Source organism: Camellia sinensis, chromosome 3 (genome assembly GCF_055761805.1).
Source record: "Camellia sinensis isolate YWXY chromosome 3, ASM5576180v1, whole genome shotgun sequence".
Classification (NCBI taxonomy): domain Eukaryota; kingdom Viridiplantae; phylum Streptophyta; class Magnoliopsida; order Ericales; family Theaceae; genus Camellia; species Camellia sinensis.
The window spans coordinates 50,810,514-50,882,602 of NC_138963.1; positions in this window are offsets into that span (position 1 = coordinate 50,810,514).

A 72,089-nucleotide genomic window follows, 5' to 3' on the forward strand; every position below is an offset into this window, starting at 1 on the left:
AGGCAAGATAACAAAGATATGCGCCCGCAGGCAGGGGTAAAATGCAAAAGACATGCACGAAGCCGAACATAACTTATGATCATGCAAAGAAAGCTGTAATGAAGCAAATATACACAATAAATGCAACAGTTTAAGCAAGCGAATACAAATCAAACTACATTATATGCAGAAAGGATGTAAAAGAATTATACAATTCTCGTTACGTCTCATGCAGAGTACATACAATACTGTTTGGTGCGTCTAGTCGCGCTAGCTTCAAATGAACCGTACATACAATATCGTCTGGTCGCACCAGCCTCAAATGAACTGTACATACAATATCGTGCCTGCAAAAGAAAGAAACTTAACAGGTACAATATAGTTAGCAACACATGTTCAACACTATATCAAACGCGGACACATACGATGACGATGGAAAAGTGCATAGCAATGCAAGTGAAACGTGCGTGATGACGCAAGCAAAGTGTGAGGGTATGACAATGCTAGTGAAACGTGCATAACAATGCAAGTAGTGTGCATAACAATGCAGGCGAGACGTGCGTGACAACGCACGTGAAGAGTGCATGACAATGTAACCTAAGTATGACGCATAACAGTGTGAAAAGGGGTGCATGACAATGCAACCTAAGTGTGACATATAACAATGTGGTAGGGGTGCATGACAATGCAACCTAAGTGTGACGCATAACAATGCCGATGCACCCTAAGTGTGACGCATAACAATGTGGTAAAGGGCGCATGACAATGCAACCTAAGTGTGACGCATAACAATGTAGTAAAGGGGTGCATGACAATGCAACCTAAGTGTGACACATAACAATGCGGTGAAGTACGCATAACAATGTAAGCAAAACGAGCGTGTTAACACAAGTAGTGAGTGCATAACAAAGCAACAAGTGGTGTGCATAACAAATGCACGAGAGGAAAGTGTGCATAACAATGCGAGAGTGATATAACTTTAATAGCATGCTTTGAGACAAAATGCTGGTTAAAGAAACATAAGCCTTAACGAGAACCGGAACCTCCAATTTACCTCTCGGAGGGGTCACAACATACTTAAAATGGATACACCTCACTCTTTGATAAGTGACAATGAGCCATGCATCGAAGACTTGAATTGAAGTTCCCGCGGGGACAATTTCACGCCAAAAAGTGTACTTTTTTTGCACTTTCTCGAGAGACAAGAGCTCCAATCATCACCAAAACACACAGGGAAAACAATGGAGCTCTAAAGATCACCCAGGAGGGTGGCTGACCAGTTATATCAGTGGTCGACTAGTTGTTGCCTACCAAAGTGGTTGGCCGACCAGAAAAATTGGTTGGCCGACCAGTTTACAAAATCCGGGGTATTTTGTCTTTTCAAGGCCGGATCATTAAATGGATAGCTCCAAATCACTTTTGCTCACACCTTCAAGGCCGAAATACATTTCTCCCCATCCCTAGACCCTTTTCCCTCTTAGATCTGCACTTTATACGCAATTTCCAACGCCCCACGCGAAGTTATTTCGCGAAAACTTTCGATTCTCTTCGTTTTGAACCGATTAGAATTTGTTTTCGGAGCTTCTTTCTCCATTTTCACCACTTGAGGTAAGTTTCTCTCGAACTTTGGCACCTTTTCTCGGGCGTTGACTTTTGTTGACTTTTTCTTTGTCTGAGAGTTGACTTTTGTTGACTTTTTGCGATTTTGACTTATTTCGCTCAATTTTGCTCATTTTTGCATCTTTCTTCAGATGGTCGACAATATTCCATATGGTGAAGGCTCCTCGAGAGTAGAGGATGAGCCGGACGTTATGCCACTGCCTCCGAGGATTTGGCCGTTCGACCTAGAGAGGTACCACCCGCGAGAGCACATCTTACCTCCTAGCACCTTCCATCATTTTACCGACTTCGCGCGACGGGCGCCCGCAGACTTACTGCTACGGGAGCCGAAGTGTCATCTATTACATCTTGCGCGTGAGGTACGCACTTCACTTTTGCATTTCCATGTTTTCGCTATGTATCATGTTTGCTCGTTCTGAACACATTCACATAAGCAATTCTTCTGCATGTTCTGAACATAACTTGCATACAGCATCCGGTTCATTCGGGCACATTGCTCTCAACATAACACTTTGTTCATCTAGCACACAACTCATGACATAGTATTCCGTTCATTCGGCGCATAGCTCACAGCAGAACACTTTGTTCACCTGGCACACAACTCACGACATAGTATTTCGTTCCTTTGGCACACAGCTTGCTTTGGGCACGCAGCTCATTTTGGGCACGCACACGCAATTTATAACACAGTATTCTACTCAATCTGAACACGCAGTCCACAACACAGTATTTTGCTCAATCTGAACACACAACCCATAACGCAGTTTTTGCTCAATCTGAACACAGTTCATAGCGCAGTTTTTGGCTCAATCTGAACACACAGTTCATAACGCAGTTTTTGCTCAATCTAAACGCGCAGTTCATAACGCAGTTTTTGCTCAATCTAAACACATAGTTCATAACGCAATTTTTGCTCAATCTGAATACGCAGTTCATAATGTAGTTTTGCTCAATCTGAACACGCAGTTCATAACGCAGTTTTTGCTCAATCTGAACACACAGTTCATAACACAGTTTTGCTCAATCTAAACATGCAGTTCATAACGCAGTTTTTGCTCAATCTGAACATGCAGTTCATAACGCCGCATTCCTTTAATTTGCACACGGCTTATAACATTGTTCAATCTGAACACGCAGTTCATAACATAACATTCTTTTAATTTGCACACGGCTCATAACACTGTTTAATCTGAACACGTAGTTCATAACACAGCATTCTTTTAATTTGCACACGGCTCATAACACTGTTTAATCTGAACACGCAGTTCATAACACAACATTCTTTTAATTTGCACACGGCTCATAACACTGTTCAATCTGAACACACAGTTCATAACACAATATTCTTTTAATTTGCACACGGCTCATAACACTTTTCAATCTGAACACGCAGTCCATAACACAACATTCCTTTTAATTTGTACATGGCCCATAACACTGTTCAATCTGAACATGTAGTCCATAACACAACATTCCTTTAATTTGCACACGGCTTACAACACTGTTCAATCTGAACACGCAGTTCATAACACAACATTCTTTTAATTTGCACACGGCTCATAACACTGTTCAATCTGAACACGCAGTTCATAACACAACATTCCTTTAATTTGCACACGGCTCATAACACTACTCAATCTAAACACACAGTTCATAACACATCATTCTTTTAATTTAGAAACTGAATACATATGTTCTTTCTATATGCAGGTATCCTGTCGTTTCACACGGGGTTATGGATCAATCATTGCTAGGGAGTGGTACATGGAGCTCCTAGATGTTCTCTGACATATTGTGGATGAGGCAGGGTTTGGCCCATTTTGTGCGGGATTGTCGCGTCATCTGGCGAGCAAGACCATTCTAGGTGCACTTGTATAGAGATGGTGGGACATCACTAACTCCTTTCATTTTTCTGCCACTGGGGACATGCCGATGACCCCGTATGACTTCTCCATATTGACGGGCCTCGATGTGGCAGGCCGGCCGGTCCTATACGATGCGGACATGGGTGAGTGTGAGGCAGCTTGGATTTACTTGCTTGGAGCTCATCCGCCGCCCTGCAGATCAGCGGGCATGGTTAGGTACACTTGGTTTGCGGAGCAGTACAGATGGACTACGCCCGAGACTATTGAGGCCGTACAACAGTATGCCCGAGGATTTTTGATGTTCCTGCTCGGGACCACTCTGTTCTCCGACAGGGGGAACACAGTTGGGCTTTATCTGCTCAGTGCTCTGGTAGACCTATCACAGGTCAGTCAGTATGATTGGTGTGGCAGTGGCCTCGCTACCCTTTACTGCTACATGAGCGCGACCTCCCGAGAACGGGGGACCATAGTAGGTGGCTACTGGCGAGCCTGGGAGGTACATTCTGCCCTCTTGATTTACATTTCTACTTTTCATTATCTGTACACTACACACGGCACACATTACATTCTGTACTCTACATTTTGCACTCAACATTCTGTATCTTCTGTATATTCTGTATTCGCATCCTGTACTCAGCATTCTGCATTTTCCATACATTCTATATTCTGACAGCCACTGTCTTGCCTTTCACAGCTGTGGGTTTATGCCTACTTCCCGACATTCGTCCCTGAGCTCGAGGTCGAGGCACCTCTCAAGATCCCTTATTCACGCAAATTTGATGGTCGGTGCCGGTCTAGGCCCCGGGAGACTCTGCCATATCTGAGGCAGTACTTCGACACCGTGCGGGCGATCGAGGTATGCCAGAACTCTCAGTTTTTCAGGCTTTTAGCTTTGATTTATCTTGCATATTTATGACATCTAATCAGTTTATGCACTTGCTACCCGCAGATCACTTGGCAGCCTTGGTTGGAGATCCCCAGATATGCTCGGTTCCTGTTTGTTGGGGCATGGGGCGCTTCCCGATATAGGGTTTTGTTCAAAGGACCAGTCGACAGGGCCTAGTTTCTCGGGGATCGTTTCATACGCCAGACGATGGGCAATGCCACTCAGGATATCCCCTCAACACCTACACTGGACATGCGGTCCACAGAGAGTCTCACTTCCCGAGAGGGGGAGTACACGGCATACCACCATACATACTTGATGCCTCCACTGACAGGCATCCGTACTCCTATGAGGAGGGCTGCTGATGTGCCATCATCGAATCGCGCTTGAGCTGCAGACGCCCCTTCCACTAGCAGGGTCGGTACATCGAGGAGTGGGGCTAGAGGGATTCCCCCGACTTGTCATTATGCTGGGTGGCCAGATCTTCCAATTGAGCTGACGGGCTGGCAGTATGGGACTTCTTACCCAATTCCACTGGAGCCTCTGATGCCCGACCATCGATACGTCAGTGACCCTGACTCACCATCGGTATGTTTTACAGTTTTCATTTATCACTCAGATATTTAGACATTCATTCATTCACTAATGACTTGAACTTGCATCTGCAGCCTCCCAGAGACTATATTGAGGGGTTGCTCGGAGTGGTGGCCTCACTTGAGAGCATGGTCCTGCGGAGGGAGACGCTACTATATGTCTCCAGCGTTCGGGTACTTTTCAATTCCCTTGCATTTATCTTACTTTTGATGACATATGGAAACTAAACATTTCACTGATTGATTCATTGCATGTGTAGAGCACATCTGACACATCATATTCACATACTATATTTGCATGCACCCACTCTATTCTTGCATCTGCATCTGATATACATACTGGCTGATGCATTCAAACTGTCCTTTTTAGGTCCCACCTCTACAGACTAGGCCATCCAGGCCTTCTCGAGCGGCTAGGAGAGGAGTCTCAGCACGCGCCAGGGGGGACGCAGAGCACCTGTTAGACAGGATGACGAGTCTAGCGAGGAGGAGGAGTCAGGACATCCACAGTCAGAGACATCTGCAGGCAGGGATGACGACTCTGGTTTCAGTTTTGAGGGCAGAGGTGACGCCGAGGAGGATTCCGAGGACGGTGACTCCGATTCAGATGGCGGTGCCGATGACGGTGGTGCAGAGGCTGCTCAGCCAAAGAGGGCGAAGAAGGCCTCTCGATCTTGAGCTTGATAGCACTGATGTAGATGTTCCTGTTTTATTTTTCTTTTTACATGTAGTTGTAGCACATTGTACAGCTTACGTAGTTTTATTTTCTTCAAAACTTGTACTCTTTTGTAAAATGTTGTAAAAAGAAGCTATGATAGAATGAAAACATCTTTTGTTCAAAAAGTGTTGCATTTGTATTCTTAGCATCGCATCGCACCATTTTGCACAAAAATGAGATTGAATGGAAATTGAACATTCCTGTATTGCCAAGTCAGGTAGTGAGCCAACAAAACCAACTGAACAACTTAACTTACTAAGAAACAACAAAACCTTAGCAAGTTTACAGCTCGATAAGCAAAGAGCAACAACTAGATAAACAAATCGCAACAACTCGATAATCAAAGAGTAACAACTCTATAAGCAAAACTTAATAACTCGAAAAGCGAATGCGTTTTAAGACAAACAAAGCGACAAAATGCATCCGAAATAGAGGTAAACTCGGACTTTGAACAATCTCACCACACGGGAAAGCTAGAGACTCCCTTCTGGAGACAAGAAACAGCTGGAGACCACATTTTTGCACATGGCCGACCACCATAGGAGCCTGCTGACTAGTTTTTTGGTTTGTAAACCAAAAAGGGTAGCTGGCCAACCAGTTAAACTAGCTGGCCGACCAGAAAAAGTGGTCGGTCGACCAATTTGCCTGGGGGACCTCCAGTTTTGTGACACTTGTCCTCCAAATGCCTTATCCTTCATAAAGGTTCCAGCTTCGTGGTTCCCTCATTCCAATTCAGTTTTGCACCAAAATGGAGGCAATTCTTGTCCAAAATCTCACAAATTGGATCACCAACTTGATGGCTCGGAAAAGCTGAACTTCCAGGGCTTCGGCATAAATGCATTATTCATGTTGAGTCGCACCCCGCTGCGTTTTCCGTTCCTTCATGTCGCGACAAGATGTTGGAATCCGATATCTCACGTCTTTAGCTTTGGCGGACAAGAGATGTGCCCCACTTTCGAAGACTTCCAAGTTTTGATGGAATCCAAATGCAACGAAGAAATCGTGCCCCAGTTCCATTTCGGCCATGTTCAAGCCTTAGGACGGATGTGTGGGCTTACTTTGCATGACGCTTGGTCATTGATTTGTGACGGGGTGCTGGACATTCCAAGTTTGATTCGTCAGTTTTCTGATGCCGGCAACCGTGGCGATCATGACTGGCAGGGTTTTCGGCGACTTGCGCTTTGCTTGTGCATGTTGTCCCATTTCTAACTTGCCCCAGGCTTTGAAGGGTTTAGCGCTCATCTGATTGAGGTTGAGGAGGGCTTGAAAGAGGGCAACAGTTGCATCGCCATGACACTAGCTGAGACATTGATGGGTTTGGATGCTTTCCACTGTCAAAAGACGACTAGATTCGCCGGAAGTCCACTACTGCTACAGGTAATGTTTCCCACCCTATCTCACATATATTTCTCACATCACTCAGCCCTCAGGCTCGATTTTTCTCTCAAAACTCTTTTCTCACTTTTCTCTCCACATACACCTCTCTATTCTTTAATCTCTCATTTTTTATCACTCTCCAAATATGGTTGATGGACAAATTAAGGGTTGTTGACTCATGCCTAACATATTCAGCTCGCAACTATTTCTTCCGGCAACGTTTAGTCGATGCCCCTGATGAGGGATGGTGGTACGAATGGATGCGCAATTTGACTGCTCTTGACATTGCTTGGCGCTGCCCCTGGCTTAATCTACCGGCGATGAGCTACAGCATGACTCGCTAATCTGTGATTCAGTTGATTAGTCTGATGCACTGTGTCCTTTACTTCCCATTTCGAATCCGGCGTCAGTTTGTTCATGATCAGACTTGCCCGGAAAAGGGGATAGAGTACCCTGCTGCATTTTCGGTCCGAGGCGCATAGCTAGCTCGGTATGCCACAGCATGGAGGACGAGAGAGCCCCTGGCCCCCGCTCTCACTTTTAGTTGCATCCTCTCTGATGAGTGCATAGCTTGGCTTGATGATGAGGCTCAGATCGAGCCTACTTTGGCATCAGAGGCTTCGACCAGCTCTGGGAGGGGACGTAGGAACACCTGACTATGCCCCCCAATTTATTTGCTTTAATCAGTACTTTCAAGTTTTCTTTATGAATGCAATAAAAAGCAACTTCGATTTGTATTCAAGAGTAGGAGAACTCTATATTGAAATCAATGCAATTGAAGGTTGTGGGTACTGAAAATTTTTCGTTTGGTCCAAAAATGGTCTAAGTCGTAAAAAGATTAATTTGAGCAAAATCAACTTTTATTAAAACTTTTCAAAATCATTTTCGATATGGATCAAAACTGGACATGTCCGAGATCTATCACTGAGATGTACAACCCCGGATCCTCAGCAACTGGAAAGTTGCCCCTAGTCTGAATAACACTGCATTGGAGATCACAAACCGAGCTCTTGAATGCAGAATAGACAAAGATGACAACAAGATCACACGGAGAAAGTTGATTGGGGAAGTGTTTATGGCTGGACTTCAGAATGAAGTTGCCTACATATCCCAAAGATGGCAATCAAGCCTTACGTAGTTCGGCTCGGGTTCACTCGTGTATTAACTCTCTCATTTTGCACTCTAACTTTTTCCAAGGCCGCCCTTTCTGGGTTTTCAACCTTGCGAGCTCAGTTTTTATTATTTCAAATTTTATGTGCTCTAACTTTTGCCTAGGTCGCCCTTTCGGGTTTTCAGCCTAGCGAGCCACTCAAGGAAAGTATTTCTTCAACTTGTTCATGTTGATCGGTTGGGAGAACTCTAGGCCATCTAGGTCCACAGAACTACAGCTCCACTCGGCCAGATAGACTTGATGATGTAAGGACCAGTCCAATTGGGTTTAAACTTGCCCCTAGGGTCGTGGATGGGAGCTCAGTTGTCTTTGAGCACCAAATCTCCTTCTTTCAAATTCCTAGATTTAACCTTCTTATTGAAAGCCCTGGCAATTCGTCATTGATAACCCTGAACATGATATAGTGCTTTCAGCCTCCTCTCATCAAAAAAACATAAGTTCTTTGAACCTGCTTTGCTGCCAATTTGCCTTAGCTATCTGACACTCAGCCAATACCCACAATGACGGAACCTCAACTTTGATTGGCAGAATAACCTCCATCCCATAAACCAAAGAATACGGAGTTGCCCCAGTAGAAGTTCGAATTAAAGTCCGGTAGCCCCACAAAGCAAATGGCAGCTTATCTGGCCAGTCCTGGTAAGTTTCCACCATCTTCTGCAGAATGTGCTTGAAGTTCTTGTTGGTGGCCTCAACTGCTCCGTTGGTCTGCGGTCGATATGTGGATAACTTATGAAAAGCCACATTATACTTCTCCAACAAATCGATCACCTCCTTCTTGAAGTGGGAACCATTATCTGAAATGATCTCATTCGGAACCCCGTAGCGACAGATGATGTTGTTCTTGATGAACTTGGTGACATGTGAAGCCTCCAACACCGCATAAGATTGGTCTCAACCCACTTTATGAAGTAGTCTATCGCTACCAGAATGTACTCATGCCCATTGGACCCCTTCGGAGTGACAGCCCCGATTATATCAATCCCCAGACTGAAAACGGCCATGGCGAAGTCATGTTGTATAGCTTTGACAGCGGAATGTTCATGCGGTTTGCATGGATCTGACATTTGTGGCATCGCCGGACAAAGCTAATACAATCCTTCTCCATGGTGGACCAATAATAACCCCGTCTAAGGATTTTTCGAGCTAGCATCACCCCATTCATGTGCGCTCCGCACTCTCCTCCATGGATGGCCACCATTAGGCGCTTGGATTCTTCAGCATCAACACACAGTTTGTGCATCCCGAGACGACCTCTCTTGTACAGTTTACCCCCGCAGACGATGAACTGAGCAGCCATTATTCGATTGCCCTCTTATCTTTGGCATTTGCCCCTGGTGGATACGTCTCTTTTTCTAAGAAGTTTCAAACATCGTAATACCAGGGATTCTCATCTTGTAGCTCATCTATGGCAGCAATCAGCTCGTAGGTCGGCACAAATTTCTATTCGATGATGATCGAACGCATCCGGACTCCAAAAGGGATGTCTATCATGAAAGATAGAGTTGTAATGAATATGCGAACCTGTTGTTCTCTCTTAACAGATGGGTGAAATTCAGCTTCTCAAACCGAGGAATTAACACGTCCAAGGTCTGGTGGTAAATTCTCATATTTTCTTCTTTAACTTTCCAATCTTCTTTAGCTTGAGATATAATAAGGTTCGAGTCCCAGATGACATCCAATCGTTTTGCCCGTAGTTTTAGGGCGGCTTCGAAACCGACAATACATGCTTCATACTCTGCCTCATTGTTTGATACTCTGAATCGGAGTTTGAATGCTAGAGATATACGGGAATTGTCGGGCGCTATCAGCAACACCCCTATTCCATACCCGTATTGGTTTGATGCTCCATCAAAGTACATCGTCCAAGTTTCTTTTTCGACGTGCAGAATGGCCTCGTCTGGGAATAAGTACTCAACTTTTTCATCCCCTTCAACTGGGTGATCGGCTAGGAACTCTGCTATCGCTCTCCTTTTTACTAACTTGCGTGTCACGTACTTCAGATTGAATTCAGAAAGCAGAAGCAACCAAGGGGCTAGCCTACCCGTAAGTGTCAGTTTCTCGAAAAGATATTTGATGGGATCTAATCTTGAAATCAATATTACGGAGTGAGCTAATAGGTAATGCCGCAACTTCCTGGTAGCCCATACCAAGGCCAAACAAGCCTTCTCTAATAGAGTGTAGCGGGTCTCGTAATCCAGCATTTTCTTATTCAGATAGAAGATAGCCTTCTCCACTTTGTCCTCGGACTCTTGTGCAAGCATGCAGCCCATTGTAGTTTCAGTCACTGAAAGATACAGAATCAACGGTTTCCCCGGCTCAGGTGGTGACAACACAGGTGGGTTCTGTAGATATTGTTTGATCTGTTCAAAAGCAGCTTGGCATCGGCCGTCCCATTGGAACTTCTTTCCTTTCTTCAGGAGACTATAGAGTGGTTCACAAGTCAAGGTTAATTTTGCAATAAACCGTCTTATGAATTACACTTTACCCAGAAAGCCTCGTACCTCTTTTTCAGTCCTTGGTGGTGCCATTTCTAAGATGGCCTTGATTTCGGAAGGGTCAACCTCGATGCCCCTCTGTGTGATCAAGAACCCCAGCATTTTCCCTACTGTAACACCAAACGTACATTTTTGAGGATTCAGCCGCAACCGATACTCTCTGATTCGTTGGAAGAATTTCTGCAAGGCGGTTTAGTGGCCCTCTCTTTCCTTGAACTTGACAATCATGTCGTCTACGTACACCTCAACCTCTTTATGGATCATGTCGTGTAATATTGTGGTCGCAGCCCGTTGATATGTAGCCCCAGCGTTCTTTAGCCCAAACGACATCACCCTATAACAATAAGTTCCCCACGGGGTGGTGAAAGCGGTCTTCTCCCGGTCTTCGGGTGCCATCAATAGCTGATTGTAGTCAGAAAAGCCATCCATGAATGAGAGCAGCGCATGCCCTGCAGTGAAGTCCACTAACTCATCGATATGCGGCAGAGGAAAGTCGTCCTTCAGACTGGCTTTGTTCAAATCCTTGAAGTCCACACATACCCGAATTCTGCCATCCTTCTTCGGCATTGGAACTATATTGGCCAATCAAGTTGGGTATTCGGATACCAGCAGGAACCCTGCGTCAATTTGCTTGGTGACCTCTTCTTTGATCTTGAGAGCCCAGTTTGGACGGATCCTTCTGAGCTTCTGCTTTACAGGTCAGGCCTCTGGGTCAAGAGGGATTCGGTGCTGTACAATCTCAGGATCGATTCTAGGCATGTCTTCGTAGGACCACGCAAAAACATCTTTGAAATCTTTTAACAAAGCGACTAAGCGCTCGCGCTCCTTCGAAGACAACGTGGACCCAATCTGGACCAGCCGCGGGTCCTTCTCAGTACCAACGTTAATTGTGGTGAATTCATCAACCAAGGTTTTACAAACCTCTCCTGCTCTTGATCAAGCAAAAATTTCAAAACCGGAGGGATTTCTTCCTCGTCGTTTTCATCGAAATTTTGAAAGGCTTGATTAATGCAATAAATTAAGGGCACAGAAAAGTACTCAAAGGCCACAGCTGCACCATTCTCATTAATCACTTCCAAGTCACCTGATTCCTCTGTTACAATAGACTCAAAGGAAAAAGAAAAAGACGACCTAGACAGGATTGTGGCATCTGGGTTGTCACCCCCAAGAATACCAGACTCAGACTCAGATGAGCTGGAACCTGATTTTGACTCTACGAACTCAATGGAATCAGATTCTGGCTTACTACCTGACCCGATGTTGCTCGATAAGAAGCCCTCCTCGTATTGCCAGACGAAAGAGGGTGCGATGAATGTTTCCAGAATGTTTGAAGATGGGCTCGCAGCCATTTCATTTCTGATCATGGACACCGAGAAGTTATCCCCCCAAGCACTCATGTACGATCGGAGGATCTGAAAGTAGACAAGCTAATGCTACCCTCATTTCAATCTCTGCGCTCTCGGAATCCTCCTCGCTGCACTACTCAACCTCAGTTGATGGGTCTGCCTGCTCCTCGGCAACATCATCCCCAGATAATTGCAAATCCAAGAATATCTCAAACCCCGACAACTGCCACCTTTCTACGTTTAGCCATGGCTCTGGGAAGCTGCAGAATGGAAAGTCTTCTCCCTCCCGGACAAAGCGTCCGTTCAGGGTGCCCTGAATGGGCCGATGCACCAACTCATAAGGTTTCTCGATTTGCTTGGCCCTGGCCCTTTCGGTCATCTCTTTTCCTTTCCTCACCCAGTCCTCCATGGTAGGCAGATAACCTAAACCAAAGGCATGTGGGCTATGCGGCACTTCGGCCGATGCTATAACGCCTTTCCAGCCACTTTTCCCTAATCCCATCCCGGGGATGTGCTGGAGCTTGTTCATGAGGTACACAGATTGTGCACTGACATATAACCCCTCGTCAATAGCTAATATGTTCTGTACAACCCGAGCCTCAACTAGGGTGAACCCCGACAAAAACACATCGTCCGTGCCATGTTCGATCTCCAGAACCGGTGTAGACACCTCTGGCAGCGGATGGATTGAAGAATTTCCAAAAACTATAGCCACCCCCTTTCCGTAGGGGTACTTCAGCATCTGATGCAGGGTGGAAGAGACTATGTTCACCTGGTGTAGCCACGGCCGCCCTAAGAGTAAGTTGAAGGTTGCGGGAACATCCAAGACATGAAAGTCGATATTCTGTTGTCCTGGACCAACTTGAGTCTGAATCTGTACAGTCCCCATCACTTCTCTGCTGGTATTGTCATATGCCTGTATCACCTGGGCAGTAGGCACAAAGTCCGCGGGCTTCAACCCGATTGCATATGCCGTCCTCGATGGACACACGTTGATAACAGATCCTGTGTCAACAAGAACTACTAGTATCCATTTATCTTTACATTCCACAGAGATGTAGAGAGTTTTGTTATGGTTTGCGCCCTCAGGCGGCAGCTCCTTGTCAGTAAAGGTCAATGTCGGGGAAGCTCCCCCTGGAAAAACCAATCCTACCAGCTGCTCAGGCGTGGTGTCAATTGAAAGTTTGGTTCTATCCATCACAGAAAGGACAACATGTCTATGAACTCTTGAAGCCATAAGCAGTTCCCAGATGGAGATGTCTGCTTGTATCTTTTTGAGCTATTTCAGCACAGCCTCCTCCTCGAGTAACTTTTCTTTCTACTTCTCTGCCTCCTTGTCCTTTCCGGACGCCTCTGGTTGATCCAGGTGTGGGGGCTTGAAATACCGCCCATTCTTGGTCATGTGGTCCACTTCGCCCACATACCAGGTATCATCCAGCTGGTTATTTCCCCAGTCTTCGTCGGTGTGGCAAGACATAGGTCATCATCTTCCCACCATATACTGTCGGCCATCGCAGACAGCTATTCGGTTCTGTTGCATCTATTCCTGTATGCACAGCACATTCCGTTCTCGTGCTTACAGCATATTTCGTCCCCACAGGGGCTTTGGCCTCCCTGGCCCTCTCCAGATCTTCGATCTTTTCCTATTCAAACTGTTTCAGTGCAGCCTGCTGCTCAGTATCCTCTGTACTCAAAGTGCTTTGATCCCGAGCAAAATTCTTAACACCGGTGCTCTCCGGCGGTTCTCTCTATTCCTCGGCCACTGCTAATGTCCCCGTTTCTGACGGACCTTGTTCTGGCTGAGACTGCTCAACAACATCCAGCTTGTCGCTGAGCCACCCAGAAGCTTCTACTGACCCTTCCGAATCAAACCAGTTGACAGTCACGTCCCCTGAATCCTGTTCTTCAAAGAATTGCAGATTCGCGATATCCTCGTCCAATTTCGCTAGGTCATCTAGCCCTTGATTAGGTCCATCCTCTCGAACTACACAGATCTTTTCCCTAACCGGGAGCTCTACTCTTGGTCTAGACTGATCTGTTGAAGTAATACAACCGCTCAGGTTGTACTCAAAACTCGCAGATCCCTCAGGCTTTGAATCCTCATTCTTCTCTACTCCAAAAGTGATCCCTGCTCTATCTTCGGTAGTCACCACCACCGAATCTGGTTGGGTTTGGGAGATGTCCAACATGTACAAGTCAGTGATATTAGGAATGAACACCTCCGGCTTGGGTAGGTGAGAAGGGATGATATATATGCTAGGGTCGTATGACACAACCCCAATTTGGATTAGGTTGATGCGTTTGGGAGGTGGAGCTTGGTTATGTGCTGGGAGAGGGTTGGTTGTAACATTCGGTTTCCCTGGAGGCATAATCACCTTGTTGTCAATGAGATCTTGAATCTCATGACGCAATTGAAAGCACTGGTCGGTTTTGTGGCCATGCTGTTGGTGATAGGCGCAATACTTCGCCGGGTTATGGGAAGGAGGAAGTTTTTCTGGTAAGGGCCGCGACTCTTGGGGCTTCAAGTGCCCTTTTTTGATCAAAACCCCCAAAGCCTTGGACAAAGGCATGTATAGTGGGGTGAAGGTTCTTTGGCCTCGGGGAGCATATCTGGCTGTTTACGAGCTACTTCCGGATATACCGGTAAAGGGTGTAGCTGCAAGGGCTTTTGGAGTGGTGGTGGTGACCATTCCTACATCTGAAGATCTAGTCACTGCAGCATTGCTTGTGCCTGCATTCGTACTGTGGTTGAATGCCCTCCTGGGCTGCTCTCTTTCAGGGTCAATCTGACCTTGTTTCATTGCGCCCTCGATTTGCACCCCAATCTCATGTAAATCTACAAAGGTGGGTAGGGGGAGGACGATCATCTTTTGCATGAGCTTGGGTTGGAGGTTGCGCACAGCCATCCGTATCTGATCTTTATCAACGGGCCTGATGGTCATCATCGAGGCTTTAGCCCTCCAGCGGGTCACAAAATCGGAGAAGCTCTCCTTCGGTTCTTGCCTGGTTGTCTCGAGATCACGAGTTGTGACCCTGATTTGTGTATTGTAGGAGTATTGAGCTATAAAGGCCTCAGCCATCTCCTCCCAGTTCCTTTTAACAGAGTCTTCCAGTTTTGCATACCAAATAGCCACCAAACCCGACAGGGTCCGGCCAAACAGAGAAAGCTTCTGTAATCTGGAAAGGCCCATCGGCCTTAGGATATCCGAAAACAACCGTAGGTGCACCATAGGGTCCCCAGACCCATCAAAGCGGTCGATGTGCGGCATCTTAAACCGGTTTGGTAGAGTCACGGCCGAGTCGCTATACCCATCCTCTATATCCGGAATGGATTTCACACCTAGAGCCTTCTTAAAAATCTTTTCTAGCTTGTTCACTTTTAGCACCGTTGGATCCACCTCGAACTCAAAGGGTGAATCCACTAGGTCAGTGGGCGTTTTGGATAGCTAGGGTAGGATTGGGGGCGGAGATAGCCCCATTGGAATGGCTGTATTTTCCTGGACATTTGGCGTCTCCCCGAGTATTGGAACTCTCGGTGGGGAAGGGGGTGTGTGCGAAGCAGATGCCCCGGTTTGCTGCTGTAGTCTGGCAATTAACTCTGCCTGTTGGGTCACTACCTCGGCTTGATGTGCAGACACTTCTGCCTGACGGGCAGCATCCTGTTGCATGGCTTGCATACTTTCCTGGAGCTGACGCATCATCTCTTCCATGCCTGCCATACTATACTGATCTATCTGAATAACTGGTATATGTTCCCTTTCTGTGGGAGAAACAGAACTCTGATCCCTACTGTACTAAGGTGGGGTAGACAAAGCCCTCTGAACTGACTGCTGAACTGATATCCTCTACCTAACTACCCTCCATCTAGTAACCGGGGGTAATGAGTGGTACAATGGTTGTTCGTCTATCAGATCATTGGATCGATGAAGCCTGCGACCTCTAACCCAGAGCGCTTGGGGAATATCTTCTTGGTTGGATGCAATTGTGCTAAACTACCTTGCAAAAAGATAAATAAAGGATAATAAGGAAACATACAACTAGCAAAACGGACAGCATAACGGCTTAAATAAAGACAACACACAGTTGACACGACAACACTTAGTTGGCATTTGTAAGCTGAGTACACTGTTCTCAAACACTATTTACTGTGCCCAAATGGTTGCCCCAAATCTGATATCCTCGGATAAAACTGATTCTCCAAACACTGATGCCCTCAGGCCTAATACTCATACTTGCAAACTGATACATGCATTCCCTGTAGAGACACATTCTAAAAGCACATAGCAAGCACATGAGAGCCAAAACACCCCTATGTTGGGGTAGGGTTTCCCTGTCCTATTTTGTCAGGAGCTAGGATTTCACTACGCACACAGCAGTTTTAACACAACCTACAATCGGGTAAGCAACCTGTCCTAGCTTGGAATGGTCACTACGAATTCCGAATATGCACTAGGTCGAATGGTCAAAAGGGTGCCTCGGTGAAAACTGAGGTTTCTATTCCCGTCGTGGCAGAGCTTGCAACCGGTCAGCCTTATGGCATGCTTTTCCAAGCGAGCCTCCGACAAACCATTTAGGAATAGCATATGGTGAACATGGTGTTCTAGGCGCACCAATGCAAATGCAATGCAAAGAGACACATAAGTGTACACAAAACAAGATATCATGAGTTCGAGTCAAGTTCTCTAATTTCCTAGCGGAGTCGCTAGAAATTGTAGACGCGCCCTGGGAACTCCCCGATATCCGTGCCTGCGAGAGGGCGCGAATCTCGCTTTGTTCTGAGCTACTACAGTTCGGACTCAATGTCACGGTTCTGAATCTAAATCTCACAAAGCGCAGTGTGAGACCGATAAATCACCAAAGACTCCAAATCTGGCAAATCATTTTGGAAAATTGATTTTTATAAAGAAGTGCCAAACATGGACTGCTTTGCCAGATATAGAGTCGCCACCTAAATATTTTATTTTGGGAGAAATTTAGGAAACCCTTACTCGCGCCTAAGGCCATGTATCCGTCATCACCAAAGTTGCCTCGGCTCGGGAACTTGGGTACGAGAGGGGAATGTCATGCAATGAGCAGCCCCGTTCGCCCGATCAAAGATCGGCCTGTACTAAGCATGATATTTTGTTATTGAAAACACAAGTGCTCTTATTCTGGTTAATTAGCTAATCTTACTACGTGAAGCGCACAGCATACAAGTATAGACTAGATCGCCTAATTTGGAACAAAACATTGCATGTTCGTTTGTGAAAATGGTTTGAAGTTTGCTACTCGCAAGTAGGCTAAATTCGGGATTCGATGAATTGTTCCAATTCAAGTAATCCAACCTTCACCCATAGGCATTCAGGCAGTTATATCAAGTAAGCAGTTAGCCTCATGGCAAGCATGCTTTCATGGCAGTCAATAACACACATGCAGTATGTTAAAGCGTAAACACTCACAATGTACTCCGAGCCAAAACAGAGAACTAGTTAGGAATCATGCATGATCCAAGTTTATGTTAGGATGGCTAATGCAACACACGTAAAAATGCAGCTAAGATAGGCTCGACTATCTAGAATGTCATGTGAAATGCAACTCGATAACATGTTGTTTGAACACGTATTCAAGTAAGTGTATTGAAAATACAATGCTGGTTTGTATGATACGCCGAGTCCGGTGCATGCAAAACAGATGAATGGATGCACGCATGCAAGCATAAGGTATGCTGAACAAAATATGCCCTAAAACTAACCATCGTAAGCGGTTAAGTAAAAGGGAGAAAGAAATGGGGGTTGGAAGACATGCATCACACACACGCACGCTTATTACAACAGTTGGCTCTCTTGACGGAGGGACCGAATAAGAAGCTAACTAGCTAATCTAATCTAATTTCACTAATTATTACATCACAACGAAGCTAATTAACTAATCCTAGTTAACTAACTATTACAAAATAATTAAGTAGCTAAACGCATTAGCTACTTAAATACAGAATCCAAAGCATAAACTAGCTACGCAAATTAGCTAAGTAAAGCAATAAAACAATGTCTTGAGAGGGAGAAGAGTGCATGCATGCCCGGTTGCCTCTTTCGGAAATTCGTCGCGATACCCCAATTTGCTTCTGTTTGCAACTGCTCTCAGAAACTTGCACCAAGCTCTAGATGGCTTCAAAATCAACTTGGGGACCTGTGGAAGGGTGGTCGACCAGTTGTTGGTGTGGGAGACCACCTGCCGACCACTTTTTGTTGTTGTAGGGCCGAAAAAGTGGTCGGCCAGCTAGTTTTTTTGGCTGGCCGACCAGTTGTTGCTACATTCCTTCAATTTGCTGCAACAGAGAACAAGAAAGGGCATGGCAATGTATTTGCAAGATATGTGTGCACAACCACCCTCCCTATCATTTCATAAGCTCAAGGGAGTGTGGTTCTCGACCTTCGGGCCACCAATCGCGCATTTCAATGCATGATGGTCGAGAGGCGAAGTTGCACAATTCAATATGAAAATGAATGCACACATAAACACATAAGGCCTAAAACTCTATCATGTATGATCAAGAGCGTCGGCAACCGAGAATTGAGGCACGTTTCACCACTTCATGTATGAAACGTCCCTTGTTTCTCATGTTTGGACTAACACCTATTCCAAACACAATGCAACACATAACATGGCATGCACAATGCTATTTACCATGGAGTATGCAAAAATACAATGTGACACAAGCATGCAAATATACAATATGACTTAAGCATGCAAACATGGAATGCAACATGAACAACCTAACAAGGCTAATGGCATGCACAATGCACAATGCTAATGCATGCATATTCAATGCAAGACAACATAAGCATGCAACAATATGAACAACAACTAGCATGCATAATGCAAATGAGCATATGCAATGAATAATATGGCATACTCAATGCAATGACTATCATGGCATACATAATACGAATCAAGAGCATGGCATGCGCAATGGAAACAATAACATAGCAAACACAACGTGATGTAACATGGCATACACAATGCTCAATGGACAGACCTCAGCCATGCCCAAATCAGTGGCCATAACACCAAAATAAAGGCACAAAAGGCAAGGCATGCATGCACAATGCATTGGCCAACCAAGTAAGCCTAAGAGCACAACCCTTAAGAAGGCTCAAGGAGTGACAGATGCAGAAGTGTAACAACACTAAATGCACTTGAATTAAGTAAGAAATGATGCCAAATCATTCAAACAAAGCAAGCATAGCATGCAAAGGTCCTTAAAGCATGAAACTAGTAAAGAGGACTACAAAGGGGGCATGCAATACATGACATAAATGCATGAAACAACCACGGATAGAGCTTAATTAGGTCTAAACAAATACCAAAACATGCTAGGATGAAGACTCAAATACCTAGGCAAGATGGCATACATTCTAGGCCACAAACTAGGCAACAATGCACAACACTCAAAGGCACTTAAAGAGTGAATGAAGTGGGAACATGGCAATGCTAAGTACTTTGAAATAACATGTTAAGTGATGCCAAATCATGTACACAACACAAATGAAGCATGCTATGGTGCCCGAAGCTTGAAGCTAGCATAGGCACTTGTACTACAACTATGCAAAACATGAAGCATGTGATCAAGGAAATCCAAAACAGTCCTAGAACATGTTAAAATGAGTCTAAAACAGGCATGGAAGGAAGCCAAAACAAGCTAGCATGAAGGGCATAAGGCATGATACATACAAGGCAAATAAGGTAGATTACACTACACCTATTAAGATCAAGCATGGAATAACTTAACCAACAAAAATTAGAGTTATATCATGGCAAAATAACCCCCAAAACACATTGAAATGATATCTCGCAAGCTTAGCCATGAAGGCATATACAATGGTTCATGTTAAGGCATAAAGGGGGAAACCCTCCAACACATTGAATGAGTGAAAAATGCAAGTGTATGACCATGGAACGTGGACTGAAATCACATAATAAATGATGCCAAATCATTCAAATAGTCCAAGTAATGCCTGCTAGTGGACTTGACACACAAAGCTAACAAACTAGAATGCACTATAGCTATACAAAGCAAGTCATGCATGGCCAAAACAACAAAAATCAGAGCTAAAGCATGTTAAAACATGGACAAAAGCTTCTTGAAGTTAAGCCAAAAGCATGCTAGAATGACATGTTAAAGCATGATGCATGTTAGACTAATTCATGGAAATGCACTACAAGTGCATAGAGCATGCAAGAGGTGACCAAACCAAACCAAACCTTAACAGAGGTATGACATGGGAAAACATCACCAAAAACATGCTGAAATGGGCTCAAATGAAGCTAGAATGACATGCTACTTCATGAAGCATACAAAGACTAGTTTATGAGATTTACACTACAAGTGTATTAAGCATGCATGGAGTGAAAAAACCAAGTAAAAACAGTAGCATGCCACAGAAAAATAACCCTAAATAAAAGCTCAGATATGGCCAACATAAGCTTGACAAACATGCTCACACATGAGGCTAATGAAACAAGTATTGAAGACACAAGGAGAGGGGATGACCCTCTCCTATTTGGGACCTCAAAACCCCACTTCCACCACTGAAATTCCTCTGGATTTCAGTGGTGAGAAGGTCAAAACAAGGTGGTCCTAAAAGCTCAAAAAGAAGGCACAAAAGCAAGGCAAAACAAGGCCTAAGAGCGGGTAGACAACAAAAGTGACCATAAACAAAGATCTTAAGCATGCAAAAATAGAACTTTTTGTAGTTATGATATAAGCTTAAATCATCATGCAAAAGGGTCCAAAAGATTAACCAAAACAAAGGGTTTAAAGGGTTAAAGGCTCACCCTTGTAGACCAACTTCAAAATCACAACTCCAGCAGGTTTTTCAAGCTCAAACCAAACCAAAAACTTTAAAACCAACTCCTAAGCACCGCAGCAACAAAAGGATGGTGTTTGAGTGTGTGTTTGTGTGTTAAAGTATGAAGAAATTACACTTTAAGGCACAAATATGAGACCAAGAGAGATATAAAGATATATGTGTATGTATATCTCAATGCACAAAATCTAAACCTGGAGGAGGGAGGGGGAGCCTCCCTCTTATAAAGAAGCAAGGCTCAAGCTTCTTGAAAAAGCTAAAGGTTTAAGGCCATCCCTCCATACACGTGTATGGAGGATTGTTTCAATGCCTTCCAGCTATGCCCGCTGGAAGAAAATATCTCCAAAAAGGTGACAAAAAGCAGCCGACCACTTGAAGTGGTCGGCCAGCTACTTAAAGTGTCGGCCAACCACTTCAAGTGGTCTCCCAAGACAAAAACTAGTCGGCCATGGTGGGAGAAGGTTAGCAGCATGAAAGCAATGCAGTGGTGTGGTGGCCGACCACTTTTGATGGTCCAAAGATCAGGGAGACCAGTTGTCAGACCAGAAAACTAGCTGGCAGGAAGGAAAATGGTTTGCGGGGAGAGAAACTGGTCTCCCACCCTGAAACATCTTTCCAAACAAATAAAACAAGGTTTGTACCAAAAACAAACCAAAACGGATGCAAGACGAAAGTTCGGAAGGCAAAGCGCGCAGCTAGGAGCCTCGAAAACTAGCTGACAAGCACCAAAAGTGGTTCACGACCACAAAAGTGGTCTCCGAAACCACAGTGGCCCTCCAAGCCAAGGAAACAAGGTGTGGTTCAAAAATCACGCCAAACGGAGAACGTTAAGCGGTCCCGAGACAAGGCGCATGGCCGAAGGCTCCAAAAAATTGGAAACTAGTCTCCAAGCGGGAAAAGTGGTCTACAACCACAAGAGGGGGTTTTCAAGACCTCTCATTTCCTCAGGTAAGGAAAACAAGGCTTGGTCTGCAAACCGAGTCGAAGCACAAAGAGTTTAGAGGCCCGGAGGCAAGGCACTCGACCAAAACTCTAGAAACTCGAAATGAGCACAACATGTACTATCACCGAGCGCTCAATCAATGACGTCTGAGTCTTAAGGTCGGTCAAAATTGCGGTGTCTACAACATCTCAAGAGGAGCATTTTAACTGGTGGAGATCAAAATCCAACAAAGTCGAAAATTGAGGTTTTTGCTTGTTTCCCCTTCTAGCTTGAGGTAGAGATTTTTCCTACACTTCTTTATGCACTTTTACTTGATTATATGGAGCTTAGAGTTGTATATAATTTAATTAGAATTTTCAGAAAATTTGTGATTTATTTTCTTAAAAGGGAAATTTTGAGAAAAATAAAGAGTTGATGCCCAAATTGCAAAAGTTTAAACTTGGAATATGTTTGTAAGGTTATGAAAGAGCTATGTTTTAAATTTGAACAAAAACGGATTTCGATTTGATCGGTTTTGAAATTTTTACCGGTTTGCGACCAAAAGAGCATTTTTAAAGAAAACAAAGGAATTATGTTTAACTTTTGGGCTTTTGATCAAAATAGGATGTCATAGTTGAATAATGCTTGGAGAATGAGTTTGGAAAGAAAATGATGTTTTCTTGGGCATTAACGGTATTATTTTGCTTAATGTATCTGTTGAAATAAAACCGACACGGTTAGAAATGGACCTTAAGAGGCTACCGGATATGATTGTGATATAAAAACTAATGTAGTTGTTCATATTTAATGAGATGTGGAATAGATTGTATTTTTCAAAATTTTTAGAATTTAATTGTTTAAATATCTGTTTAGAAAAGTCTGTTTGGGCTATCGATGGAGGATAGCCATGATTGTTGTAGAAAGACATGAGACTTAGGTAAATTGAACCACATTCCTCATTTGTTGCATTGGACATTGCATTACATTCATTTCATAGGAAATGTATCTATTTTTGAGAAATGTTTGGAAACGTATCTGTTTGCGAAAAGATGAATACTTGGTGAATCTGGGTAGAGGGTGTAGAACCACGCAGTTAGGTGTTGAGCCTTCCAGTTTACTGGTAAAAATGACAGTGGTAGTACATTAGGGCCTACTTGCAGACATTCACCTAAAGATTCACAGGGCCCGTATTTATGTAACAGATATTATTCAAAAAAGGAAAATGGTTTTATATTTGTTGTTACATCTCAGCATTGCATGCTTTATAAAAAAAGAGAGATAAACTGTTTTATCATGAGCATGGCATGAGTATACTCCTCTATATTCTTGTCATTGTTCATATGTTGTGTAGTATATCTCTACTGGGCCATGGCTTACCCTATAAGGGAACCATTTCAAGAACAGGTGCTATGCCTCCGCCAAGGCATTGACTTGAGAGGACTCGGAGTTGAGGCTTCATTTTTGTTTTATTGTTATTTGTTGAATGTAAGCCCATTGCTGTATTTGTGTTGAGTTGAAACTCAATTTTGTGTAACCAAGAATGTTCTTGGATAAATTTGTAAGCTTGTAGGGCACTTATTATCTATTTGGCTTTCATTTCATACTTGTTGTAAAATGCATGCTTGGGATTGGAACTGTGGCATTGAGATGTGAACAACATGTATTTGGTATTTGGTGTTTGGGATTAAATGGAAATAGATGTATGGATTAGTTAGCTAGATATATGTGTTTGTCTATTAGGTGAGTTTGTTGTATAAATAGATATACCCTGCCCAATTTTTGGGGCGTTACATGAATCTAGTCTCACAAGTGCAATGTGAAACTGATAAATACCAAAGAGTCCAATCTGGCAAATCATTTTGGAAAATCGATTTTAAATCAAATAATATCAAAATTGGACTGCTTTTCCAGATTACAGAGTCGCCACCTAAATGTTTTGTTTTGGGGAAATTTAGGAAACCCTGACTCATGCTAAAGGCCACGTATCTGTCATCACCAAAGTTGCCTTAGCTCGGGAACTTGGGTATGAGAGGGGAAGGTCCTGAAATGAGCACCCCTGATCGCCTGATCAAAGATCGGCCTCTACTAATCATAATATGATATTTTAAAAACCTCGTGTGTTCTTATGCCGGTTTGTAAATCAAGTATAACGCAGAGGGTAAAAATATTAAGATCATACCTTAGGTGATAGAATCTGAAGCCAAGAATCTTGTGGGTAAATTACGTGCTTCAAAGATGCGAACAACGAACACCCAGCAGTGGAGTGATACCACAATATGAGTATCACCCACACAAGTCACAGTGCAAAAAGCTTGATCGTTCTCTTAATGGGAGAGAGTTAGGGAGATAGAGTATATAAAAAATGTTATGGGTAAAAACCACATAACGTATCTGATATCAAATATATTATTCAAATATATAATCAGATATATAACCATATATATCAATCTATGCATATCAGTTGATATGATATATATAGATATCAACACTGGGTTATCCAAATAGGTTTTGAATTCAAATTCAAACCTTACATAGATAAGGTTCAAAAAGGTCATGGGTTATACACATGGGCACCCAATTTCTAACATCTCCCACTCGCACATGAGTTGGCATGACATAACCACATCTCTATCTCAATCTCCCTAAAAAAAAAATGAACAATCTCATACTAGCTAATGCACCGTGCGACTGTTGAGAACACTTGCATATGGGAGCTCTACACTAGAAACTCAAAATGAGCCAGCATAGAGACATCAACCCGAAAAGAATAGAAATAGTGTCTCATATACCCCAGACCCATCTAATTACACTGGTCCAAAAAACATCTCTAATCCCTCAAAAGAGCATGCTTGACCCTCTCAATTCTTGCAATATATTTACATTCAATCCGCCTCTCATTCAGAGCGAAGTGAGTTGCGAATATACAACAGTGGTGTAATACTAAATGATCTTTCCTTTGCCCTCATGCCATTTAGTTTAGGATTGACCTCTTTCCTAGTGATGTCCCTTAAGGCTGAATCACACATGACCGCAAGCAACATACAATAGTAGTAGAACATTAACCCCTTACCTTATGATATAGTCAAAAGTCACAAAAGGGTACATAAATGAAAGTCATATCAATAATGACACGTAAGACTCACACGATGAGGAAATAGGGATCCATTGTCTTACCTCATTACTTTGTCGCCAAGCACATATAGTATGAATACATGTTACGGTGGAGTAACTCTTCCAAAAGAGTGAAGTCATACTCGATACGCCGTATAGATCTTAGTCTAGTCACTTTCTAGCGCCTAACCCAAATTCTCTGTTTGCTCGCATTCCAAGCGCCAAATGAGATCTCGCATCTGGCTAATAATCACAGGCACAACATGGAAAGTGGGTACTAACATCCATGTTTGGTCCTTATCGCGACCTTATCTTGGTTGTAACCAAGGTGACGTACATAGTGGATAATTTAAGCCTCCCTTGGCTCTAAATAAAAATAAATCACTAGTCTCATCCTTGCTCGCTCCCAAGTGCCAAGGGCGATTGCTCGTGTGAGTGAGCCAATCTTGCCTGCTGACATCATCATCTGCTAATCATTATGACACAAACCATAATAGTGTCAATATCTCATCATCTCACAACAAATAAGTGATTGATTTTAAAAAACACGACCACAGTCTGCGCAATTCTAGATTCCAAGCATAAGCCTTATCAGCACCTCTTGCGATAAGCATATTCAACGAAATCCACCATTTGCGCCTCACATGAAGTAGTTCAAGATCACTACTTCTTGTGCAATTACCTTTCTAAAGATATTTTGGTGACCAATCTGCGTTCATTCAAGATGCGCCTAACTAGCGCATTGAATCTTACAAGGAGCAAATTAATATACTACTAGTAAAGCATTCTATCCACAGTCTAATGAGCAAGGTCAATGTCTAAACTACTCAGTTGACCATTTACCAAAGATAACACTTATCATGCCTAATACGCCCACATAGCGTACTTTAGGCTCCCATAACAAAAAAATATCGAGGAATATAGGTCATCTGTTTCTCCCAAAGACAATCCGAGGATTCACTCAACACCTAAGGCTCTGGCTTTTACTGAGAGGTAAGTCAATGGGTTTGCAATTTTGCATCTAGAATCATTCTAGGATATTCCTTATGTAAGTCATCAAAGACAAACCGGGAATTCTCCAAAAACAATCGCTAAGGATCGTATATCCGAACATATAAATTACATCACCCATGTCCATCATATCTAAAACAGAGGACTGCCCTCCCTAAGTGGCGACAACCTTATAAATTCCTATCTCATAATGACTAAGTAAGGAAAAACTTCTTTTGGACCATTGATCATGCCTCAGTGGTCTTCATCGATCATCGTTGGCTTATCATGGCTAGACGAAATCTAAGAACCACTATTTGGATAACTGTTTTAGGCTGCAAAAGATTTATTGGAACTAGCAACCTTTTTGTGCTCCTAACTTTTCACCATAAAAGCAGAAGGTAAATCCCTACAGATCTGCTTATCCAATTCTCCAACGACAAGTCCACAAATCAATGTCCACAATGTCCACAAATCAATGTTCTGAACTTATGTCAATCATAGCCTAAGTCGAAATAACCTCACTCTGTAAGAGGAAGTCTTATCATGGTCTACACTTTTCTCAATGGTGCGGCTTTTCGGTATCTAGCGAGCCTTATGCCTCAACAATGACTATCCAAATTACGCATAACTTTAGAACAGTTTCGCGTCATAATGGAAAGTCAACCAAATTATAGAAATGGTTAATCCTCAAAGACTTTGTCTTAAACCGCGCAACATTGATCCACTTTCTAAAAACAAGGGACTAGAGCCTTTGGCATTATCCTAGGCTCTTTATCATCTTGCAGAGCAGTCATGAATGTTTCCCTCTCAATCACCCAGTGATGACATGGAAAATTTTCACATTTGCTACCACGCAACTAAGAATGTAAAGTATTCTTCTCTAATGGAGTAATCCATTTGTAGGTACATTGCTCCCACTGTCCATAGGATATTGGAAATTGCTTTCCATTCTCAATTAGGCTACATAAAGCGCTATACCTAGAATTCTCTATCTTATAGAGTTCCAAAACTCTATTCACGTCACCTTTACTAAGAAAACTTTATGTGACTTAGTTACACTACCACAAAGCTGCTTACCTATATGCACATGACCCAGAAGGTTTACATGACAACATACAATAATGTGCCATGTGACCTTATGTGTTTACAAGATAGCATAGGTCTTAACTTCGCAACCTTATGAGAAGTAAAATAAAGATAAGTTGCTTAACGGTTACAGATCGCCCATAGATGGCTCTCCGCTAACCCATTACTCAAATGGAGTGTAAAATCTGATATGGAGGGCACTTAGTAAGGGATATAGGCAACAAACTAAAGTGCAATTCTCAATTGGGAAACATTTTGCGCCATCATCCACCTAATATTAACAATACTTAATTCCTTATCTCTACTACACTCTTGTGTTCCTGAGTACTAGGAATAATAAATTTTCTAAGCATTCATTTCTTTTCACAGAGCTTTCTAAAAAATAACTCAAATAGATACTCGCCACCTTGGTCAAAACTAAAAGCACGAAAGTTGTTATCTAATTGATCTCAACCTCATATGTGTAATGTCATAAATCATCTCAAAACTTTTGACTTATGGGAGATCAAATAGTCTTGACTCAGATGCGTATCATAATCTATAAATGTGTCGAGATTGAGGCTTAGCTATCATACCCTTACATATATCCAGTCACAAATATCATAGTGGACTAAATGCGCCAATACAAATGCCCTTCTATGGCTTTCCTACTTACTTGTGCGCAACCATTGCGAACAAAGTTACATATTCATATGAGAGCAGGATGTCACAAGTGAGTGGGCCTGAGAGGGCCTACTCAAACCATGCATGTCATCTTCTTATTAATGTGATTAAGTATAACAAACCACCGATTTATGTCCAATGTCATAAACTAATTCCAATCATTCTAATGTGCGAGTTCTCGAAGACAAGTTTTAAAGTTTTAGGCCTAACTAGGTAATAACTCACGACTAATTCATGTTCACTAGATCATAAAAGGATGTCATGGAGATATCAAGTGTGCCTAAGTCGCAAATTAAACTAGTAAGTGCCAATACCCTGCACCTTCAAGTTAATTTTATTCTCCATACACTTTACTGCATCTAGTGAAAGATGACAACATTCCTCTTGCCATCTTTGTTTCTCGTTTCATAGTTACTTGCAATTAATTCTACTATCCACAAGAAGGAGAGAATAAGCTATCAATCTATGACAGCTCCTGAAGTAACTTAAGCGTGAAATTTAGGCTGAAGAGTCTTATTCAACACAATGCTCTGACAAGCGATGCGTCAAATTCTTAGACTCATAACAACCTTGTCGGCCTTGACCTTTTCATTACATGCTGCAATGTTTGTGCTTAGTGGTGAACGTTATTAAAAAAATGTTAGCCTAGTAAAGGAATCATACAAAGAAGCACCTCCTCATGTCTCACACTCAAGTGTGGAAACAGTAAGTGTCTAGACTTAGATAAGTTGGCAATGCTAATACATTTTGCAGCCACTTGGCGCTAATCTCTTCACTTAGTGTTAATAGATTTTTCTGCTACTAAGCGTTAATCTTTTAACTTCAAGTGATACTTTAATGCACACTATTAGGGCCTGTTTGTTTTGGGTTAAGTAGATGGGAGGGGATTAGGATGGTGGTGGTGTTATTTAATGTTGTGTTTGTTTGTAGAGTTGAGGAGGGGATTAGGATGGTGGAGGTGATATAGATGGAGGTTGGGGAGGGTATTGAGATGGAGGTTGGGGAGATGGTATTAGAAAAATAGTGAGGGGATTAGAAATTTTTTTATTTTTTTTTATTTGTTATATATTGGGATTTTTTTTATAAATATTAATGTTTAATTTTTTATATTTTCTTATTTGTTTATTATTTTATATAAAAATAATTTAACAATTCCTACACTAACAACTATCATCAAAACAAACACAATTTTACTTAATCCCCTCACTATCAATCCCCTCACTATTAATCCCCTCACTATGAATCCCCTTCATTCTACCTCTGAAAACAAACGGGGCCTTATAGTGCATGAATTTTTGCTCCATCCACTCCCAACAGTTGGGTAGAGAGCAAAACACTGCTCATACTGGCTACTCATCTTACACTTAATGACTAATTCATTTAAGCTCACATTTCTTGGATGACATGACTCTTGAATGTTACTTCATCCAATGATGCAACATCATTACAAGTCAAAATACAAAGTCAATCCGTGCAACTCAATAGTCAAGATCATATACAGATCTATTGGGGGCTTACTAATTTCACAACTCTAAAACTCGCCAATCAAAACTATGTAGCGTGCCACTAACGATAGCTCACATATAAGTTTTTATTGTGCCAAACAAGGAAACAAAAACACGGCGACTTTGAGTCATGTTTCCTTACTTTGGCTCAATTAAGGTCTGATCTAAAGTCTTCAAGACTTTTGCTCATCTAAAGAATATGATTATATTGTTCACATTTAAACATCTCTACTAAGTCTAGGTCAACCAATTAACCTCCATAAGCTAAGTCAATTTAGAGAGAAATTCGTATTGGGATTAATTTGATTAGCATAATATAATTTTGCCGCAAAAATCTAAATTAAATAGTGACAATATTACACAAGTCGCAAGATCGAAAATCCACTATGCTTGTAATCATCTCTTGCGCCACATGTGACAATTATCTAAGATTTAATTTAATTTATGCGCAAAATATTAGTTTTCATGAGTAAATCTTCAAAGATTTTTCTCAACCGAATAACCTCCCACTGGCTATGGCATGTCTAAAAACATGATAAAATATTCTAATTCTATACAATAGCATCTTAATGTAGATTCACAATCAACTCATGCTATGTTATATTTAATAATGGAATTTAAATAAAAAATAATTAATCATGTTATTCTGATCACAACATATTAGAAACTCCAGGTAAAAATTAACAATATGTTGTGTTTAATATTCAGATTATGCCATAACAGAAAGTATATCACTTCTGAAATTTTCTAAAATTTTATGATATTTTAAATAATTAATAAACACACATGAAATCATAAATAAATATTCCAGAATCTGGGAAAATGCAATAATCATACCAGTAAATAGTAGACCATTACAGTGGTTTGCAATAAAAATTTCAGCTCTAGAAACTTAATCATGCAACACCAGAAGCATTTTAAAGCAGAAATATTGAATTATTATTTCAGGAAAAATGTTTTTTATTTTCATAAAATTTTGAAAATTTTACAGAAGTGAGAAAATATAATTCTGAGTCTAACAGTACCAACCACGCTTAAAACAAAGTTATAACGAATTACTTATGATCATTTAATGCAATTCAGGATTAAAAAAAAAAAAAAACAAACAAACAGACCCTTACACCCAGCCGCCAAATGAGTCGAGCCGGCGCGAAAAACAGTGCGGCTTGGCTTGGCTTTGAGGCTCAATGCGCACGTGGAAGGGTGCAAGTCGCGCGCATGGACGACGCAGACAGCACATGGGAAGTGTGCCTAGCGCATGAAAGTGCGTGGCAGCTGTTGACGGCGTCATCTGGCGCGTGAGGCTCACGTGCCACCTTCTGGGGTGTTTTCTGGTCCAATTTTGGTACTTTCGTACTCTATTTTCCAAAATAAAAATATTTGTGATCTCAAAAATGACATTTAATGAACATAAAAGATGAGGTGTATTACACTCTCTCTCTCTCTAATGAGAGTGGAAGTGCAGAAATCCTGCACTTCATCTTCATCCTTAAGTCATCAAAAAATAAAACGAACCCAAATTAGGGTTTGATGTATCTCATCAACCGTAAATCCAAATCTAACAAATAATATATCGTTTCGAAGGTCTCGAAACAAGGATTTTAAATATGTAAGATTTGCAGACTGAAATTAAAGCATGTAACCATCACGCTTGTAAAGTTTTGAAAATATAAAATGGGTCTCCATTTTTCTTGAAATCTAACCGTTGGATTTTCATGAAACTTTGCAGATATGTTCTACATTAAATATACTACAATATATATAAATTTCAGGTCGATCGGAGATTGTTCAAAAAATTATTAATTTTCATGCATATATCGTGTATATATTTATATAAAATTATACACCTATTTCAATGCCTAAAAATAAGTACGAAAATACCCATTAAGGCTCTGATACCAATGTAAATCAAGTATAACGCAGCGGGTAAAAATATTAAGATCATATCTTAGGTGATAGAACCTGAAACGAAGGATCTTGTGGGTAAATCACGTGCTTCAAAAATGCGAACAACGAACACCTAGCAGTGGAGTGGTACCACAATATGAATATCACCCACACAAGTCACAGTGCAAAAAGCTTCATCGTTCTCTTAATGGGAGAGAGTTAGAGAGAGAGTATATAAAAAATGTTATGGTTAAAAACCACATAACGTATCTGATATCAAATATATTATTCAAATATATAATCAGATATATAACCATATATATCAATCTATCCATATCAGTTGATATGATAGATATAGATATCAACAGTGGGTTATCCAAATAGGCTTTGAATTCAAATTCAAACCTTACATGGATAAGGTTCAAAAAGGTCATGGGTCATGCCACATGGGCTTCCAATTTCTAACATAGTTATTAGCTAACATTACTATGTGGTGCACAAGCAAGTGTAGACTAAAATTGCAAGAATTGGAACAATTCAACTCACGTTTGTCTTTGAAAATGGTTTGAAGTTGCCACCCTCAAGTGGGCTTAAAAATGCGGATTTGCCACTGTGGGGGTGGAGAAGAGGGAGTCGTAGAGATTCTGGATAGTCGAATATCGGAGAGTCGAGATTCGAAGCACTCGGCAATTGGCTCGCATGTTTAAATCCAACCCTATTCGACCAAATAGACAATTAGGCAAGGGGCCGAGTGAGGGTCGGTCTATTATAAGATGTGCCAAATATGAGTTGGAAATGGACCTAATCCCGAGGCCCATGGAAGAAAAGATATAAATAGAAGAACATCAGCAAGAAAAGAGATATGTGAGAATTGTAGTGCTTAACTTAGAATATAAGTATTCCTGAGTATGGTTACTGACTTGTCCATCGGAGTGCTAATTCCGGCACCCCCGCCGGAGTGTATATTCCTTTTCAGGTGACCGGAAGAAGATCACGAGCGTTCCCCAGGATCAAAAGAGTATTTCCAAACCATTTCTCCACAATTGGCGCCGTCTGTGGGAATACTCAAGCACATCCATGGCAAGTGTGACGGAAGATCCTCCGACAGTCACTGTCGACCCTATATCGTAAGATGCAACCACTCCAACAACCATGCTTGGAACAGAGACTTTCGCCGCAAGACGTGCCTTGAATTTCGCCTCACTCTCGACTTCAGAGCACGACGCGATGCAAGTGATTCTGGAACAAGCAAAGCAAAATGAACAAAGATTTGAGAACATGATTGCGGAGAACGAACATCTCCGTCAGGATTTGGCCTTGGAGGTGGCGAAGTCCAAACAAGCTGCATCTCAAGGCCCGGAATGACCCGTGAGGGCAACTGCTCGACGATCTCGAGCCCGACAACAAGATACTGATAACAACTCTGACTTATTATCCTCGGAGCTCAATAAGAAGAGACGATTTAAAATTGCCAGTTCTTCTGAAGAGAGTCCCCGTACAAGGCGTAAGCGAAGAAGAAACAGCTCGGATGATGATCAAGACGATCCTTTTTCGCGACAGATCGCAAAGGCAGTGCTACCCAAGAAATTAAAAGCACCGTCATTCACCCTGTACGACGATAAATTGGTACAAGACGATTGGCTACAACAATACGTCCGAAAAAGTAACCTAACCCAAGCAATAGCCTTGGCACAGGATTCACGTTCGCTCCGCGTGATCCACATGATATACAACTTGCCAATGTCATCGGCTAAATGGCCCCATGAAGCTGAGGTTATCACTTTCGATGATTCAGATTTGGCCGGAGTAACATTGCCCCACATTGATCCCTTGGTAATCGAGTTGTGCGTAAATCGATTCACCGTTGAGCGCGTACTCATTGATCCGGGGAGCACATCAGAGATTATGTACTACAAGACATTCACCAAACTTGGCTTCTCCGAATCCGATCTCTCTCCGGCCCCTTACCTCCTATTTGGTTTCAATGCCAATCCAGAGTACCCGTTGGAAAAAATTAGACTTCCCGTCTGAGCAGGTACCCGAACAGTGGATGTGGGATTCTTGGTCGTCAAGCTACCGTTGCCATATAATCTCATCATGGGGCGATCCTGGTTGCATACTATGCGAGTCGTCCCCAGCACCTATAATCAACTGCTCCGTTTCCCGACAGAACGCGGTATTGAGCAAATCCGTGGCTTCCAGAAATCGGCACAAGCATGTTATCTTCTTGCTGAGAAAACGCTGAAGGGACTACAGGTGAATTCCATTGAGTTGTTGGATCGAGAGAGCCTCGACGATGTTGGGCGGCCTCCAAATGAAAAGGCAACGGAAGATTTAGAACGAGTTCAAACCGATGGAAGCCCCGACAAGTTCTTCATGGTCGGCGCCTCCTTGAATCAGGCTGACAAACGACAGCTAATATCTTTCCTTCTCAGCAACCTCAATATCTTTGCATGGACTTCGTATGATATACCGGGTATAGATCCGTCAGTTTCACAGCACCATTTGAATGTCGATCCTAAGTGTAAGCCGATCATTCAGAAAAGCTGGCGGTCAGCCGCAGAGCACACTGCTGCCGTTGTTGAGGAGGTTGACAGGCTGCTTGACGCCGGAGCAATTAGGGAAGCGACCTACCCTACATGGCTCTCTAATACGGTGGTGGTGAAGAAGAAAAATGGGACTTGGTGAGTGTGCGTCGACTTCACAGACCTAAACAAAGCCTGCCTAAAGGATTGTTTTCCTCTTCCCAGGATAGACCAGCTTGTAGATGCTACGGCGCGCCATCAGTGTATGAGCTTCCTTGATGCCTATAGAAGTTATCATCAAATCGCTATGCATCTGGAGGACCAAGAGAAAACTGCATTCCTCACCCCAAGAGGAACCTATTGCTATAAGGTAATGCCTTTTGGGTTGAAGAATGCGGGGGCAACCTACCAGAGACTGGTCACCACCATGTTCAAGGAGAAACTCTACAAAACTATGAAAGTATACATTGACGATATGGTGGTCAAATCCAAAGAAGAGCAGAATCATATAGCCGATCTGGAAGAGACATTCGCCATCCTATGAAAATATGGAATGAAGTTGAATGCTTCCAAATGTGCGTTTGGTATCGGCTCTAGCAAATTTTTGGGCTACATTGTTAACCACAGAGGAATCGATGCCAACCCAAGGCAAATCACAGCAATCCTAGAGCTCAACTCTCCTCGTTCAGTAAAGGAGGTCAAAAGTTGATAGGGATGACTGCCGCACTCAACAGGTTTATAAGTCGGTCCACAGATCGCTGCCGATAATTCTTTCATACAATACAGCAGGGCAAGGCCTTTGAATGGTCCGCCGAGTGCGAAGCCACTTTCAACGGCCTGAAGACTTACCTCCGCTCAGTACCACTCCTGACAACACCCTCTGCTGGCGACCTGCTCATTTTGTACCTGGCAGTTTCTGATCGAGGCGTCAGTGCCGTATTGATAAAGGAAGAGCTCGGGGAGCAACGACCAGTATATTATGTGAGCAAGGCAATGGTTGATGCCGAAACACGCTACCTTTCGCTGGAAAAGCTCATCCTAGCCCTAGTTATGGCGGTAAGGAAGCTCACGCATTACTTCCAAGGGCATAGCATTGGGGTGCTGATAGATTATCCCCTCCGATCTGTACTACGCAGTGCGGAAGCATCTAGATGTGTTTGAAAGTGGGCTCTGGAACTTGGCCAGTACGATATTCAATTTCTACCTAGAACCTCAATCAAGGGACAGGTGCTTGCCGACTTCATCGCCGATTTCACTGGGGGCCTTGCCGACTTCAAGTCTGATGTCGCTAACTCCAAGTCAGATGAAATTCGACCGAAGCCAAATTGGAGGATTTATGTTAGGGACACCTGGCAGTTGCATTGTGATGGATCGTCCAATCAATGGGGTAGCGGAGCTGGAGTTATAATCATGACCCCCGACGGCGCAATAATTGAGCAGACCGTTAAGCTCAGCTTCGAAGGCTCAATTAACGAAGTCGAATACGAAGCCCTTTTAGCCCGTTTGCGGAACGCGCATATTCTGGGTGCTAGTCGTCTGCTTGTATTTTGCGACTCAAAACTGGTGATCAATCAGCTAAAGGGGGAATACGCGGCGAGAAACAACCGTATGGCGGCCTACATGAAAACGGCCAATTCCCTGTTGGCAAAATTTGACCATCATGAGTTGAACCAGATAACACATGATCAAAACACCCATGCAGATGCCTTGGCTTGCCTAGCCTCCGCAATCAAGTCAGAGGATAAACAGACCATCAAAGTAGGATTCATCCCAGAGCCAAGCATTGGCCCTCCGGAGGAAGTCCAAATCAACGTTGTCGAATCTGCACCAAGTTGGATGGATCCCATTGTTGCATTCCTATCTTCTGAACAGCTCCCAGAGGACAAGAAAGAAGCACACAAGCTGCGAAACAAAGCCATGCGATACTACTTGGATCCACAAGGAAGGCTTTATAAAAAGTCAATCTCCGGCCCATATTTGGAATGTGTGCACCCGGACAAAGTCGGAGAGCTTCACTGAGATACACGAAGGTAGTTGTGGAGCCCATTTTGGCGGACGCTCTTTGGCCCATCGAGCTATAACCCAGGGGTATTATTGGCCGACAATGAGAGCGGACGCCGAGTATTATGCAAAAAAGTGTGAACAGTGCCAGAAATTCTCCCCGTTAAACCATCTACTTGCTGAAGAGTTAAACTCTATCACCAGTCCATGGCCGTTCGCCCAATGGGGGTTTGACATCGTAGGACCATTGCCGAGGGCCCCAGGGAACAAGCGATACCTAATCGTCGCAACAGATTACTTCACAAAATGGGTCGAAGTGGAGGCATTAACACACATCCGAGATGCTGACGTTAAGCGCTTTGGGTGGAGGAACATCATAACACGATTCGGCATTCCCAGAGTTTTTATCTTAGACAACAGCACCCAGTTTGATTGTGGCGTATACCGAGAGCTGTGCAGTAAATATGGTATTCAGCCTTACTTCTCTACGCCGGCTTACCCCCAAAGTAATGGCCAGGCCGAAGCCTCTAATAAATCCATCTTGGACGGCATCAAGAAGAGGCCAGAAAAAGCCAAAGGAAAATGGGTCGAAGAATTGCCGAGTGTACTGTGGGCTCATCGAACTACACCGAGAAGATCGACTGGAGAAATGCCGTTTGGCCTATGCTTTGGAACCCAGGCAATCTTACCCCTGGAGATCAGCCACCCGACACTCAAGTCGCAAGTTTTTGATACGGACCGAAACGACATGATGCTGGCTTTGGATTTGATTCTAATCGAAGAACGAAGAGACCAAGCCCTTGCGTCCATGGCACGGTACCAGCAGCAGCTGGCAAAGTCGTATAACCAATAGGTTCAGCTGCGCCGCTACACGCCAAGAGAATTGGTCCTGAAGAAGGTGCTTCCATCTGATAGGAAATCGGCCGATGGAAAATTAGGTCTTAACTGGGACTACCCCTACCAATTGATTCAATCATCGAAGTAGGGGCATATTGGCTCAAAGACATATCAGGAAGGAGTCTGCCGCGGCCCTGGAATTTCACGCATTTACGCAAATTTTATCATTAACCCGACTTGTGGGACATGATACTTGTTCCGAACTGTTCTCTATGTACATCTCTTTTTCTGTAATACAAAGATTCCCATTCACCTACTACAGAATCTAGTTCAAAGATGTGCCAATAAAGCCTCCGGATTCGGTGCACCCTTTGTGGATATCACGATTGGCCAATTCAAGTCTCCGGATTCAGAGCCCTATTGGCGAATGACGTCTTTGGGCCAATAAAGCCTCCGGATTCGGAGCGCTCTTCGTAGATATCACGATTGACCGATAAAGCCTCTAGATTCGGAGCGCCCATCGTGGATATCATGATTGGCCAATGTAAGTCTTCGGATTTGGAGCCCTATCAGCGAATGACGTCTTTGGGCTAATAAAGCCTTCAGATTCGGAGTGCCGTTCATGGATATCATGATTGGCCAATTCAAGTCTCCGGATTCAGAGCCCCATCGACGAATGACGTCTTTGGGCCGATAAAACTTTCGGATTCGGAGTGCCCTTCGTGGATATCACGATTGGCCAATTCAAGTCTCCGGATTCGGAGCCCCATCGGCGAATGACGTCTTTGGGCCAATAAAGCCTCCGGATTCGGAGCGCGCCTATCGTGGATATCATGATTGGCCAATTCAAGTCTCCGGATTCAGAGTCCCATCGGCGAATGACGTCTTTGGGCCGATAAAGCCTCCGGATTCGGAGTGCCCTTCGTGGATATCACGATTGGCCAATTCAAGTCTCTAGATTCGGAGCCCCATCGGCGAATAATGTCTTTAGGCCAATAAAGCCTCTGGATTTGAAGCGCCCTTCGTGGATATCACGATTGGCCGATAAAGTCTCCAGATTCAGAGCGCCCATCGCGGATATCACGATTGGCCAATGCAAGTCTCCGGATTCGAAGCCCTATCGGCGAATGACGTCTTTGGGCTGATAAAGCCTTCGGATTCGGAGCGCCCTTCGTGGATATCACGATTGGCCAATTCAAGTCTCCGGATTCGGAGCCCCATTGGCGAATGACGTCTTTGGGCTGATAAAGCCTCCAGATTCGGAGCGCCCTTCGTGGATATCACGATTGACCAATTCAAGTCTCCGGATTCAGAGCCCCATCGGCGAATGACGTCTTTGGGCTGATAATGCCTCCAAATTCAGAGCGCCCATCATGGATATCACGATTGGCCAATGCAAGTCTCCGGATTCAGAGCCCCATCAGCGAATGATGTCTTTGGGCTGATAATGCCTCCAAATTCAGAGCGCCCATCATGGATATCACGATTGGCCAATGCAAATCTCCGGATTCAGAGCCCCATCGGCGAATGACGTCTTTGGACCGATAAAGCCTCCAGATTCGGAGCACCCTTCATGGATATCACGATTGGCCGATAAAGCCTCCGGATTCGGAGTGCCCATCGTGGATATCACGATTGGCCAATGCAAGTCTCCGGATTCAGAGCCCCATCGACGAATGACGTCTTTGGGCCGATAAAGCCTCCGGATTCGGAGCGCCCTTCGTGGATATCACGATTAGCCAATTCAAGTCTCTGAATTTGGAGCCCCATCAGCGAATGACGTCTTTGGGCTAATAACACAATGATATCGATTAAATCAAGCCGAACAATGTCCATTAAATCGTCTGGAATACGTTTATTTAAACATTTATATAATAAAACGCATGCAAGCATGTGTGTGCCGAATAAAACTTATAACAAAACATTTATATCTTTTCTTCCATGGGCCTCGGGATTAGGTCCATTTCCAGCTCATATTCGGCAGATCTTATAATAGACCGACCCTCACTCGGCCCCTTGCCTAATCGGCTATTTGGCCGAATAGGGTTGGATTTGAACATGCGAGCCAATTGCTGAGTGCTTTGAATCTCGACTCTCCGAGATTTGACTATCTGGAATCTCTACGACTCCCTCTTCTCGGCCCCCACAATTGTCCTCCAAGCACTCCACTAACGACAGTTGGCTGGAATGTTTGGTTTCGAACTCGAAGAGTCAGAGCCGAAATTCGGCGGTTGACCGTATTCCAACGCAAATGTCTATACACATGCTTCCCTGTTATCGTTTCAACTTCCCGCCTCTTCGTACATCTTTATTTATTGTGATTTGAAATTTTGACGTATTTTCAAATGCATACATGTTTTTAGATGCCCGTCGCTGGATTGCCTTTCGAACTACCTCTGCAAGTTCCTACTCTTCTCTATCTCCTTCGCCTCTTGTAAGTTCTCTCCTTCTCTGCTTTGTTTTTCTTTTGGCTTAGCATAATCCTATTGGCTGGGGGAATGGCGAAACATTTAAAAGATCTCCTCTCACCAGATCGAATTTCTGGCTTCCGAAGCCATTTGTCCATTCCTGATGATGTCCGTCTGTCATTTGTGGCAGACGGCACCCTCGATATGGAGAGGGTTGATGAGACCACGATCGTCTTCCCTCTTTTATCAATCGCAGAGGGTGGGGTCCATTTCCCCTTCACCTTCTTCTTAGGGCCATGCTTTGCCATTGGGGGTTAATCCCTTCCCAACCCAATGTCAACTTCTATAGGATTGTGATGGGGATTATCGCACTAAATCGTCGCCTTAGGCTTAACCTCGACATTCCCGCTATTCGGCATTGCTACGCCTTGGCCAAGTCTTCTTATCAGCACGGGCGTTACTTCCTTAGGGCCAAAGACACCGACCATCAACTAGTGACTATGCTTTCCAGCTCTGGGAAGCGAGTTGATGATGTTATGGTCGCCGTCCAAGGAAACTGAGAATTCGGCGAAGGTGAGGATCGCCTTGATCGTATTCCTAGACGGAGGGGCGGACCAGGTGGCCGAGTATCTTCTTTTATTTATTTACTTGTTATATTTATTAAAATTTATTTTCAGAACCTTATGGTTTTTCTTTTGCAGGAAACGATTTGAAGAAAGTCATGATATCGACTGACGACGCCGTCCTTTCGAAAATCAAGACTGCGCTTAAGTATTTCGGCCAACCGAGTATTCAGAAGTAGGGGAGGGCGGCCCACATTCTGCTCCGCTACGAGCCGACTTATATAACCTTTTCGGCGATGGAGAACATTCTAATTCCAGAGGGTAAGGAGTTTCTTATCACCCTTATCTTGACTGATTTCAGAAATTTGAGGCAAATCAGTCGCGAGGGATCAGATTCGGAGCGGCCGAAAATAGCTGAGGCCGCTGAGTCAGACCAAACTGAAACTGAGGTTGACGAGGCTTTCAAGTTAGCATTTGAAGAAGTCGGCCTCAATTCGGCTGATCCTCCGTCCACTTCGGGTCGGGAGGACCATCCGCTTGACGATATTTTTCATGGTCTAGAGGACCTTCCCGGCGCGTTCCCAGAAGATATGGCTGGGTTGAGCCTCACTAAACTCGCCAAGAAGGCAAACGCGGAAAGGATGGCTGCGCGGCGAAGGGCGGAGGAGATACGGGCTGCCAAATCTCAGTCCCAGACCTCCTTGCCTGTTATTGAGGGGACAGCAAAGAACGGAAGTACCGAGGCAGAACCTTTTTGTGCAGGCAAGTGTGGAAGCTAAGCAAAGCGTGGAGAAACTATCACGACCCAAACCCGCCGTATGGGTTTAGTACCGTAACTGGCCAGTAATCGGAGATTACTGAAGGCCTGCTTAACAGTAATACAATAATACAAAGTACAGGGGCTGGCGGAAGCCAATACAGTAAATAGACAATGTCTAATGACCTGTGACAGTCTGTATGCAAAAAGACTTTTCATATATATACACATTCATAACAGAACAGTCTATACATACATGTACAATATATACAATCATTCAGGACAGGGGCTTAATCCCTATTTAAAACAGTACAATACAAAAACATTCAATCTGTGTAGAACATAACCAAGGAGGGGGAAAACTAAAACACCCCCAAAGCCCTAGCTTGACAGGCTCGGAACCTTGCAGTGAGGCACAATGGTTGGCCTTGACAAAAGGGAGTCTAACCCACGCTCCTAGCTCCGGTCTGATGCCTGAACACCTACATATATATATATAAACAGTGAGCTAAAACCCAGTGAATAACATAATGCGTGAAGAGGTTAAGAATGAATGTCCTTTCAGTATTGAAAATAGTCAATTGATTCAGTGTATCAGTCATTCAGTCATAACAATCATATGTGGTACATCCATTAGCGGAACAGTACAGTAAACAGTAGGTCTTGAAAGACCGAACAGTCAATGATGGCCATCATAACAGTAAACAGAAGTTCCAAAATAGGAACTAACAGAGATCTCTATAACAGTAGCAGTAACAGTAACAGTAGTTGCTAAGGATGCCACAATACAGTTCAAAATAGAGGACAAACATTCATTCAGTTAACAGTAAACAGTTCAGAGAGCAGTTCAGTTGATCATTCAGAAAATATTCATTTTCGAGCATATCTTTACAACATTGTTACTCACAGAGTTCTGGGCTACAGATAAGCTAGTACGCGCCTCCGGATGCCAACCTTACACAGTTACAGAATGAACACACACTAAGTTACATAGCTGGGAAAATAGTAACTTAATCCCTATCTTGACTCGGTGTGGTTCTACATCAATATCCTCATTAAGATGCCTTAAACTAGGCCTAAGAATGCCTAGAATGGAATGAGGATACAAGGATGTACTTAGAAAACATTTTCAAGATTTTCAGAAAACAAAGGTCCTGCTCGAGCGTGGGTTTCCCCGCTCGAGCGGACATGCAAACAAAATTCTACGCTCGAGCATGAGTTACCCTGCTCGAGCGGACTATAAAACATGCCAAAAGTACTAGCCGGGTGAAAATCAGGCTCGATGGGCGTTCGATACCCGCTCGAGCGTGTGACACAAGTCCTCGCTCGAGGGTCAAATACCCCGCTCGAGCGGACTGTAAAATAGATGAAAGTGCTGGGAACACGATTTTCACGCTTGAGCGCCAGTAACCTCGCTCGAGCGGAAGTCCAAATTCTGGAAATTCTAGATTCGAACCTCAAGCTCAAAACCAAGTTTTAAAACACCAAATTCGATCCTCTTGGGCCAATTTTCTGGAAAACTCTTCAAAACTCATAATATAACATGTTTCAAAGGTCAATTTGAGAAATCAAAGCCCAAGGGTAGTTCAATTAAACACAATTTTGAACCAAATTTCAAGAACATAGCTTTAATGTGACATGCAAGTATTTAACCAAGATCAAAGCTTCAATTGCATGCTCTAATGAGCTAATTCTTCCAAAAACATGGTAAAATCATGAACTATACTCAAAATATGAACATGTATGTGACAAATTTGTGAAGAACAACTTCAAATGCAAGAATATGCCCATGCATGCAAAGATTAAGCTTTGATTCAACAATTAAGCTAATTCATGACCTTAATCTCTAGACTTCCATAAACCATGCAACATATAACTTGAATACATGAACAAGAAGGTATAATCTCTACCTTAAGCTCCAATTCTAGATGTAGGAGTCCAAACATGAAATTAACCTTCAATTTCCTCCAATCACCAAGCTAAAATTGTTGAAATCACTCTACTCCTCTCACTCTCTCTAGTCGGCTATAGCAAGGAGAAGGCTGATGAAATGTGTTGTGTCTAATGAGGAGAGCTCAAAAATGTTCCAAGTAATGGGCCACTAAGTGGCAAAGTTGTGAATTAAGCCAATTAGTGCAATTTGTCAATATTTATTCTAATTTAATCATACCAAATCCCATTTCAAATAAATATGCCAAAAAATCATATAAATTATCATTAACACATATCACTAATCAATTTCAGATTCGGCCGCCGATAAGGCCTTCAATTTGCAGTTTAAAACATAAAACATGAATAGAAAGTTTAACAGTCGAACAGATAGAGATGCACTTAAACAGATACAGACAATCAATCAATTCAGGATTTCAGTCAGTCAGTCAATTAACATGTTTAGTCTCAGTTTAGTAGTAATCAGTGGTTAATCAGTGAACCGTGGTGAGGGTTGTCACAGTCTCCCCTCCTTATAAAGAGTTTGGTCCTCCAAACTCGAATTACCTTCATTCTGGAAGAAAACAGGATTCAGTGGGAACAGTTCAGGATATCTCTTTATCATGTCATCTTCCCTTTCCCAAGTGGCATAGACGCCACCATGGTTTTGCCAGTCAACTTTCACTACATGAAATGGCTGTGGCACATATCAATCGGCATGGGGCCAAGATGTTCGGCCGGTTAGATTAATAAATCTGCCCTTGCCCCAGCCAGTGCATGGACTTCAAGGCATTCGCCCATAATCGCCGTTTAGATAATTAGGCCATTTTAACAAGTCAAAAATCAGTACTTGAAGTGCCTATGGCACATATCAATCGGCATCCATCGTTTGGAGACTGCCAAAAGCGTTAATGAAATTTCCTCGGGGTCGCTGCATGCCTACGAATAAATGGGGTGAGCTCGTGCCAGTGGGTTCACTGATTCTTATTCAGACTCGATTTGAACTAGCTTGGGGCGAGGGCGAATGTCAAATAGACTGTTCTTCAATAGCAGAGGAGAGGGGTGAACGCTGGCTGAGCTAGATACTGCGATGAATCGCAGCGGCGAGCCTACGCGTGCGGGAGGAAGGGCGTCCAAGGAAAGTGAAAAACGTCAACCTTCAAGCCGTCGAAGCAGATCACCCCGAAGAGAGAAGCATCAACGGGGAAGCTCCCCATGACCACGACTGAGGAATGAGTCAGACGCGACGCCACGACCATTGAGTTTTGTGGTGTTCGTGGGGAATAAACCGATGACTGAGGCAGATTCCATCGTCAATGATCCGAGTGTAGCGGTCGAGTTCACCCGACAGATCTTTCCACTGGAAGTCCAACAATTGATGGTTGGACGACGAGATTTCGAAGTGTTTCGAGAAGGATTTCATGGGGCGGTGAAGGGGCTGTACACCGCCTACGAAGTCGGCATGCGTTTGCGCACCACACGGTGGGAGATGGAGAAAATAGACGTACGGGTCCACAGTCCAGAGGCTGGTGCAGAGAAGGCGAAGGGCGAGCTTAGGGAGCTTAGGAAGGTTAAAGTCGCCAATCCGCATACGGCAGGTCAATCTAACCCGATTGTGGACGAGAGGGTGACCCAACGGCCATTGAGTCATGCCATCTTCGACCAAGATACGGCAGACATGCTTGCCGTAGCAAATGCGTCGGCCAAGGGTTACGAGGAGGGTTTCCATGCTGGCCAGAAAGTTGGGGTCGACAAAACGAAAGAGACACTTGCCGAGGAGGTCTGCCGATGTGAGAATCGCGGCTTTAAGCATGGTTGGCTTGTGGCTCTTCAGGCCGCGGAGGCTCTCCGAGCGAAGGGTGTCGATTTCAACTTATGTGACCTGGATCATCGTGATCATTAACCCTTTTCTGCCTTTAAATTTGAAACGAGCGATGATGAGGGAGACGCCGAATAAAAATATTCGTTATAAATGTCAAAACACGGATCGCGTCTAAGATTATGTAATTATTGGTTGGTCGAATAAAAAAGCATTTTATTTTCAATGTGAAGAAATCAGCCAGAAAGAGGTATGTGAGAATTATAGTGCTTAACTTAGAATATAAGTATTCCTGAGTGTGGTTACTGACTTGTCCGTCAGAGTGTTAATTCCGGCACCCCCGCCGGAGTGTATATTCCTTTTTAGGTGACTGGAAGAGGATCACGAGCGTTCCCCAGGATCAAAAGAGTATTCCCAAACCACTTCTCCACAGCCACCTCAAGTGGGCTTAAAATATGATTTTGCCACAACAAAGTGGGCTTAAAACTTACATTTGTTGAATCGTTCCAATTCAAACAACAAAACCTTCATCCACAGGCATTCATGCAGTTTAGCAATTAAGCACATAGCCTTATGGCAAACAGGAAAAACATGGTATCATGAAAATCACATTCATGCAAGTATGCTAAAGCGTAAACTTACCCAGTACTCGAAGCCAAAACAAAAGCTAGTTAGAAAAATGCATGATCTTAACTATACAAGATGCCTAATGCAACACATACAATAATGAAATTAATAGGCTCAGCTACTAATATGGCATACGATTCGATTTGATAACATGCTTTTAAACACGTATTTAAAGAAGTATTGAAATTACAATGTAGTTTGAATGATGCGCTGAGCCTTGGTGCATGCAAGACAGATGAATAGATGCAAACATGTGAGCATAAGGTATGCTTATTGAAAATGTCCCTAATCTAACCATCGAAAGCTGGTAAATAAAAGGGAGAAAGACATGGGGTTGGAAAAATACACACACGCACGCACACTTATTACAACATTTTTCTCTCGCGAAGGAGGGTCCGAATGAGTAAGCTAACTAACTAGCTACGCTAATTAAGCTAACTATTACAAACTGAAACTAATTAACTATTCTAGTTAATACAAACCGAATTAAACTAATTAATTACAATACGAATTAATTAATTAAATAATTACAACACTTGCATGAATGAATGAGCTACAACTAACTAATAAAGCAATTAAAAGGCCTCGAGGGATGGGGGATGCATACATGCTCGAATTCTTCTCCCTAAAATACCATTGCCTTGCCTTTGCAGCCTTTGTTTGCACTTGTTTGAACAGCAACAGTGCTGCCAACTTCCAGAACATTTTGCTCCAACTCACGAACACACTTGTGCAAAATTTCATTTCTGGCCGGTCGGCTACCAATGGTGACTGTCAGCTACCATTGGTGGCCGGTCGGCCACTGTTGGTGGTCGGTCAGCCACTACTGGTGGCCGATCGGCCACCCCTTCCCTGAAATTTCCTTTTTTGTTGCAACAGAGAGTAAACAGAGGCAAAGCAGTGTATTCTCAAGGAGTGTATGTACTGCTACCCTCCTTATCATCACACAACCTCAAAGGAGTGTAGCTCTTGGCTCTCAAGCTATCAACCAAGCAATTTTCATGCATGATGGCCAAAGAACCAAACTTGTACAAGCTTAATGAGTGCAAAACAAGACTCAACAAAACCATCACCCTATCATGCATGATCAAGGGTGATCGTGACCAAGAAAAGTGGCACATTTCATCACTTTGAGTATGAAACGTCCCATTTTTCTCGTGTTCGAATTAACGTCCGATCCGAACGCATGCAATGCAATATGAAAGATGCTTATCTTGCCTCTTTTACTTGTCATTTTTTTTTTACTCATTTTAGTTTACCAATCCATTATTTAATTGATTAGTCTAAAAGGTAAGTGTTTTCTAATGGAAAGAGGGTTTAAACCACAAGTGCCTTGAGCATGAAAGAGACCTTATGCCGTTGGTTAGTGGAAACCCTCAAAAAAGGATTGAAACCATTAAGCACGAGTGTCTCAATTACACACTCAAGCTAACAAGGGGTTCAAAGCCACTTTCAAAATAAATGAAAGAGTGAAGAATATAGGGAGATTGCAGAGATTCTGTGCTGAAATGGAGTGTAAAAAGACACTAAAACATGCAAACAACTCATGCAATTCATGCTGAAAGGCCTACAACTTTAAGCCAGTGAAGCCTCTTTACACTACAACCACACAATACAAGCCTCAAAAGACCAAACCAGCTCAAAATAGAGCTGAAACCAGTCAAAACAGTAGCTAAAACATGCTGAGATTAAGGTACAAAATGCTAGAAAAATATGCTCGCGTGTTAAGCTATCTAGGCATACAAACAAGACACGAGGAGGGGAGGCTACCCCCTCCAATTTTGGACTTCAAAACTAGGTTTTTGCCACTGAAATAACTCTGAATTTTAGTGGTTAAAAGGCTCAAAAATTTTGATTTGAATATGCTAAAAGATGGTGCAAAAGCTCACATAATTAAGCAACAAGAAGGGTGGACTACCCCTTAACACAAAATGACCTCAAGCCACCATGTGAAGCCTAAAAAACCAGAGTTTTTTGTAGTTAAAAACCAGCTCAAAAACAGTATAAAATGATGGCAAAACAAGTGTGCACAATAAGCTTAAATGAGGTAAGTTCTCTACGTTTGAAGCACAACACAAAACAACCACAATTTCAGGCTCAAACCTCCTTCCAAAGCTCAAACTAGGCTCCAAGGGACCTCAGCTACAAGGTGGTCAAGTTTGGTTAAGGGTTAGTGTGTAAAAGTGTAGAGAAAACTAACTAAGAAGCACAAAACAAGAAGAGAGAGAGAGGGAGAATTTTGATCCAAATTTTCTAACCCTCCAAAATGGGGAAGGACACCCCCTATATATAGAAAATCAAGGTTAAGACTTGAAATCATCCTACCATACACGTGTATGGAGATGCACTTCAGTGAACAACAGCTGGCACAACTAGCAAATAAATATCTGAAAAAGGAGAAAAATGGCCGTCGGCCACCACTGGTGGCTGACTAGTTATCAACATAGCGGACCGGCCACCACTGATGGCCGACAGGCACAGATCATAGCTAACAGGCTATGGGGCTGACAGGCCACCCTCTCCTCCAGACTTGAAACAACAAGCTCTTGGTCCACAATTAAGCACAAAACAGACAAAATTAGAGGCTTAAAAGACAAGGCGCTCGGCCAAGGACTTCGGGCACTCAAAACGAACACGAGCATACAAGATCATTAAGTGTTCAAATGATGATGTCCAAGTCTTGAGGACGGTAAAAAATGGGGTGTCTACAGTTGCCCCTCTTTGACAAAACTCGGAAGTCATGAAATGACGGGAGTCAATGTTAAAGCACAGAGATGACTCATTTTTGACAAGGCCGATGACTTGGACAAATAGACAAGCAAAACAAAGAACGGTGACCCTCGCAGGCTACCCGCGTATCCTTTTGCAAGGAATCAAACCAGCGTAGTTCTGGGACAAAATGCAAATGATATGCACGATGAAGAACATAACCTATGATCATGTAATGAGGGTGTAATGAAACATCTAGATACCAATGTGCTAAGAAACGCTACATTTGAACAAACCGAAACATAGTACAGCGAACTCGAACATGAACAGAAGTAAGTAAGCACGCCACTCGTGAAAAGAACAAGCCAAACTACATTTCATGCAGAAAGAATGTAAGAAAATTATGCAATCTTAACTGCACCTCACGCAAGGAAGGGGAAAAACAACACAACCATTGGGCACACCCAAGATACCAAACAAGATTCCAACACGTTGCGCACGCGAGGAGAAAGATGGTGTGAATCAGGGACACACCTGAAAGTTTTAAACCTAAGCATCCCAACGCGTCACACGCGAGAGGAGAAGAATCAGTGAGAACACCAGGACACACCCAAATGCCTCTAACCAAAGCGAGGGAGGGGGGAATAAGCATTGGGAACACGTCCAAATACTTATAACCAAAGCAAGGCGTGGTATAAGCATCGGGAACACGTCCAAATGCTTCTAACCAAAGCAAGGCATGGTATCAACATCGGGAACACGTCCAAATGCCTCTAACCAAAGCATGGCGTGGTATAAGCATCAGGAACACATCCAAATGCTTCTAACCAAAGCAAGGTGTGGTGTAAACACCGGGTGTACCTGAATGTTTCTAACCAAAGCAAGGTGTGGTATAAGCATCGGGAACACGTCCAAATGCTTCTAACCAAAGCAAGGTGTGATGTAAACACCGGGTGTACTCAAATGTTTCTAACCAAAGCAAGGTGTGGTATAAGCATCGAGAACACGTCCAAATGCTTCTAACCAAAAAGGAGTGGTGTAAACACCGGGCGTACCCGAATGTTTCTAACCAACAAGGGGTCGGATCAAAGGACAAGAGCGGTCTCGCCTGGAACTCCTCTAAATGAACCATACATACCATAACACCTGGTCACACTGGCTTTGAATGAACCGTACATACAATGCTGTGCCTGTGAAAGAAAGAAGCTTAACAACCATGATATAGCAAGAGTGCATGTTCTACGCAAGATAAGCATGACAAAATGTTAGAAACATGTTTTAAGCACAACATGCAATATTCTACACGGCGAGAGCCAGAGCATGCTCTATGTCACATTAGGATGCATGATTGTATGTAACAGTATAGGATGCATGATCTATGCGACAACCAATAGCACAAAATGCACATCCTATATAACTTCCGGATGCATGTTCTATGCAACAGCAAAATGCATATTCCATGTGAATGTAGCAAATGCAAATTCTATGCATAATTGAAAAATGCACATTTTATGCAATAGCGGAAACATAAACGTTAAACACGATTTCAAGAACAACTTCCGACTTAACCCCCGAAAAAAGTTACAACAAATTTGAAAGGATACACCTCATTCATGTTGAATATCATACACCGAAGACATGGCCCAGAGCTTCCACAGAGGCATTTGAGCTTAAAATTGAGCCTTTCTTGCACTTTCTTGAGAACTAAAGGCACAAAATAGTATAAAGACTCAATGTAGGCGCACTGGGAACCTGTCGGCCACCAGGGAAGGTGATCGGCCACCCATCGGCCACCAAAAAAGGTTGTCGGCCACCGATGGCAGCTTTGGGGCAAAATGGCCATTTCACCTCGGGTGTTTAAGTATAGGGTTCCAAACCTTATTTCCCCACTTCTCCCTTGCCGAAAATCATCATCCTCTCTCTCTAGATCATTTTCCTTAGATCTGAGCATTATATGCGTTTTCCAACTCCCCGCGAACATTTTCTTCGCTAAACCCTCGTAGTTTACTCTATTTTGAACCTACTGAAAGTCGATTTCGGTGCTTATTTCTTCATTTCCACCACTTGAGGCTTGTTTCCCTCGTGTTACCCTTGAGTTTGGTGCCCTTTCCCGGGCTTTGACTTTTTCTGCCATTTTCTCTCTTGGAGTTGACTTTCGTTGACTCTTGGCATTCTTCACCCATTTTTCCTATTTTCAACCACTTTCTCAATTTCCCTCGAGATGGTAGACGACATCCCACATGACGAAGCTTCTCCAGAGATGGAGGTGGATTCGGAGCTCGAGCCACTGCCACTTAGCTTTCGACCTTTTGACTCGGCGATGTACCATCCTAAAATACACATGCTACCACCTGATGGCATTCGTCAGTTTAGAGGCTTTGCACGAGGCGCACCAGAGAACCTCTTATTGCGCGAGTTGGAGTCTTATTTATCTCATAGCGCCTCTGAGGTATGCACTGTATTCTTGCATTTTCCTAATGTATCTTGCATTATTGGCATAAACCACACTCTTGTACTGTATTACTTACATTACATTTCATCTGCTTGTCCTGATTATAGGGGGATTCACGCGCCATTAGAGGATATGAGACCACCTCCGCGAGGGAGTGGTACATAGAGCTCCCGACGACGTTCGCCACATCATCGATGAGGCCGGCTTTGGCTCATTCTGCATAGGGCTCTCACGCCTCATAGCGAGTAAGCCTCTACTGGGTGCCTTGGTAGAGAGGTGGTGGGATACCACCGATTCCTTTCACTTCTCCACCACAGGGGAGATGACGATGACTCCCTTCGACTTCTCTATGCTCACCAACATAGAGGTGGGGGATCATTCGATTGCTTATGATACGGATATGGGCGAGTGTGAGGCCACCTAAATTTATCTGCTGGGGACTCGCCCACCTATCTCTCGATCAGGGATGGTCTAATACGTATGGTTTGTGGATCACTATAGAGGGACAGCACCAGAGTCCTGAGATGAGACCGAGCAGTATGCCCGAGGTTTCCTGATGTTTCTTTTTGGCACTACCCTATTTGCCGACTGGGCGAACACTGTCGGGCTATACCTCATGAGCGCCTTGGTGGACTTGTCCTGTGTCTGACTCTACGATTGCGGCGTCGCTGGCTTGGCCACCTTATATAGATACATGAGCTCGACCTTTCGCAGGAGTGGGCATCTGATAGAAGGCTACTGGAGGGCCTATGAGGTATGCTTTACTTTTCTGTTTTGCATTTCCCGTTGTTCTTTCTACTTAGCACTTTCTGTACACTGCATACACTGTATACTGTACACACACAATCTGCTTTTTTCTTTGCATACTCTGTATCCCACACACACTGTATACTGTACACACATAATCTACTTTCTGTTTTGTATATTCTGTATTCTGCATTCTCTACACAGTCTACTTTCTGCTTTACATACTCTGTATTTTGTATTCTCTACACAGTCTACTTTCTGCTTTACATACTCTGTATTTATCTGTTGTATACTCACTGTTGCCCTTTCACTTTCTGCAGCTATGGGTGTATGCTTACTTTTTCGAGACTTGCCCCAGAGCCAGAGATGGAGTTGCCGCTTGTCGTGCCATACTCTCACCGGTATGACGGGAGATGCCAGTGGAGGTCCCTGGAGTCCTTCCCCTTCTTCCGTCGATACTTCGACACTGTCACCGCGGCTGAGGTAACTCAAGCTTCTCTGTTATTTGCGTTTTCCTTTGATTATGACTCATATCGCAATATCTGATGATAGCTAAGAATCTGCACACCTACTATTTACAGATTACTTGGCAGCATTGGGCGACGATGCCTGAGGAAGTCAGGAATCAATTTGCTGGAGGGCGAGAGGCTCCCCGTTTCCGACTCCTGCTCAAGGGCCCAGTTTGTCGGGCATGGTTTTTAGGGGAGCGATTCTTACACCAGACCATCGACTTTCCCGATCCGATAGTTCTCATGCCACCTCCGATATATATAAGAGCTACCGAGAAATACACTTTACAGGAGATGATTGATTTCACCAGGGGCTGGAACGTTGACTTTTTTCAAGTCGAGGGTGATTACTCAGCCTTCATCCAGACATACCTCATGCCACCTCTAACTAGCGCCCGTAGAGGTGAGAGAGCGAGGACTACAGCTGCGGAGAGAGAGAGGGGCCAGGGCAACTGGGACCCGTAGCTGGAGAGACGTCCAGTTAGGACAGAGGACGGGGTAGCCAGAGCTGCCTACCACACTCACCTATTGGCGACATACCGGGGAGGCTTACCAGATCCCCATTGAGCCCGTACAAGCCGAACATGAGCTTGTTGGGGTTCAAAGCTCGACTCCAGTATGTACCACGCTTTACACTTTGTATGTTTAATTCATTTCAGCTATGCTTTATAGAACACTGATTCCTGTTAACGCACTTGCAAGCACCTATAGAGTATACTGGGCAGGCCTTCGATCTAATGGCTTCCCTGATGGAGATGGTGTAGAGGAGCATGAACTTGCTCAGCCTCTACAAGATTTCGGTTATTTCCTTCAGTTCGCACTTCATGCCATCAAAATTTCTACTGATACATTAGCGTTTCAACTGTAATTCATTTCATGCTGCACTTATCTGATGCACTGCAGTCAAACACTGCATTTGTTCACTGCATTCCAACACTGCTTTCAAACACTGCATTCAAACACGGCATGCTGCACATCATTTTCATTTTCATTTTCATTTTCATTTTTTTTTGCATCAGGTATACACCGCAATTGATGTATTTGACAAAATGCCCTTTTCAGATCCCAGCCACATCGGATGCTCTAGCGAGTGCCGCAGCAGGACCATCAGTGCCTCCTTCAGTAACAGGGAGAAAGAGACGAGAGGCTCCGGCTCACAGCCGAGGCAGAGTTAGGGGCACTCGTGACGAGAGTGGCCCTTCAGAGCTCGTTCTAGACGATGATGATGATGAGACGAGTGAGGACGAGGAGGTAGCGAGTCCACAGTCAGTCATCTAAGGACGGAGAGGACAACGCTGGCTCAGATTCTGAGGGCGGAGATGGTGCTGAGGCCAGTTCAGCAGATAGCTTAGATATGAGGGCCTCTGACAGTGGCGTCGATGGAGATAGTTTTGAGTCTATGCCCAAGAAGAGGACTAAGAGGGCCTCTCAATCCTGAGGTAGTTGGGCCCCGGTTCACATGTTCTTGCTTAGTTTCTTTTTGTTTGTTTTTTTTTTTTTGTTTTTGCTAGTAATGTTAGCACAGTGTACAGTTTCCAGACAGTTTCTATTTTCTTAAAAACATGTACCCTTTTGTAAAAAGAAACCATGATTGGAATGAAAATCAGTTTTTTGATGAAACGTGTTGTATTTTACATTCTGAGCATCGCATTGCTCCATTTTACACAAAAACGGGATTGATAGAAATTGAATATTGTATTTTGTATTGGGAATTTCTTAATCAGGTAATGAACCAACCAACACACAATAAACAGAGTAACACAAATCAATGAATAACTAATCATAACAACTCGATAAACAAAACAACATCAATACTACTCGATAAGCAACATAACAACTCAATGAACAAATCGAAACAACACAAAAGCAACCCAACAAGACTCTTAAAACAAGATGACAAAATGTACCAAGAGCATAACAAAACACAGGTTCTTAGCACTTTCAATACATGGATGGACCGGAGGACAAAATATGAGGCCACCGGCCATAAACAGAGGCTGTCGACCACCAGAAGTGGCTGTCGGCCACTAAAGGTGGTCAGCCAGCTACAAAAGGTAGCCAGTCAACTATCAACATTGGCCAGTTGGCCATCAATGCAAGGGACCTCCAGATTGCTGCTACCTGTTTTTCACTCAACACCTTATCTTCTACAAAAGTTGGGACTTTGTAGTTTCTTCATTCCAACTCTGTTTTTGCCATAAATGGAGACATTCTTTGCCCAAAAACTCTCGACTTGGATTGCAACTTTAGATGGCTCGAAAAAAGTGAATTTTCGGGGTTTGGGATAAATGCACTATTCACGCTAAGTCGTACCCCACTGTGTTTTCCATTCTTCCATGCCGCGACTAGATGTTGGAACCCGGTTACACATGGTTTCAACTTTGGGGGACAAGAGATATGTCTGACAATTGAAGAGTTCCAAGATTTGATGAAATCACGGCGTGACGAGGAAATCTTGCCCCAGTCCTGTTTTAGTCATATCCAGGCTTTAGGAAGGATTTGTGGGCTTACTTTACGTGATGCCCGATCTTTGGTTTACAACGGAGAACTAGACATTCCCAATCTCATTCACCAATTTTCTAATGTTGGCGACCGCGGTGACCGTCTTTGGCAAAGTTTTCGATAGCATGCCCTTTGCTTGTGTATGTTGGCTCATTTTTTTCATGCCCCTGGTTTCAAAGGGTCTAGCATTCACTTGGTCGAAGTAGCCCAAGGCTTGAAAGAGGGCAAGAGCTGCATTGGCTTAGCACTGCTGAGACTTTGATAGGCTTAGATGCCTTCCATCGGCGAGAGACAACCAAGTTCGCAGGAAGTCCATTACTCTTGCTGGTATAGTTTCCCACCCTGCCTCACATGTGTTTCTCACATCACTCGACCCTTAGGCTCTGTTTTTCTCTCAAAACCTTCTCTCACTTTTTCCTCTCAACGCACATCTCTCTATTCTTTAATCTCTCTTATTTTTCAATGTGGCTCATAGAGAGGTTGAAAGTAGTGGACTCTTGCCCTGCATATTCAGCACGAGGCTATTTCTTTCGTCAACGGCTAGTTGATTTCCCGAATGAGGGGTGGTGGTGCCACTAGATGTGCAATAGGTCTGTTGTCGACATTACTTGGCGTTGCCCCTGGTTTGATCTGCTCGAGATGAGTTACAACATGTCTTGATAACCTGGCATTCAGTTGATTGGCTTGACACACTGTGTCTTCTGTTTCCCATTCTAGTTCAGGCGTCAGTTCGGGCACGACCAGACCTGCCCAGAAGAGGGGGTAGAGTACCCCGCTCCATTTCCAATTCGAGGTTCACAACTAGCTCAATATCCCACTGCATGGAGAACAAGAGAACTTCTGGCTCCCGCTTCCACAAACTGGGCCTACCTTAGCATCTGAAGCTTCCATAAGCTCTGGGAGGGGACATAGGAACACCTGACTCATCGATGCCCCAAGTTTATTGCTTTGATCTGCACTTTCAAGTTTTCTTTTTGAATGTAATAAAAAATAAACTTTGATTTGTATCGAGAGGTAGAGAACTTTGTATTGAAATCAATGAAATTGAAGTTGTGAGCACTGAAATTTTTTCTTTTGTTCCAAAAATGGTCTAAGTTGTAAAAATATTAATTTAAACAAAATCAACTTTTATTAAAACTTTTCAAAACCATTTTCGATAAGGAATCACAACTGGACACACCTGGAGTCTATCTTCGAGATGTACAACCTCGAATCTCGCAAATGAAAAGTTACCCCTTGTCTGAATAGCACTGCACTGTACTGTAACGAGCTCTCATAGTGAAGATCACAATCGAACTCTTTGATACAGAAAAGACAAGGATGACCAAAATAATCTCATGGACACAGTTGAGTTTGAAGTGTTTACGGCTGGACCTTAAAATGAAGTTGCCTGCGTATCCTGAAAATGGGAATCAAGCCTTACGTAGTTTGGTTCGGGTTCACTCAGGTGTTAACACTCTTCTTTTGGGCTTTAACTTTTGCCAAGGCTGTCCTTTCTGGGTTTTCAACCTTGCGAGCTTAGTTTTTCTTATTTCAAATTTTTTGTGCTTTAACTTCTGCTTAGGTTGCCGTTTCGGGTTTTCGGCCTAGCGAGCCACTCAAGGATAGTATTTCTTCAACTTGTCTACGTTGTTTGGTTGGGAGAATTCCAGGCCATCTAGGTCCATAAAAACGACAGCTCCACCCGACCAGATAGATTTGATGATATAAGGGCCAGTCCAATTGGGTCTGAACTTGCCCCTAGGGTCATGGATAGGAACTCGGTTGTCTTTCAGCACCAAATCCCCTTCCTTAAGATTCCTGGACTTAATTTTCTTGTTGAAAGCCCTGTCAATTCTGTGTTGATATCCTTGGACATGGTATAGTGTTTTCAACTTCCTCTCGTCGAATAGCATCAGTTTCTCAAACCTGCTCTGTTGCCAATCCACTTTTGCTATCTGGCACTCAGCCATAACCCGTAGCAACGGAACCTCTATTTCAATCGGTAAAACAACTTCCATCCTATAAACCAAAGAATACAGAGTTGCCCTAGTAGATGTCCGAATTGATGTTCTATTGCCCCAGAGAGCAAATCCCAACTTGTCTGACCAATCCCTGAAGGTTTCCACCATCTTCTGTAGAATGTGCTTGATGTTCTTGTTGGCGGCCTCAATAGCTCCAATGGTTTGCGGCCAATATGTGGATGACTTATGAAAAGCCATGTTGTATTTCTTCAACAAGTCGATCACTTCTTTCTTAAAGTGGGAACCATTATCTGAGATGATCTCATTCGGGACCCCATAATGACAGATGATATTATTCCTGATGACCTTGGCTACTGTAGACACACCATTTTTTACCACCCTTAAGACTTGGGCGCCAGTAATTGATTACTTGGTGATGAAAGTTGTGCAGTGCAAAGGTTCGATTTCTTCGGCAAGAGAAGCTTCAAATCCAAACCTTACACCCCATTTGTGGACCAAAACCATTTTGACCAAAATTATTTTAGACCTCAAAACCCTCTCTTTCAAAATAGTTTTTGAAAATGATTCTACGATGTTCCGAGGCTCGTATTTTGTTAAATGTTGCACTTTTCGGTAAACCGAGTAAGGACAAAGTGGAAATAAGTGAAAGAGAGGTGAAATCTATGAAAAATGTTTCAAGACATCTTGTTTAGAGGTTTGGGGTTGAAGAAGAGAGAAGAGGAGGGAAGAACCAAGTTGGGAAGAAGATGGGCATGAACTGTTAAGAGAGAGTCGAGCAGCCATCGCTAAATCAGGCCTATCCTTTTGAACACTTGGATTTCAACTATGAGGCCACCATCGGTGGAAAATGGACTTCTGGGGCTTCATTTTTCACTCAACAATCTCCTAAAACCGAGTCTGGATGAGGGAGACATAGTTGGAAGAAGTTGAGCATGAATCCGGGTAGGACCAAAACTAAGTAATCTTCACTACAATGAGCATAAATTTTTTCACACATGGAATTTTGATGTGAGGCTACTACCATTGGAAAGAATCCTTCTGGGGCTTCAATTTAGGCTAAAAAATGACCTGCAAAGGAGTCCAGATGAAGGAGTTATGACCATTTGAAGTTAGACCTGGAGAGCAGGTTTTTCTGCCGGCTATAGATGATGCAATGCTGACCATTGATGATGCAGTGACGGCTATTGATGATCAGTGCCAGCCAAAAATGGACCCTTGCCGGCCATCAATGATGGCTTTCGGGCCATCGATGGAAAAAGTCAGATTTTTGCAGATATTTATGTTCCAACTGTTCCAGCTGTCAATTTTGGGATATTTTTGACCTAAGCTTGCATTCTTCTATATATAGAGAGCCTTCTCTATGGTTTTCAAGGTTAGAAACATTTGAAGAGAAGAAGTTTGGGAGCCTCCCTCTCTAGAACCTCTCTCTCTAGATTTCTCTCTCTCTTGAGCTTTGGTGCTTAGAAGCTTGTATACATCAAACTTTAGCCTATACATCCTTGACCAAAGTGGTTCATCTTTGGGCTGAAGTTGCTTGAAGCTATCTTGGAGCTTCTTAAGAGGCTTTTGTCTTGAATTGGTGCCAAGAATCACTGTTCCCTTCAAGAAGTATAACTATCACCCTTTAAGCTTGTTTTCATACTTGTTTTTGCCACCTTTTTTGCTGTTTTTAGGGTGGTTTTGAACTGAAAAAATATATGTTTTTATGGTTTAAGAATGGTGGTTTGTGGTTCTTTTTGAGTTTGGGGGTAGTTCACCCTTCTTGTCTCTTTGCTTGTTAAGCTTTTATGCCATCTTTTAATCAATTTCAAACCAACTTTTGGGCCATTTTACCACTGAAACTTAGAGGTTTTTCAGTGACAAAAACTATTTTTTGAGGTCCAAAATAGGAGGGGTTGGCCTCCCCTCGTTGTGTCTTGTTTGCATGAGTAGATAGTCTAACATGGGAGCATATTTTTCTACCATTTTATGACTTGATCTCAGCATGTTTTTGCTACCTTTTTGACATGCTTTAACTCTGTTTTGAGCTGGTTTGGCCACTTGAGGCTTGCTTTGTATACTTGTAGTGCAATGATGCTTAATAGTCTAGTTTGTGCTATGTGTTAGCCTTTCATTCTAGCCTCTTTTTAGCTTTATTCAAGCATGTTTTAGGCTCTATTTTGACATGTTTCAACTCTGTTTTTGGCTGGTTGGGTCACTTGTTGCTTGCTTCTTGCACCTGTAGTGTAATTATGCTTACTAGCCTAGCATGCCTAATGAGTTAGCCCATCATTCTAGCTTGTGTTAGCTTAACTCCAGCACATTTTTGCAAATTTTTTGACATGCTTTAACTATATTTTGAGTGGTCTTGGTCATATGAGCCATATGTTGCATAGCTATAGTGCAAATGCCTTCACTAGCTTTGTGTTTTAAGGCATCCTACATGTCTTGCATGAGATGATTGCATGTTGTAGCATTGTTTTACATGTGATTTGAGTGCATATATCTTTGTCACACTCTCACATATTTCACTCTTTCATTGCTTTTGAGAGTTGTGCTTTGAGCCTTGTTTGTGAGCCAACATGCGAGCATGTTTTTCTTGCCATTTATGCTTCCATCTCAGCATGTTTTAACCACTGTTTTGGCATGTTTAAGCTCTGTCCAGGGATGGTTTGGTCAATTGAGCTTTATATTGTATGCTTCCAGTGTAGTGCTCTTCACTAGTTAAGTGTTCTTGGCCTTTAACATGATGTGCATGTGTTGCTTGCATGTTGTTGTATTATTTTTCATGTTATTTTAGCACTAAAACTTTGCAACCTCCCTCATTTCTTCACTTTTAATTTTTTTTTGAGGGTTGGTTGGCCTTAAGGTTGTGTTTAAGTTTGAGATAGAGCTTGTGCTCAATGGCTTTAACTCTTTTGAGGGTTCCTCCTAGCCAAAGGCATGATCTTCCTCATGTCTTAGATCATCCTTCGATTGACCCCTCTCTCATTAGAGGACTTTCACATTGGACTTAATCGGTTAAAGGATTAATCGGTAATATAAAATATGTAAACAAGAATTGAGCAAAGTAAAACTTGTCCAAGATAAGCATATTGTGTTTGCATTGCATTGTATTCAATCGGACGTTATATTGAACACAAGGTAGATTGGTCCATTTCATACTCAAAGTGATGAAATGAGCCAATCTCCTTTGTCTCCATTGCCTTTGATCACAAATAATAAGGTAGTGGTCTTGAGTCTTGTTTTTGTGCATTTATTGAATGTGCACTAGTTGGATCCTTGGCCATCATGCATTGAAAATGCTTGATTGGTGGTTTTGGATCCAATGGTGCCACTTCTTTGATGTTTTGAAATGATAAGGAGGGGCACAGTAAAAACACACCCTTGGAAGACCCTCAATTTTCCTCTGTTTGTACATTGATGCAGAATGGTGATCTAGCACACCAGTGGCCGGCAGTGGCTCACTGATGGCCGACAGTGCATCATCCTTGGCCGGCAGAATACCTTTTTGACCACAGGTGGCCGGCAGCAAGCATCAATGGCCGGCAGGCCATTGGTGCATTCCTCGGCATTGTTTTGGTAAGGTGGCAGAAAGTTCTTGGAGTAACCCTACAAACAGAGCCTCTCAAGAGCAAACCGGTGGGCTTTTCGGGACGAAAAACCGAGTGCATACATCTTCTACTTCCCGAAACAGAGTAGCAACAGTATAGTTTGGCATCTTAATTACTTGGTTAATTTGCATTGATCATTGTAATAACTAAGTAGCTTTAGCTTTGCTATTTTTTTATGTTGTGCTGTAATAATTAGTCTAATTAGTTTAATTAGCTTACTTAGATTAGCTTAGCTTTTATTTATTCGGACCCTCCATCGCAAGGGCGCAATGTTGTATTAAGTGTACAAGTGTGTGTGCATGTCTTCCAACCCCACGTCTTTCTCCCTTTTATTTATCCGCTTTCAGTGGTTAGATTAGGGACATTTTCAATTAGCATAGCTTATGCTTGCATGTTTGCGTCATTCATTTGTCTTGCATGCACCGGGCTCGGCGCATTATTCAAACTGCATTGTATTTCAATACTTATTTGAATACGTGTTTCAAAGCATGTTATCAAATTGTTGCACTCATATGCCATCTTCGATAGCCGAGCCTATTTCATTACAATATTGCATGCGTTGCATTAGGCATTTTGCATAGTTAGGATCATGCATATTTCTAACTAGTTTTCTGTTTTGGCTTGGAGTACACTGTAAGTTTTACGCTTTAGCATACTTGCATGTGTGTAAGTGATTTCCATGTTTAGCATGCTTGCCATGAGGCTATGTACTTATCTGCCAAACTGCATGAATGCCTGTGGATGAAGGCTTCATTGTTTGAATTGGGATAATTCATCAAAAGTAAGTTTTAAGCCCACTTTGCGAAGTGGCAAATCATGTTTTAAGCCCACTTGTGGGAGGAAAATCCGCACTTTAGCCCACTTGAGGGTGGCACTTTCAAACCATTTTCAAAAACAGACATGAGTTGTTTTGTTCCAATTCTTGCGGTATAGTCTATACTTGTATGCTGCGCGCATCACATAGTAAGTTAGCTAAATAACCAGAATAAGAACACTTGTGTTTATAAAACAACATATCATGCTTAGTAAAGGCTGATCTTTGATTGGGCGAGTGAGGGTGCTCATTTCAGAACCTTTTCCTTTTGTACCCAAGTTCCCGAGCCGAGGCAACTTTGGTGATGACGGACACGTGGCCTTTGGCACGAGTCAGGGTTTCCTAAATTTCTCCAAAATAAAATATTTAGGTGACAACTCTATAATCTGGAAAAGTAGTCCAGTTTCTTCATTATTTGATTCCAAATCGATTTTTCCAAAATGATTTGCCAGATTGGACTATTTGGTATTTATCAGTTTCACATTACACTTATGAAACTAGATTCAGAGCCGTGACAAGAGTCCAGACTGTAGGACCAATTTGAGCTCTCTGAAAGGGGGGCGTGAAGAAAGTCGAGTCCACAGTTTCTGGCAACTCTACTGGGGATTTAGAGAACTTGACTCAAACTCATGATATGTTGTTTTATCTACATTTGTGTGTCTCTTTACATTTGTATTTGCATAGGTGTGCCTAAGTCACAGTGTTTGCCATCTACTATTTCTGAACAGTTTACCGGAGACATGCTTGGAAAAGCGTGCCATAAGGCTAACCGGTTACGAGCTCTACCACGATGGGAACACAAACCTTGGATCTGGACTACCGTTGTACCGTGTGATCCTTCTTTCACTTCTTGGTATTAGAAGCGAGAGGTATATTAGGTGGTCTTGCTGAGGCACCCTTTTGACCAATTGACCTAGTTGCATATCGGAAGCCATAGAGACTGTTCCAAACTAGGACAGGTTGCTCACACGAATGCAGGATTGTTTGAAACCGCAAGGTTGTGTAGTGAACCCCTAGCTCCTAACGAAACTAGGACAGGGTAACCCTACCCCATCATAGGGGTGTTTTGGCTCTTACTTGCTTGATACGTGCTTTTAGAGGGAAACTCTGCAGGAATGTATGTGTCAGTTGCAAGTCTAGGTATCAGTATTGGGATATCTGTTTTGAGGTAGAAGTTAGTATGGAGTACAGTCATTCAGCTGTGACCCTATTCTAGTGAAATTGGGCTGAGATTCTGTCTGTTTTCTCTTTTGTAAGGTAGTCCTGAAACCATAGCTTCAGAAGGCTCCAATATCCCTCGGGTACTCTGGACTTGTATTGATAGACTTTGTCAGGTCAGAATTGGTTCAGAAGCAACCTGTGTTTACCTCACCCCCACCGGTTACAAGATAAAGGAGGTTCAGGCAGAATTCACCAGTGCAGCTTCTACAGCAGTCACCCCTCAGTTCACCTGGGTCTAGTCTGGTCTGGGAATAGTTGTTTGGATTCAGCTCTTTACGAGATCAATCACCTATTCACATGGCTCAGTATCTCGCAGCCAGTGTGAAAGAACAGATACAGCACCTGCAACAAACAATCAAGGCACTGCAGCAGGACGTAGTCTGTCAGGCTAAAGTCACGGCTCGTCAAGCCGAAGTGATAACCTGGCTACAACAACAACAGCCACAGCCGGCCGTGGCTTCTGCAACTCACACACCTTCCACGAGTAACCCGACAGCTGGAGCCACTGCCCATACTGCTAATGTCCAAGAGAATCAAGGCAATCCGACGAAGCCAATCCCGGAACAGGCCTCGAAAGCTCCTATTTATCAAACCGAAGCTCCGTTTGAATTTGGGGTTGACCCAACTGCATTTAAGGTCAATAAACTAGAGAAGTTACTCAAACGAGCACAAGGAGTGAACTCCATCCTGGATTTAGAGGACGGGTACACTGAATCTGCAGTTACCTTACCGGAGTGGTTTAAAATGTCGCATATCGACTGCTTCAATGGCCCTGGAGACCCAATGGTGCACCTCTGCCTATTTTCTAATATCCTGAGGCCAATGGGTTTGACCCCAGCCCAGAAGTTGTCACTATTCGGCCGAACCATGTCTGGGATAGCCGCAATCTGGTATGCGAAATTGGAGGACTTTGTGAAACAGAACTGTGAAGAGATGGTTGAGGCATTTATTGCTCAATACCCCTACAACACATAGATCGTGGTCACAACTCATGATCTCGAAGTCACCCGCCAAGAGCCAAAGAAGGGTTTCTCAGAGTTCGTGACGAGATGGAGAGCAAAGGCCTCGATGGTAACTACAAGGCCTTCCGACAAAGATCAGATCGAGATGATTGTTCGGAATCTGCATGGCAAGTTGCTGCAAAAGATGATTGTCCTACCTCTGTTTACCTTTCCAGACCTTCATGAAATGGGGGTACAAATCGAGATGCCCTCAGACAAGGGATCTTTGTGAAAGATAATGAGCCTTTGAAGAATAATGTTGTTTATAGTTCCAATGCTACTACTGATGGTAGCACAGTTGCGAAATGCTCAGAAGTAGACACTATCACCACTTTCCTCAATGGCCAAAAACCAACCACTTCAACTCGGCCCCAAGCCCGAAATTTCCATCCTCTTTACATAGGTCTCTCTCAAGCTTTGAAAATGCTGCGAGAAGATGGGTACCTAGAGCTCCTAGAACCTCAACCCCTTTCAAATCCTCTTCTACCAAGGTATAACCCAGCTAAATACTGTGTCTATCATTAATAGAACGGTCATGATACAAACCGTTACATCTGCCTTCATTATAAGATTCAAGATCTTATTGACAAAGAGACCATAGCTCCACCGAAAGGACCTCGGGCTAGTACTGACCTATTATCTCCCCATCTCAATCTAATCCATACACTTCCACCTACCTTCAACCCCAACATATACATCACCCCGGCCCATCTATCCAAGCCTGAGTTGTTTATCCCAAAAAGTGTGGACTTATGCATGATGGATGCAATCGAGCCGCAATCATCTCAAACCCATGAATCTACTACTTCTGAGCTAATGAGAATGATTGAAGATCTTCAAAGAACTGTGGTAGATCTAGTCTTTGGGATATTGGCTCCGTCATCAACCTCATCACATGCCAGAAATTTCACGCCAAAAGGTTCCCCAATCATGGGATGGGCTGCATTTGAAGAAGGCCAATCCCTTGGCAAAGTGAAGGCAATTAGTAAGAACAAGGTAGAGGCAAACATTGGTCCCCAAAAACACCTTACGTGGGCTGTTGAGGCTTTGAAAGCCGAAAGACTGAACAAACAATAAGTGTTTGCAGTTATTACAAAGACTGTGGATGACACTTTTGCCACTCAAGGTAAGAGCATTCTGAATCAAGGGGCAGGCCGGGAGAAGGACCATCGTACCAGAAACATTCCTTTCAGCTCTAATCCTACACTCGGAAGAGATTAGTAAACCCAGTCAACACCTGCCAATCCCTTTGCTAGTACATCCAACACAACTCCACAAACCTCAAAGTGCCAACCCTGAGGCCAGAGGGTCTCCAATCCCCTCCACATGACTTTGTCCAAAGCTCTCCAAATCCTCGTTGGACAAGGCCATCTCAAACCCCTTGAGCCTCGGCCTCTCCCGAATCCCCTTCTGGCCAAGCATGATACGGCCAAGTATTGTGCCTTCCATCAACAAGCCGGCCATGGCACTGACCTTTATTTTCATATTCACCATGAAATACAAGATCTGATTGACAATGAGGTCATCATTACACCAGGTCCTGCAAAGTCTATCGGTACTGGATCGATGAACTTTGGGGATAATGTGATCATTTGATTAGGGGATGAACCACTTGCTGGTGGCGCTCAGTTTACTCCAGATTTGGGGATGGCACGCACTATTTTGATCAATTTGCAAATGCTGTTTATTGTACTTTCTGACTCAGGTATTGAGTCAGTTTTGTTATGTTGTTTTTGAGTCAGTTCTGTTGTGTTGTATTGAATCAGTCTTTTTGTACTGAGTCAGTCGAGTCAGTCTTGTTGTACCGAGTTGGTCTTGTTGTGTTAGAGTTAGGTGATTTCGGGGGTGTTACCTCGGACATCACTATCTTGTTTTGTGTTTGTCTTTTACACTCTTTCTTTTGCGTCTGTTTATGCCAACGCGCCAGTTGTGCTAGAAGATCTGAATGAAACGACAGTGTTTTTCACATACTTTTCTGTGCTTCGAAATCATTACATTGACTTAAGTTTTTCAAAACTTTTTCTAACACTATGTTGAAAACAAAAAAGGAGAAATTCCTTGGGATTTGTAAAAATTTGATCAATTGAGAGGAAGAGAGGCGTGGTAACCCCCTTAATGAATGAGATCATGTTTGTTAATGTGATTACTAAGAAGGATCCTGGCTTGATCCAAATTGGTTCTGTATCGTCTTCAAAGGAGAGCGAGCGACTAGTCGTTTTTTTAAAAGATTTCAAAAAAATATTTTGCGTGGTTCTGCGAAGACATGCTTGGAATTGAACATGAGATTGTGCAACATAGGATCGCTCTCAGCCTCAAGACTCGACCCCTTTTGCTTTCAAACCTTGAACCTTAACTCAGAATGTTCAAGTAAACAATCACAACATAAGGCTTGTATGGCCGGATTGGAAGTAGCCCCTGAACTAGGGGCAAGAAAGTCAGATCAAGAAGGTCAGATGTCATCAAAGGAAGCTTGCAAAGCTAGATCAGAAGTAGCCCTTGAACTAGGGGCAAAAATGTCAGATATGCTCAAAGATTCAAAAGATAGGTCACTCCGCAAGTCAATGAAGACTGGCAAGAATGCCAAATCCCAAAATGGAAAAAAAAGAAGAAGAAGTTTTGCTGACGGACAATCGAGTTCCTATCCACAACATTATGGCAAATTCAGACTCGATTGGATGGGCTCCTACATCATCAACGAACAGCGGCCATTCTGCTAGATTCAAATGGCTTCAAGATCTCAAAATCGATCAACATAGACAAAGTTAAACTTTCTATCCTTGAGAGGCTTGTTGGGCCAAAAACCTGGAAGGGCGACCCTGGCAAAAGTTAAAGTAAGAAAAAAAGAAAAAAGGAACAAAATTGAAAAAAGAAGAAAAAAAGAAAAAAAATGAAAATGAAAAAATGAAAAGAAAAAGAAAAGAAGAAAAGAAATGAAAGGAAAAGAAGAACCGAGCTCGCAAGGTTAAAAACCCGGAAGGGTAGCTTTGGCAAAAGTTAGAGCGTAAAAGGAGAGTGTCAACACCCGAGTGAACCTCAACCCGGAACTATGTACGGCCTGATTCCCATGTTTGGGATACATAGGCAACTTCATCCCGAAGTTCGGCCCCAACCATTTTCAACCTGCTTAGTTTATCCATGCTGATTGGTTTATCCTTATTCAACTCGGCTATCTTGTCCATGTGAAGTGGCTCATCTTTATGATCATCTTCGTTTCAAACTCAGTTGTCCTACTCTGTTAGAAGATTCAGCTGCAAAGCAAATCAAGTTCAGATCTGAGATTGTGTATCTTGAGGGTTAATTCCATGTTGGTTGAGAAATGGCCATTTTCAAAAATGCTTTTGAGGATTTTTAATGAGGTTAACTAGTTCTCTCGAAAATTATTCCATTTTTCCAAAATTGGATCATTTCTTGGACCCAAAAAAGGAAAATTTTCAGTGCTCACAACCTGACTTGCATGATTTCAAATCAGAAAATCGAACAAGCATGTTAATCTAACTCTCATATTGGTCAAAATTGTTTTAGTAGAAAGCCAAAAACAAAAAATGGTCAAAATAATGAACTACGAGCACAGTTGAGTCAGGTTTTCTGTCTTTCCCCCATTATTAATGCACTTGCCAAAAAGGGCACAATTGAAGCTAACAACAAAGGGCCGAAAGCTCTAATATCCTCCTAGCAGCGAGATATCAAGCCAAGTGCGAAGCACGAATTGAAAATGGAGCGGGATATACCACTCCCTCATCTGGACAAGTCTGATCACATCTGAACTGGCCATGGGCATCGCCAAATGATGTCAATTGCAGATCTGCTGCACGTCCAATCGCACTACAACCCCTCAGTGGAAAAGCTCACTAGTTGTGAGCGAAAGAAGAAGAACCTAGTAGAATACCAGGGGCAAGAGCCCACAACTTCCTGTTTATCCATCAACCACCCAGGGGAGGGATAAGAATGAAAGAGAGATTAAAGAATAGAGAGATGTGCGCTGAGAGAAAAAGTGAGGAAAGGGCTTTTCACGAAAAAAGAGATTGAGTGCCAAAGTGATGTGAGAATCACAAATAAGAAAGGATAGGAAACAATACCTGGAGAAGCTGTGGGCTCCTCGTGAACTGAGAGGTCTCTCACCATTAGAACACATTCAAGTGTTGAGTTTGTTGTTTTTGTTTGTCTCGCTTCTTGTTTTGAGTCATTTCAAGTGTCAATAAATGTGTTTAGGTTGTTTTACTTTTGTTTTCCTTTGTTGAGTCGTTTTGACTATGGTCAGTCGTAGGCTCAATACCCGGTTAAGAACTCATTCTTAATTTCAATTTCAAAGATAAATTATTTTGTGCTTAGAGTGTCGTGTCATTCTCAACAAATGTGCAAAATAGGATTTGTTCTTTTATAAAACTACAGGGTTCAACCCAGGTCATGTGAGAACAATAGAACTAGGACCTATTTAAAGCTATATAAGTTCAGGACTGCAAAGCAAAAGAAAAGAGAGAAAATTTGGAGCATCTTAGCATGTTTCAACTTCAGCAAATTCCGAGACTGCATTCCAGGTGCACCTTCTCAGGCCTCGCCATTTCTCTGGAGTATGAGTGTGCCTCGACCCTAAGTTCAGGCTTGCTTCAAGTCAGAATGGCAGTCCAAGCAGCACCTGTGGCTTTCACATGCAGATGTTACTCCTCGCCAACAGGGTATGTTCTTTTTTAGTTAAGCATGCTGTAAAGTCCTTCGAGAGGCAAATCAGAGGCGCCGAAGTACATATTTGATGCCCCTCTATTGCATAGAATGTGCACTTTTATATACACTTCTGTTGCATCCATGACGCGCATCGTTTATGATTCTTGCATAGAATATGCTTTCAATGTTGCATAGAATATGCCTGTCTCATGCATACACTACGCCAAAATTGGGCTTTAGCGGCGGTTTTTTACCGCCGTTAAAGGCTGTAAAACCGCCGTTAAAGCCTTTAACGGCGGTATTAACGGCGGTTTTGGTACCGCCGTTTATGCGCGTGTCGGAAAAAGTATAACCGTCGTAAAAAGGTAAATTACCGTCGTTAAAAATTGACCAAAAACGGCGGTAACATAGGACCAAAAACGGCGGTTTTTTACCGCCGTAAATAGGTTCAAATTTTTCAAAAAATAATTCTTTCTTCTTGCACTCCCCAAGTCTTGAACCCTCAACCTCTCATCCATCCACACTAACCACTCTACCATAGCCACTCTTCATGAAATATATTCCCTAAATAAATATTTAAACATTACTTTTACTTTATTATAGATGGTTTCGCCGGAGCTCGCCGGAATTTCGCCGGAGCACGCCGGAGTTTCGCCGGCATAGACCGCCATCATTAACGGCGGTAATGATTGGGCCTTAGCGGCAGTTTTGTTACCGCCGTTAAAAGTGGGTATTAACGGCGGTTTTTTTAACGACGGTAACAAAACCGCCGTTAATGATACCTTTAACGACGGTTTTCGTTACCGCTGTTAATAGTACCTTTAACGACGGTTTTCGTTACCGCCGTTAAAAAAACCGCCGTTAATGCGCTGTTTTGGCGTAGTGATAGAATATGCTTTCAGTGTTGCATAGAATATGCTTTTGCCTCTTGCATAGAATATGCTTGTTTCATGTATCGAACATGCTTTCAATTAACACCATGCATCTATCGCACAAATGATCTCACTCAGTGCATCTATTTCACAATTTCATCTCACTCGCACTGTCTTTTGCACCTTGTGGTTGTGTATGACTTGCACTGTTTTGTGCACCTTGTGGTTGTGTATCACTCGCACTGTCTTGTGCATTCTCTGGTCTAGGAGACCTTAAAATCTTGCATTTACACCCGCGCTTTCTTGCGCATCGCACTTTCTTATGCAGTCTACACTCGCACTTTCTTGCGCATTGCACTTCCTTGTGCAATTTACACTCGCGCTTTCTTACGTATCGCACTCTCTTGTGCATTTCATCTTGCTCGAGCTTTTTTTGCGCACCTTACCTGCACTTGTTAGTGCATTGCTCGCGCTGTTTTGCGCACCTTACCTACACTTGTTAGTGCTTGCTCGCGCTATTTTTCGCACCCTTTGCATTCGCGTTGTCTTGTGCACCCATTACACTCGCGCTTTCTTGCGCATTTATTCACTCTTTCTCCACTCGCGTGAGGCGTATTTGGACGTATTCGCACTGTTTTGTGCATTCACTTTACACTCGCACTGTCTTGTGCACCTGCTTGTGTTCTCACTATTTTGTGCACCTTGCATATTGCACTGTCTTGTGCATTCATATCTATTTTGTGCATTCACTTTGCATCACACTGTCTTGTGCATCCTTCCGGTCTAGGAAACCTTAAATCCTCTAAAGGTGCAATTCTTTTGGTGTTTGTTGTGCCCGAACGACTTCCAGTGGTCTGGTATAGCCACTTGACTGTGTTTTCAGTGAGTTCCTAGGAGAGCAACTGAGATGGTGGAAACTAGAGTTCGAATGGCTGATGCCTAGAATGCAAAGGTTTAGAATTTTCAAGACTAAAGTCTGGTTTAAATACCCAAGGGTGTATCCTCAGCTTGAAATCTGTATGGAAGCCCCATAGGTTGAGGTAGCGTGTACGTACATCAATTCTGGATACTGAACCAACCTAGTCTGTCATACTGTTGGAGAATAGGGAAAGCTATGACCATAGTCAGGGAGAAAAGTAGTACCTACGGTTTGGAAGCACAACCGAGAAGAAGAGGAAGATCCCCAACGGCATAAGGTGAGTCATCGCCGATTGCCCCTGTAAGGTATTTTCACTTCCTAGCTGCTACATCATATTTAGTATCTATTGCATCATCTATTACATTTGTTGTATTGCATATAGAATTTATTACATGTATTTACACCATCATACCATTTTATCGCCGACATCCTTTCCATGTTACGCTTAGTTTGGCATGTGCCCATACTTTCTTTCTTTGAAGCATGGTTCTGTGATAATGTGCACGTGCCTATTCCACTAAGAGAATTGTGGTATGAGGGTTTCAGCACCTTTTTTATGTTAGATGTGGTCTGTTTTGTGTCCATACCTTTTCTAGGTAGAAATGTGGTTTGGCTGCACGCCTTATTCACTGTATTCATTGCATCCATTGCATTGTACTTTGTTTTGTTGCATTCAGCATTTAGGATCATGATCTTTCCCGAGCAGATCATTCCTTACTTATATCATCCCATCCAATTACTTGTATTCTTTCTGCGAAACACATAGTTCTGCATGTGCACACGCCTGTTCCACTAAGAGAGTTATGGTTTGAGGGTTCTGGCACCTTTTCTATGTTAAACGTAGTTTGATGTTGCATCTCCATCTCTTTATGATATTTGTATGGTTTTGCACTGCTTGTGGTTTGATAATTCAATTAAATTGTATGTCATGTGCATTGTTTTGTTGCATTGCACATCGTCTGCATTGTTTTGTTATATTGTGTATCATTTTGCATTCTGTCCTTGAACTATGCTGGTTTGATTCCTTGCAAAGGGATACGTAGGCAACCTTCGGGTTCAACCAACTGCATCTGTATTTTGTTTGTTTGTCCAAGCCTTAGGCTTTGTCAAAAATGGGTCATCTCTGGACTTTGACATTCACTCATGTCATTTTATGACTCTGAGCTCTGTCAAAGAGGGGCAACTGTAGACACCCCATTTTTGACCGCCCTTAAAACTTGGGCGCTACTAATTGATTGCTTGGTGATGAAAGTTGTGCAGTGCAAAGGTTCGATTTCTTCGGCAAGAGGAGCTTCAAATCCAAACCTCACACCCATTTGTGGACCAAAACCATTTTAACCAAAATTATTTTAGACCTTAAAACCTTTTCTTTCAAAATAGTTTTTGAAAATGATTCTACGACATTCCGAGGCTCGTATTTCGTTAAATGTTGCGCTTTTCGATAAACCGAGCAAGGATAAAGTGGAAATGAGTGAAAGAGAGGTAAAATCTCTAAAAAAATCTTTCAAAACATCTTGTTTAGAGGTTTGGGGTTGAAGAAGAGAGAAGAGGAGGGAAAAAACCAAGTTGGGGAAGAACATGGGCATGAACTGTTAAGAGAGAGTCGAGTAGCCCTCACTAAATCAGGCATATCCTTTTGAACACTTGGATTGCAACTATGAGGCCACCATCTTTGGAAAGTGGACTTTCAAGGCTTCATTTTGCACTCAAGAATCTCCTAAAGCTGAGTCCGGATGAGGGAGATATAGTTGGAAGAAGTTGGGCATGAATTCGGGTAGGACCGAAACTGAGCAGTCTTCACTAAAATAAGCATACCTTTTTGCACACTTGGAATTTTGATGTGAGGCTGTAACCATTGGAAAGAAGACTTCTGATGCTTCAATTTAGGCTCAAGAATGAGCTGCAAAGGAGTCTAGATAAAGGAGTTATGACCATTTGAAGTTAGACCTAGAGAGCACATTTTTCTACCGGCCATGGATGATGCAATGCCGGCCATTGATGATCAGTGCCAGCCAGAAATGGACCCGTACCAGCCATCAATGATGCCTTGCGGCCATCGATGGAAAAAGTCAGATTTTTGCAGATATTTGTGTTCTAGCTGTTCCAGTTATCAATTTTGGGATATTTTCGACCTGAGCTTGCATTCTTCTATATATAGAGAGCCTTCTCTATGATTTTCAAGGTTAGAAACATTTTAGGAGCAAAAGTTTGGGAGCCTCCCTCTCTAGAACCTCTCTTTCTACAAACCTTTCTCTCTAGATTTCTCTCTCTCTTGAGCTTTGGTGCATAGAAGCTTGTATACATCAAACTTTAGCCTATACATCCTTGACCAAAGTGGTTCATCTTGGGCTGAAGTTTCTTGAAGCTATCTTGGAGCTTCTTGAGAGGCTTTTGTCTTGAATTGGTGCCAAGAATCACTGTTCCCTTCAAGAGGTATAACTATCACCCTTTAAGCTTGTTTTCATACTTGTTTTTGCGGTGGTTTTGAACTGAAAAAATATATGTTTTTATGGTTTAAGAATAGTGGTTTCACGTTCCTTTTGAGTTTGGGGGTGGTTTACACTTCTTGTCTCTTTGCTTGTTAAGCTTTTGTGTCATCTTTTTATCACTTTCAGACCATCTTTTTGGGCCTTTTTACCATTAAAACTCAGAGCTTTTTTAGTGACAAAAACTATTTTTTGAGGTCCAAAATAGGAGGTGTTGGCCTCCCCTCCTTGTGTCTTGTTTGCATGAGTAGATAGCCTAACATGTGAGCATGTTTTTCTACCATTTTATGACTTCATCTCAACATGTTTTTGTTACTTTTTTGACCTTCTTAAACTCGGTTTTGATCTGGTTTGGCCACTTGAGGCTTGCTTTGTATACTTGTAGTGCAATGATGCTTAATAGTCTAGTTTGTGCTATGTGTGAGCCTTTCATTCTAGCCTTTTTTTAGCTTTATTCAAGTATGTTTTAGTTTCTATTTTGACATGTTTTAACTTTGTTTTGTGCTGGTTAGGTCACTTGTTGCTTGCTTCTTGCACCTGTAGTGTAATTATGCTTACTAGCCTAGCATGCCTAATGAGTTAGCCCATCATTCTAGCTTGTGTTAGCTTAACTCCAGCACATTTTTGCAAATTTTTTGACATGCTTTAACTATATTTTGAGTGGTCTTGGTCATATGAGCCATATGTTGCATAGCTATAGTGCAAATGCCTTCACTAGCTTTGTGTTTTAAGGCATCCTACATGTCTTGCATGAGATGATTGCATGTTGTAGCATTGTTTTACATGTGATTTGAGTGCATATATCTTTGTCACACTCTCACATATTTCACTCTTTCATTGCTTTTGAGAGTTGTGCTTTGAGCCTTGTTTGTGAGCCAACATGCGAGCATGTTTTTCTTGCCATTTATGCTTCCATCTCAGCATGTTTTAACCACTGTTTTGGCATGTTTAAGCTCTGTCCAGGGATGGTTTGGTCAATTGAGCTTTATATTGTATGCTTCCAGTGTAGTGCTCTTCACTAGTTAAGTGTTCTTGGCCTTTAACATGATGTGCATGTGTTGCTTGCATGTTGTTGTATTATTTTTCATGTTATTTTAGCACTAAAATTTTGC